This window comes from Rhipicephalus microplus, chromosome 5, assembly GCF_043290135.1.
Source record: "Rhipicephalus microplus isolate Deutch F79 chromosome 5, USDA_Rmic, whole genome shotgun sequence".
Lineage (NCBI taxonomy): Eukaryota > Metazoa > Arthropoda > Arachnida > Ixodida > Ixodidae > Rhipicephalus > Rhipicephalus microplus.
The window spans coordinates 71,925,747-71,997,835 of NC_134704.1; the positions used below are offsets into that span (position 1 = coordinate 71,925,747).

Sequence of the window (72,089 nt, forward strand, 5' to 3'; positions counted from 1 at the left end):
TCTCCTGGGAAGCTTGCTTCCACGCAATGCATGGTCACACTCGGAGAAAAAAGTTGCAGCCCTTATCACCCCTGATAAGGCTCAACTTTTGTCTGACGTCGCGCCTTGTCACGTGAGCGTCCTTCACGGCAAGGTCTGACATAAGATAAAAGTTCGCCATTTTCAGGGGTGATAAGGGCTTAAACTTTTTTCGCTAGTTTCAACCATGCATTGCGGAAAAACCAACTTCTCCGGGAACACTTTAGCTTGCAACAAACGTACAGTACGCGCACGTGACAACTTGTGACGTCAGACAAAAGTTGAACCTTATCAGGGGTGATAAGGGCCTCAACTTTTTTCGCTGGTTTTGACCACGCATTGTTGGGAGGCCAGCTTCTCAGAAGACACTTTAGCTTGGAACAAATGTACACTACGGGGGGGGGGGGGGGGGGGCGAGACAAAGTGTGACGTCATACAAAAGTTTAGCCTTATCAAGGGTGATAAGGGCTTCAACTTTTTTCGCTAGTTTCAACCAAGCATTGCGGTGAAGCCGATGCCTCAGGGGACACTTTAGCTCGGCACAAATCATACAGTACACCCACGTGACAAGTTGTGATCTCAGACAAAAGTGGAGCCTTATCAGGGCTGATAAGGGCCTCAACTTTTTTCGCAAGTTTCGACCATGCACTGCGGGAAAGCCAATGCCTCAGGGGACACTTTAGTTTGGTACAAGCGTACAGTACGCCCACGAGACAAGGCGTGACGTCAAACAAAAGTTGAGCCTTATCAGGGGGGATAAGAGCCGCAACTTTTTTCGCTGGATCTGACCATGCATTGCTGAGAAGCCAGCTTCTCAGTAGACACTTTAGCTCGGAACAAACGTACACTATGGGGGCGAGACAAAGTGTGACGTCAGACAAACGTTGAGCCTTATCAAGGGTGATAAGAGCCTCAACTTTTTTCGCTGGTTTGACCATGACTCGGGTAAGCCAGCTTCTCAGAACACACTTTGTCCAGCATGCATATTGCACCTTTGTGCCGAGCTAAAGTTTGACATCAGACAAAAGCTGGGCGTTATCAGGTTCACACCTGATAATGTTTAGCTTTTGTCTCAACTTTTTTACTAGTTTAGATCACCTAATACGGGCAAGCCAGCCCATCATGGGTACGTTTGCCTCAGGTTTCTCCTAAAGTAAACATCATTGCCCCGAAGACCCTAAGAAATGGGGTATGTCCGGGCGTTTCCTTGATCAAACGAACTGGGTGCATTATCGCATTCCTTCGCTACACTGAAAAAGTTGTAGGATTGTCTATCGTTTTTCAACGATAATGTGTAGAGCGTCAGCACCCAACGCATTGATTGATTTGCGGGGTTTAACGTCCCAAAACTACCATATGATTATGAGAGACGCCGTAGTGGAGGGCTCCGGAAATTTCGACCACCTGGGGTTCTTTAACGTAGCACCCAACGCAATCAACGACTAAAATTGCGCGTCCGTCCGTGTTTATGTCACCTAGAACGGAAATAAACAATAAAAAACGTTGAAACCTACTGTTTATTGTTTAAAAAGAAAATAAACTCTCATACAGTGCTGGGAGTCGAACCTAGCCCCTCCGCTCTGAAGGCTAGCGTCTTATGTGTTAAGCTATGCGCCGGCACCTGCAGAGCGCGAATGACATCAAGCCAGGTAACAGAAGAAGAAGAAGAAGAAGAAGAAGAAGAAGAAGAAGAAGAAGAAGAAGAAGAAGAAGAAGAAGAAGAAGAAGAAGAAGGAGAAGAAGAAGAAGGAGAAGAGAGAAGAAGAAGAAGAAGAAGAAGAAGAAGAAGAAGAAGAAGAAGAAGAAGAAGAAGAAGAAGAAGAAGAAGAAGAAGAAGAAGAAGAAGAAGAAGAAGAAGAAGAAGAAGAAGAAGAAGAAGAAGAACTTCCTGTGGCGCCTTTGTGCGCCTTATGTTACTGTTGTAGCGGCCGGAAATGTCGGCTGCCGGAGGCAGCGAGAAAGGAGACGTGAAGCAGGTTTGGAGTTGCAGGGCAAGACTGTTTATTTCCACTCCGTGCGAGTGACGAGAGCTCCCCTCGACGAGGGAGAGAATGAGGCACCCCCGCGTTCTTCTACAAGAAAGAGGAAAAGGGGGCCACCGAGCGAGCAGACGTAGCATGCAGCCGGTCTAATCCCCGTAGCCGGCCCCGACAACACGTTGTTCCCCGAACACGGAGGAGGAGGAGCTGGCGCCGCGAGTAGGCGCGCTGTCGACGGCCGGCTGCAGACGGGATAGAAAAGAATGCGGTGGTGCTTAGCAGCTTCCGCTACAAAGGCTCCCCCCCTAGATTGCGGAGCTTTTAAAGAAGGACAGCAGTTACGGGCTGAATAGTGAAAGGTCACAGTCCAATGGTTAGCACTGAAATCGTACGTGAGAGGCTGCTTGAATGGAAACTTCAATATGAGCAGGCTTGGCGCGGTCAACGGCGACGACTTCTCGTTTCCCCCGCACGTCGATTGCGATGGTTTTGTTAGTACGTCCCAAAACTTTGAATGGGCCATCGTACGGCGGAGTAAGGGGCGGCTTCGTTGCGTCGTGTCGCACGAACACATGGGTAGCAGAGTCCATGTCAGGAAAAGTGAAAACTTTCCTGTTGCGGGCGATGCGAGGTGCTGTTGGCTTGAGTTGCGCGAGCCATGCGCGCAGCTTCTCGATGTGATCGGAGGCTGTTGGGGCGGAAGGTGTCTGGTCGGAGAAGAATTCTCCCGGGAGGCGCACTGTTGAGCCGTAGACCATTTCCGCTGCGCTGAAGCCGAGGTCTTCCTTCACCGTTGAGCGTAGGCCAAGAAGAACGAGCGGGAGCTTCTGCACCCAGTGCTGGCGGTCGAGTTTCGCTGCCAGTGCGGCTTTGAGTTGCCGGTGGAAGCGCTCAACCATTCCGTTGCTGGCGGGGTGGTAGGCGGTTGTATGCTGCAGCTTCGTGCCGAGGAGCGTTGAAAGTGCGGAAAAGAGGTTGCTCTGGAATTGCCGTCCCCGGTCAGTTGTTATGCGGGCGGGGCAGCCAAAGCGGGACACCCATGTTTGAATGAAGGCCTGCGCGACGGTCTCAGCTGATATGTCCGCAATTGGTATAGCTTCGGGCCACCGGCTGTACCTGTCGATGCATGTGAGCAGGTACCTAAATCCTTGGCAGGGCGGTAGTGGTCCCACGAGGTCAAGGTGAACGTGGTCAAACCGCGACTCAGGAGTCCGAAATTCCTGTAGTGCAGCCCGATTGTGGCGAGTCACTTTCACTTGCTGACACGTTTCACATGTCCGAGCCCATCGTCGCACGTCCGCGTTGACTCCGGGCCAAATGAAGCGTTGCGTTATCAGCCGCTGGGTGGCACGGACACCTGGGTGGCTGATGGAGTGGAAAGTGTTGAATACCACTCGGCGAAAGTTCAGTGGGACAAAAGGTCGTGGTGCTGCCTGGGAGGTATCGCAGGTTATCGTGCTCTGGACGTAGGGAAGTGCAACCTCCGAGAGCACGAGTGAAGATCCCCCTCCCTTCAGTCTTGTCAACTCGGGGTCGTCCCGCTGAGCTGCGGCCATAGCTTCGAAGTCCAGGACTTCTGTGCTGGAAGCATTGACGCGAGACAAGGCGTCAGCTGCTTCGTTTTCGACCCCGGGAACGTGGCGGATGTCTGTAGAAAACTCGGAGATGAATGAGAGCTGACGGATCTCTCGTTCTGAGTAGGAGGAACTGTTGTTTTTGAATACGTAGGTGAGGGGCTTGTGGTCTGTCAAGATGTAGAACTCACGGCCTTCGAGGAAGTAGCGGAAATGCTTAATGGAACAATATATTGCGAGCATCTCCCTTCCAAAAGTGCTGTACCGTGCTTCTGCAGGCTTCAGACGTTTCGAAAAGAAGCCCAGTGGCTTCCACTGGGCGCCCTCCTGTTGCTGCAGCACTGCTCCGACCGATGTGGAGGAAGCGTCCACCATGAGGCGTGTAGGAGCTTCAGGCCGTGGATGAATGAGAAGGGTAGCCGCGGCTAGCTCGTCCTTAGCTTTCTGGAAAGCGTTCTGGTGTTCGTCAGACCAACAAAATTCTGGTGCCTTTTGGTCGTCTCGGCGCAGCAGGTCGGTCAATGGCTGGAGCACTCGAGCACAAGACGGAATGAAGCGCCGGTGGAAGTTTAAGAGCCCGAGGAACTCCCTCAGCTTGCGAAAAGATGTTGGAGCTGGAAACTTCTTGACGGATTCCACCCTCGATTCCAATGGCATAATGCCTTCAGCAGTGATGTGGTGGCCGAGGAAGTTGAGCGCCTCTACTCCAAACACGCACTTTTGAGGTTTCAACACCAGACCGTGCTCATCCAAACGCTGAAAGAGCTGGCGGAGGTGCTCTTCGTGCTCCGCAGGCGTTCTGCTGGCCACCAAAATGTCATCCAGGTAGACAAAGATGAAAGGAAGACCCCGGGTGACCTCATCCATGAACCTTTGAAAGGTCTGTGCGGCATTTTTCAAGCCGTAGGGCATGCGGACAAACTCAAACAGGCCGAACGGAGTTGTTATGGCTGTTTTTGGTATGTCCTGCGGTTCGACGGGGATTTGGTGGTATGCCGCTACAAGGTCGATCTTGCTGTATATTTTCGTACCTGCCAGCCGCGCGCTGAAATCGTGAATGTGTGGCAGAGGATACTGGTCCGGCGTTGTCGATGCGTTCAAGGCTCTGTAATCACCACACGGGCGCCAATCGTCGTCCTTAGGCACCATGTGTAGCGGCGATGAATGGTTGCTAGACGAAGGGCGAACAATTCCCAGCTGCAGCATATGCTCGAACTCCCTGCGTGCAGCTTGAAGCCTTTTGCTGGACAGCCGTCGTGGCCGGGCGGTGACTGGCGGCCCGGTGGTGACGATGTGGTGAGTCACGTTATGTTTCACCGGCTGTTCCGTGTTGCGGGGCTTGGTGAGCGAGGGGAATTCGGCCAGGACGTGGTGGTAGGCTGATACTGGCTGGAAGGCGCAGATGCCAGATGAGCAGATGTTTGACTCCAAACCACGTACTTTGAGGGATGTGTTGTTATCCTTGAGGCAACGGTCACGTACGCTCACATCCAGGTTGAAGTGGCTGAGAAAATCTGCTCCGAGTATGGCGAAATTAACATCCGCCACCACGAAGACCCAGCGAAACAGGCGCCTGAGTCCGACGTCTATTGTCAGCGAGCGGAAGCCGTACGTAGCGATGGCAGTGTTGTTCACTGCCTGCAGCGACGATGTGTTCTTGCTACGTCGGCGATCCTCGGGGGTTGCCGGGACAATAGAGATTTCGGCTCCCGTGTCGACTAGCAGGCGCGAGTTGCTTACGCGGTCGACTACGAAAAACAGGCGGCTGGGTGGAGGGCCGATGTCGTAAGCCGCCGTTAACGACTGGCCGGAGCGTTTCCCGGAAACGAGCAAGGTTGAGTGCAGCGGCTAGCACCCGTGCCGAAACGACGGTGGTACCAGCAAACTCCGTCCTGTGTATCTCGTGCATGGCTTCTCTGGGAAGAGCTTGGGTGTCTTGAAGGAGATCGGTTGCGTCGTTGCTCGTCCTGTTGGGGAGCGCCAGATAGCACAAGTTTCTGCATGGTCTCGCTAAGGTGTTGCAGTTTCTCCTCAAGGCGCGACAGTCGATCTGGTTGCTCATGTGTTCTTGCAGCAGCTATGGGCGCAAAGGTTGGAGTTGAGTATTCCGTGATGCGATCGGCAAGTTGCGCTAGTCGATCAAGGGACGTCTCATTTGAACCCGCGAGAACCACGCGCACCGACTGGGGGAGCCGTTGCAGGAAAAGTTCACGAAGAAGTGGGAGCTGGCCGTCCTGACGCGCGTGCACACCGAGTAGTTGCCGCATACGGTGCAGCAGTTGGGAAGGTCGTTGGTCGCCCAGCTCTTCGCGACACAAGAGCTGCTGCAGTCTGCTTTCTTCAGGCGCCTCGAGGCGGTCCAGCACCGTCTTTTTGAGGGTGTCATATTCTTCTTGCGCTGGGGGTGAAACCAAAATGTCGTCGATAGCGTCGGCGATTTCGGGGGGCAGGGCTGCGACGACGTGAAGGTATTTTGTCGACTGCGAGGTGATGTGCCGGAGTTGAAAACGGGCCTCCACTTGGCTGAACCAAACTCTTGGATTTTTCGGCCAAAAATTTGGTAGCTTCAGTTCTGTGGCGATGACCGCAGGCGTGGAGGCAGCAGCGTTGTCGTCGGAGCTCAATGCGGCGTGTTCGTTGAAGCGTCCGGGTCACCAATTTTGTAGCGGCCGGAAATGTCGGCTGCCGGAGGCAGCGAGAAAGGAGACGTGAAGCAGGTTTGGAGTTGCAGGGCAAGACTGTTTATTTCCACTCCGTGCGAGTGACGAGAGCTCCCCTCGACGAGGGAGAGAATGAGGCACCCCCGCGTTCTTCTACAAGAAAGAGGAAAAGGGGGCCACCGAGCGAGCAGACGTAGCATGCAGCCGGTCTAATCCCCGTAGCCGGCCCCGACAACACGTTGTTCCCCGAACACGGAGGAGGAGGAGCTGGCGCCGCGAGTAGGCGCGCTGTCGACGGCCGGCTGCAGACGGGATAGAAAAGAATGCGGTGGTGCTTAGCAGCTTCCGCTACACTGTAAGGGCGACGTGAGTGGGCCGGCCGGAATGCACTGTAGTTTCTGAAACTGTTTTTAATTGTAGCAGAGTGCTATAGCTTAACCGTGCTGCACCTTTACTCATGACTCCAAAGAGAAAGATGCAGAGAGAGAACATGTATGGCCCAATCAGAGCGTGGAAATGGCCGTACACCGAAGCTGTCCATGGGTGACGATCCCCTTGCGGTTTTCCTTGCAGCGACCCCTGGTGCCCTCAGTAGTACCATGAACCCTTCCTTACCGTGTTGCCTCGCCTCCGTGAACTTGCATTTCGGAGCCTCCACTGGCACTCGGCATCCGCTTCACGCAAAACTGCGTCTTTGACGCGGTGACGTCTATGCACTGTCTAGTGAGCTGGTGTGATGTCTTGACAACGCCGCTATATGTTTATCTGAAGGAATGAAAAAACTTTAATTATGAGCTCTCCGGTGAATGCACCGGAAAGCAGCACTCTCCTCTTCACGGGAATCCAAATACGTTTCACGCCGCCTGGCCCCTAGTAAGCAGCAGCTGGTCTTTCAGGGCGGGGCTGCAAAGCAAGATCCTCCATTGCTCTCAGGACCGTACAGTGTACAGGGGTGGGGTGAGAGAAGAGCGGTGACGGGTGATTTGGTTGATTTACGTATTCCTATTATGTGTTCTAGTGTTCCCGGATCTTTGCACATGGGCCATTCCTGCCCGTTTTTGCTTGGCTGCATTATTTCAAATATTCGGAAGTGCAGGATGTCTCTCTATCTCGCTATTGCTCCCTGGAAAACTATGGATCTGAAGTGCGCGTGCTCACACCCAATCGGTCACAGCGAGATCGCCAGCCCTGGTGGATCAGCCACTGCTCTTGCTTGGAATATTTGGCGTACGGCGACTACTACGGCACAGGCTGGCGTCACGTACGCGTTACGACGCTTTAGTGCGTGCATGGCGTGCGCGCTTTCCATGTGCTTTTGTCCCTTCCTTTATGAACGCGACGCGACGCCAAATACACACGCCACACACGCTGACGCTTTGTAACGCGTACGTGTGGTTAGGGATTAAGACGGCTATGCTATAAAAAAAAATTCACCTCTTCTTCCCGGGCAAGGAAGAGATTAACTGCGAATTTGCTAGACTGCATCTTGCTAACAGTGGCACTTGACAGCAGCATAAATGAATTTCAGCGCAAATGCTTACACATAGCAAGTCAGTGAGGTGCCAGAGTACACATATGCACTATGAAAATGACTATTTCACTTCTTTTTTTACACCCAACTTCATGCAATTCAGAGGGCCCACGACATCGCGACGGACCTTCGATCGATTTCTGGTTTCCTCGAGGACGGCGTCACCAGCTTGAATCGAGGGGAGGGGGTCTTCGCTAAATATAATTTCCTCAAAACTACAATAAAACTATTTAGGTCGTGTTACGTAAAGAAATAATTAAAGCATTTTGATTACAGGGGTGACGCTAGGATATCGTTTTATTAGAGGGTGGGAAAACCACATCAAGGGCGAGTTCATTCGGGAGGAGGGGGGACAGCTATTTGTGCAACTTATTCTGTGTGGTGAGGGCAAGGGGAGGCAGGCGAGGGGGGCAGCTACACCTCCGATGGTGGAACCCCAGATTGGCAACATCCAGCAAACATGAGAAGCGAAACTTACCTTTGCAAGGGCTTCTCTGGGGCATTCGACAATGGCTTCGAAGGATTCTGAGGCATTTCAGCTCATGAAACATTACTTAAAGCACCTTAACTGCTTCTCAGCTGCTGTAAACACCAATAACGTTGTATACTTACGAACTTTAAGATTTTTAACAATATTTGAACCAACATCAACTTTGCTCTCAAACTGAAGGTGCTCAGTTCGATAATTTCACCAGGTATAAAAGAGGTGCGTGACATCAAAGATGGATCGCAAAATCAGAGTGTTCAGGAACGCCCAGTCCAAAAACAGATGTTTTTTACTGCTTTACAAGTGACCATTGTTGGATACCTGACCTTACACAGCAGAGATGTCGATTAAAAATGGCGAGATTGCATGTGCATGTCAAGTTGTCAACTTTCCCGCCAAAAATGTATACTACTTTGAAAAATTGGTGGAGAAATGGACATTTCCACACAAGGGGGTACATAGAACAAAAAATATTCTGCTTAATCTGATGGCCCGTTTTGAGAGTATCAATATTATTGAACCCTGGGTATAGCTGGAACCAACATTTTGCCAATCAGTCTTGTCCAAATCCCACATTGTCCATGAAGGTAAGAGCATTTGTCGAAACAACCCCGACAACACGCAGTGTTGAATATTATTCTCTTGAAGCCTTTATCTTCTGCTTTGTTTGGATTTCCATCTTGTGAGCATGTTGCATTTGTCGTTCCAATATATAGCAAACTATTTTATGAATGAGTCGCCAAGCAACGCCGTGTGTGCATTCAGGCTTGAGTCAAGGCAGCAGAGAAGCACTCAACTGGCCAAGAACTAGCAAGCGCTAATAAAGAAAACTTTACACACAATGCACGTTTTATTTGTATGTGTTGCAGTAACCGCACAATGTAGAACAAATAATGTAAACGAACACAACAGCACAAGATGCTTGACAAAGAAACTGTTCAGAAATGTACACGTGTAGTCAAGTCAGATGAAGCTAGATGAGAACCCTCACTATACTGGGCAAAGACCATATGTGGTAGTACAATGAATTAGAACGAACATATTACATACTGTTATAAGCTCTGAATTGAACAAGCCATATTTGTAAGCAACCATATGCGTTAGTCAAAGGAAGCAAAAAGTACGCAAATGGTAGATGCCTAAAATTACTTGGTAAATGTGGAGCGATAGAAGAAAGACATATGCAGCTCTGCACATTTGCAGTTTTACAATAATTATACACAATTCGAAATACTTCTGAAAATCAGGATGTCTCACAAATAAGAACCTTAAATATAACTTCGCCTTCTAGTAGACTGACTGCTACAAGTACGGCATTTGTTATATTCCTCAAAGGAGATTGCACACAAGTCAGTACCAATGGGCAAGTACACCGGCTGCAAACAACCGGTCAGTTTTCCTATCGAGGACGTCGCAGAGTGCATGAGTAGGACTATTTCTTTAGCCACAGGCAACCATGCTTCAGTTATCTGGGCGGTGCTTATATGGTCTTCTCAAGTTGCACCCGGCTACATATTGATCACAAGGGTTAAGGAAATGTATTCACCGCGTTTATCTTTATCACACAAACAATGGTGGACATGTATAGCTTGGAAGTAACCAACCAGGTGGGGCAATTGCCTGCAAATTTTGCAAGGCTAGTTCCGCCGGGAACCTAATACACCCTAAATCCTAGCTGGCAAAAAAACGCCCCCTTCAAGACAATCAAAAGACACTAAATGGCACGTACTTTTGATCCCCTGATTGACAATTAATACTAGAAGTTCCCCGGGAAGGACTTCACACAAAAACATTCACAGCATATCCGCGTAGTGGGTGAGCGTCCGTCCGTCAACTATATATGAAATCACGAACTATACGAAATCCGCTAACGCCATCTGGTGATGTTATTTCCTAGGACATAGAAACAACGCCATCTAATGAACAATTCTTAAAACTCACTAGAAGAGGCACAGTCGGGCTAGACTGCACCTTCCCGCGCTTCTTTCGCACAGGTGCAGTATAGCCCGGCTGTGCCTTTTCTAGTTAGTTTTAGGAATAACATCACTAGATGGCGTTAGTGGATTTCGTATAATTCACGATGGCTGCTACTGCAACGTACTGCTGCGAGGGATAGGACCCACACCCTAAAGAGCTTGGCCCCTTAAAAGTAGGTAAACACCCCACGTTGCTTATCGTCCTCAGGCCCGTGTATTTGTTCTCCAAAAAAGCATACAGAGTAACACAGTAACAGACTAAATAAAAAGGGACAAGCATTACGTACCATACATGTCGAAGCAGGCTCCCATAATAAAGTTTTTTTTGTCATGATTATGATTGATTGATATTTGGGTATTAACATCCCAAAACCACCATATGATTATGAGAGACGCTGTAGCGGAGGTCTCCGGAGATTTCGGCCACCTGGGGTTCTTTAACGTGCACCCAAATCTGAGCACATGGGCCTACAACATTTCCGCCTCCATCGGAAATGCAGCCGCCACAGCCGGGATATGATCCCGCGACCTGCGAGTCAGCAGCCGAGTACCTTAGCCACTAGACCTCCGTGGCGGGGTTTTGTCATGATTATGGCCCACCCCCACATACCCTCCAGTCGCATTGTGCTCTGTTAGGCGTATCGGTGCTCTTACATGTTTACCGGCATGGCGAAGCAAAATCCAAAGCATGCAAAGCGCAATGCCGAGTTGAAAAGTCAATAGCAGCAGAAACAAACTGAAGAATGTAACAGCTAGTGAAGTGAAGCTCGCGGACCACAACCAGGTGACCAAGTGTGAGCAACAGACCATAAACGAATGCTGCAGACGCTCTCTAACCAGGATACAAAAAAAACAGATTCTAAAGAAATAAAGTCTATTAACGGCAAGTGACAATGCTTCAACTGAATCGCTTCATTGGAGAAACGGGAACCTGCCGAGTGTGCCCACACAATAACCTCAAGACCGAAGCAAAGGAGCACTGAGTTTAGTAGTGAATGGGAGAAATGAAAGAGCGTAAGATGCGCAACAACCACGTGCAAACACGTGCACGCATGAAGGGAGCCTCCAGGTTACACAGATTGATAGATGCATTTAGCTAAGTTGCCCAGCTTTTCATGCAGTTTAAAGCTAAAGAGCATGAATATGCCACTACATGGCACAATGTTAATTGGTGCCACTGTCATAACTAAGAAAAACATCCAAATAGGTTGACCAATTTAACTGCAATTGTATAGGGTGGTGAAGTACAAGCATGACAAAACGTTGCACCAAACAACGTTGCGCCTGTACAACTTAATATGAATCCCACATTATAACACTCGTCAAAAACACTACATTATCTGTATGGCGGCCGAACAGCGTAACATTTAGAGGCGCGACATGACTTGCAAGCCTTGAGATTTTCCTTGAAACAGCACTGTACGAAAACACTGTCATACACCGACGTGAAGATGTTTTACAGCATTTCATGGGCCCCGGGGTGGATCCGGAGATTGCTGGCATGTCTCGCGGGGGCAAGGTGAGATCCAGTCCGTCGTCCACTCTTCATTCGCCATCGGTGACAGCGCATTGACGAGCAGCTACTCAGGAAGGAGTCCCTTAACGAAGTGGAGGCAGACGGGCAGGCCACATCGATGGGCTTTGCTGCATGATGGATTTCCCAGAAGGCAAGCAAGGGGCAGGAACCCGAAGATGGCTCGTTGTGAACGAAGAGAGGCGTGGCCACAGGTTTCCACAGATAGTCCAGCGGATGATATTGAAGGTCGAGAAGCTGCAAGGGCACCAAGAATTCTTCTTTATGTGTTGTGCACATACACAAGCTGCGCATATAGTAACGCAAGACCGCGGGGAACAATATTTTAGACAATGACTGATTCCTGCTTGCCCAGTTGCCCAGGAATAGATGAAAGAAGGGCTTTTTTTTCTTAGTGCATCAGACGTGATATGCGGAACTTGTGGTTCTAATACCACGGACAGAAATGGAGATTTTCTATTCTGAAATTCCCATCAATTAACGACACAATTGTTACGCAACAGTAAAGACTAATGTATACTATGCTTTCCCTGTGCTGATTGCTCAATTTATTTGGTCGCCTCTAATAAGATATGAGCCTATGAAGACGATTCCTCTTTTGTTTGTTCTAAGCAGAAAGCCCGCCATGTAGTACAGTTCACAGCGTAGGTCAGAACACAAGCTTTTATTAGTTATCAGCCGTCTCGTGCAAAAGTCAAGTGCCATGCTCTAACGAAAATGTTCCACACTCGTCACCTTGCCCACAAGTGGCACTGGCTAACACTTCTAGGCATTACATTCACAGACACTCAAGTCGACAAAAAAAGTCATTCAACTTCGATTTGTACAGCATTAGACGTGTACTTTGGTGGTTGTGGGGTCAGATTTCACAGATGGAATGGGTGTTTTTTCGTCCACGTTAACTCCTTTTAATTTAAATTATTACCATGTGGTAGAGCTAATAACTTCGCCTATGCTTTCCTTGGCTTAGTTGCCTGTTCATTCATTTAGTAAAGCACACATAGAACAAGTGCACAGCGGACACTACATATGACAGAAAGCGAAATGTCTGTTTATCCTAGCAACAGTAACTATTTCTAGCCTTTGGAAGCTCTTGCAGCTTACACAATTTAACAGTATAAATTCAGTTCCGCGTCGAAGTCTATGTCACATAATCATATGTCTCCAGGCGCACCAATGTGCTCGATTTAGGCGAGATAATTGGTCATATTGCCAGTTTAATGTATTTCGCATGAAAAGTTCCACGCATGAAACAATACACGAAATATTAGTGGCGAGAACTTGCAGTCTGGAATCTAATCTACAGGCGCAAAGAGCAGGCATTAGCACTTGATTACACGTGCGCAGCAGTACAATCGCTGGTAGTAAAAACAGCACAAGGTACTAAAATAGAAAGTGTAGGTGTAGAAAAAGGGTCCGCAACGTGTGGACACTGGGTCTGTTAACGAGTTGATTTATCTGATCAGAGCAGATTAAAATTCTTCGAACTGGCCTCCTGGACATAGATCAGCCACTGTCAGCGCGATTGCCACGTTGCAAGGGCTCCCCTAAAGTGAGGTGCCGTGAATGCAATGAGGTGTCGCACACCGACATGCTAAATGGCGGGGACGTCGTTGAATCTGGCCTCTCCGTCAGGGATTCATCAGCTATCATGCAGTGCCGGCTAACTTCTTCCTGAAGCTCAAGTCTGAAGGGTCAGTCTCGATGCTTCTCCCACCATTTCGTGGGCTGTCACTCTGCTATCAGTTAGAGCGGTGGACTCCCAAGTCGCCTTTTCTGCTAGGGAATCGCAGTGGCATCAGTGTACCCTTGCACAACCATTTAAAAGAATTTATTTTGATACGTACCGATTCAATTGAGGAATTCTTCACCTGACCCACTCGCATTATCTCAAAGACATACCGGGTAGATATGCATGGAACAGCGGGCACAAGTATGCGAACACATGAACATTTTTCTGTTGACACATGCACATGCTTCCGAAATTTATTACCAGTGTGATAGTGAACAATCGGGCACCTCCACCCTTCTACCCCTGAAGGGGAGCCCTGCGCACGCCAATGGGTAGGTTGTTCAAACTTCACGATGTGAAAGCGGCACCGAGAATGGTTCGAAATAGTAGGCGAAAGGAAGACTACAAACCAAAATGAAAACACGAATATGGAGGCGCCCTGTGCGAGTCTTTTCGTCCGTCGTCTTTGAGTACACTATGCCCGCTGTTGCATGCATATCCTGTGCCCCCTGTTGCATGCATATCTACCAGGTATGTCTTTGAGATAATGCGAGTGGGTCTGGTAAAGTATTCATCAGTCAAATTGGCACGGATCAAAGTTCTTAAATGGTTTTGTCGGGGAAAGGTACACCGGTGCTAATGTAATTTCCTTGCAGAACGTTTCGCCGATTGATTGATTGATATGTGGGGTTTAACGTCCCAAAACCACTATATGATTATGAGAGGCGCCGTAGTGGAGTGCTCCGGAAATTTCGACCACCTGGGGTTCTTTAACGTGCACCCAAATCTGAGCACACGGGCCTACAACATTTCCGCCTCCATCGGAAATGCAGCCGCCGCAGCCGGGATTTGAACCCGCGCCCTGCGGGTCAGCAGCCGAGTACATTAGCCACTAGACCACCGCGGCGGGGCAGAACGTTTCGCCGAGACCGGTTTGAAATAGTAGGCGCAAGGACGACGGACGAAAAGGGAGAGACACGCTAGGCGCCTTGTCTCCACGCGTCTCTCCCATTTAGTGCGTCTTCTTCGTGCCTACTAATTCGAACCATTCTCGATGCCGCTTTAACACCATAAAACCTATACTCATAAACATGCGCACGGTTCATCTTTCAGGGACGGAGGAGGAGAGGTTCGAAGTTTTGTTGCGGCACCCCTCACCCATTAAGTCAATGAATGGAAATAAAGATTGCAGCGCAAGCACGAAGGTGCTAGAAGAAACGTGAAATGAAAGGCGAGGCAAGAAAAGCAAAGAGGACAACACGAGCGCTGCCTGCACAAGCGCTGGTTTCGTTTCACGTTTCTTCTAGCACTTTCGTGCTTGCGCTGCAACCCTTATTGCCACGGAATTTAACCAACTAGCCCAAATAGCCGTTATTCTCCAATGTATGGAGGTATACTCCACCCCCCCCCCCTCCTAAATAACCAGGGAGGCAGTCACACCTTTGCCACCCCTACCCACACACCTCATTGCACACGCCTATGAACCCACCCATACCACAATGCTGCGAGTGTCTGCCTTGCGAGTCGAAATAACGCCGATGTAACCCGAACTGAAGACTGCAAACTAAGATGTCTACGGTACTTATGACTAAACTGTCCAGTTTGAAACAGCGAGTACTGTACGTAGGCTTACGCGAGTCCTTGCAGATCTTGGAGCAGACGTCCATGAGCACGCAGTGGGCGCCAGGACGCAGATTAAACGCCACCTCCTGGGGAACGTCGTCTTTCATGGCCAGCCTACTGCTGGTCATGAGAAAAGATTTAGTGGGGCAGTCCCGTGCTTGTGCCAGGTGCGAAGATTGTCAAGCTGGAAGGGAAAGTGAGCCACCTTCATGTTGATTGATCTATGTACACAGCTGAAATCGCAATATAACAAACTCGGTTATAACCAAATACTGATTACAACAAAAGAAATGAAGAATGTCTAGCAGTACCTGTAGTGTTGTGAATATACGTTGATAACTAATTTTTGGTTATAATTAGCTTATTATAACAGAGTTGCATATTACACCAAAATAAGGTTTCAGTGTACAATGCTCCTGGGTGTAAAAGACACCGCAAGTTCTAGTTGTACAATGGCTGGCATGTTTAACTGCCAGATAAGAGCATTATTCTATAAATAAACTTTCCACTGCAAGAAAATTGTAACTGACACAAGTTCTTGCATCAAAATCTCACCAGCATGGCACTAACAGTACTGTAAACGAATGTGTTCATTGGTTAGCTCTGAACTGTCGCGTTTGAGTACTTGGGCACTACTATTGTAAACGTATAGAAAACTAGAAGAGTTTGGTAAGAATCATGGAAAGTCAGAACACGCACAGCAAGCAATGACCTAAAGACACTGCGTAGGCCCCATACGTCCCATGTATTTTTTGCCATTCTGAGGTACCGTTTTCTCAGTGACTCAAAAGGGATATTCACATACTACTACTATCAATTTTTTTTACTTTTACTAAAGCAGATACATTTATATTTCAGTATTAGAAATTTTGTAAATTTTTTTATCGCTAGGACCCAACTTTTTAGTTAATTGCAATCTCTAAATAATACATTTGCAACACAAACTAAAGTGCATAACTTCGGTTCTGCTTCCATAGTTGTATACTTATGTAGAATATAGAAAATGAACTGGTTATCTTTCAATACATAGTAAATAATGGTACTTAAGTAATAAATAGCATTATTCTAATATATTAGAGTTTAAAGTTATAAAATGTCTGAAAAGGTTATCATACCTTGTCAAAAATAATTCAGCTATTTTATTTAGCACCTACGACCTTAGGAATCAGTGCCAAAGTCAATTTTTCACATTGAAGCCTTTTGTAATATAAGTCGTGCTTCTTTTGTGCGATGTCATGCTGCTCTATCTGCAATGTACCTTCGCATGCAATGTATCTGCAATGCTAACTAGTTCAGAATTTCGGGTCATATGATACTACCAAGAATAATTGCACGAGTAATATTTAGTGTCACAATTCTTAAAACTCTGAAAATAAACAAAGACTGCGACTTCATTCTCCTTAGCTCGACACTTCAACCAGACCGTCTTCGCGCGCTATTCCGTCTAACTGCATCACCGATAATTCATGTCTATTGTAGCATATCATTTGTCACAATGCATGTTATTCGCCTTGAAGGACGCTGAGTATTCAATGATAAAGAGCTTGCTGGTTCAGTGTTCAGTATCTCGGCAAGTCATTGGCATTTACTCACATTAACAAGGGAACTGTGCTTGTTGCCGCTAAAATTTACGCTTGTTGAAGACCATCAACCGAATCTAAGCTTATCGACGAGCACGACAAGCACAGGGTGTAATGAAGCTAGGAGCTAAAAGATTTCGAGGCGATTGGCTTCGTAGACGAATTGCGAATACAAGGGCACACACTATGTTCGGAGTGTCTTGCAAGTTACCCGACAAGTTTCTATACACAACTGAGTAGACAAGCATTTTAAATTTCGTACATTGATCTCCTTTTAGAGAAATAGGCCGTAAGAACAAAGTGCATGAGAAAGAGTTGCGCGAGAGCGTTTTTTCACCCACTACTTGCTTTCAGAAGAATCAGTTTTGAGCCACAAAAACGCTATTTTATAAAAGCCCGAATGTGGAAAATATGCACAAAAGGACACCCTTCCCAAATTGTAAAGAAAAGGAAAATCGATTTTTTTTTTTTTCAAATTTCGCCCTACCTTTCGCCTTTACGGGAAGACAAACGCCGACTGAACCCTGCAGTTTATTTGTGTGTGATCTTTGACAAACGCATATCTTGTTTATCGCAGAAACAAACGCTCTGCAAATAACCGAAGATTTTTAGGGGCAAAGCTTTAAGCCGTGGGTTGTGTGTCCGCAATGTAAGTACTAGTACTACTAGTACTAGTAGAAGTAGTACTAGTAGCAGCAGCACTAGTAGTTGCCGCTCCAGTAGCCACCTCTTGTTTGGTCATTGAAATGCCCGCTGGATGCTGGTACTTGCATCATGAATATATGATGTAAACATTGATTGATCATCATCATCATCATCATCATCATCATCATCATCACAGCCTGACTAAGTCCACTACATGACAAAGGCCTCTCCCATGTTCCGCCAGTCGACTCGGTCCTGTGCTTGCTGCTGCCAATTTTTACTCGCAAACTTCTTAATCTCATCTGCCCACCTAACCTTCTGTCTCACCCTAACCCGCTTGCCTTTTCTAGAGATACAGTTAGTTACCCTTAATGACCAGCGGTTATCCTGTCTACGTGCTACATGCCCGGCCCATGTCCATTTCCTCTTCTTGATTTCAACTATGATATCCTTAACTCCGGTTTCTTTCCTAATTCACTCTGCTCTCTTCATGTATCTTAAGGTTACACCTACCATTTTCCTTTCCATTGCTCGCTGCGTCGTTCTCATTTTAGGTGGTTGAACCCTCTTTGCAAGTCTCCAGGTTTCTGCTCCGTATCTAAGTACTGGCAAGACGCAGCTGTTATATACCTTCCTCTTGAAGGATAGTGGTAATCGACCTGTCATGATATGAGAGTGCTTGCCAAATGTGCTCCACCCCATCCTTATTCTTCTAGTTACTTCAATCTCGTGGTTCGGCTCCGCGGTTATTACCTGCCCTAAGTAGGCAGTCTTTTAAAACTTGAAGTGCACTATTACCTATCTCGAAGCGCTGCTCTCTTCCGAGGTTGTTGTACATCACTTTTGTTTTCTACAGATTAATTTTAAGACCCACCTTTCTGCTCTCCTTGTCTAACTCCGTAATTATGAGTTGCAATTCCCGAGTCCCCTGAGTTACTCAGCGATGCAATGTCATCGGCGAAGCACAGGCTACTAAAACACTCTCCATTAACTCTTATGCCTAACTGTCTCATTCTAGGCATCTGAAAACCTCCTGTAAGCACGCGGTAAATAGCATTGGGGAAATTGTATCCCCCTGTCTTACACCCTTCTTTATTGGTATTCTGTTGCTTTATTTATGAAACACCATGGTAGCAGTTGATCCCCTGTATATTTCTTCCAGGAAGTTTACATGTGCTTCGTCGACGCCCTGATTTCGCAGTTTTGCATGACTGCTGATATTTTTACTGAATCAAATGCCTTCTAGTAGTCTATGAAGGTCATGTATAGTAGTTGGCTATATTCTGAGCATTTCTCTATTACCTGATTGATAGTATGAATGCAGTCGATTGTTGAGTAGCCTGTTCGAAATCCCGCTTGATCCTTTGGTTGATTGAATTCAAATGTCTTGATTCTGTTAGCAATTACGTTTGTTAATAGCTTGTATACTATGGAGAGCAAGCTGATCGACATTATTGATATGTGGGGTTTAATGTCCCAAAACCCCCATATGATAAGAGACGCCGTAGTGGAGGGCTCCGGAAATTTCGATTACCTGGGGTTCATTAACGTGCACCCAAATCTCAGCACACGGGCCTACAACATTTCCGCCTCCATCGGAAATGCAGCTGTCACAGCCGTGATTCGATCCCGCGACCTGCGGGTCAGCATGATGTAAACATGCGAGATGGCGGTACTTTGAGTGTTCACTAGATGGACCGACGGACGGAGGTGCGGAAGTATGTACGGACGAAAGCTTCGCCCCACTCATTCACTCCGTAATATGCTGAGATTTTGTTTTTGCGCGAACAGATGTGCAGATAATCAAGTGAGCCACTGAAAGATGTAACAGAATTCAATTTTTAGGGCACTACTTGATTGGTTTTCCGCGGCATACTGTTGGCATTTTTGTGCACTTTTTTTAGTCACACTGTTTGCGAATTTTAGTAACACCTTGCATGTGCGCTTTTAGTCGACCTTGGTATGCGTATGTGTGTGCACTTTTTACCAATAAACAGAGTTGAGTGTCTGCCTGTTTGCCTTCCCTTACATCTGTTCTTCCTCAATGTGAATCTACTTACGCAAGTCGCTGCAGATCGCTGCGCAAAAGCAGCCCCGCCAGGCAGGCTGGTGAAGGGCTGTGCTTCTTCTGCCCTTCCCCGCCAGGCAGAAGAAGCACTGTCTGCTGAGGGATTGTCTACTGGGGACATTGTCTTCCGTCGAGCGAGGGCGGGACAAGATACAGGAACCTTCGGGAACGCCCACAGCGTGCACCAAATGCAGAGCCACAAGGCGAAGCCAACCTGCTGTCAATCATGGCAAGACGTGACGCGTCTGTTTTATCAATATACACAACGCACGCAACGTGCGTAGACTGCACATAACTCTTTGCGGTACAGCGTCCTCATTTGGAGACCCCTTTTTTGAGCCCTGTTGGCAGGAGACAACCCCAAACACTTAGCTAATCGTAAATAAGAAATTCTCGTCCCCTAATGTTCCTTTGCGAGTTTTATCCAGTGTTGTGATCGGCCCTCATGTCTTGGCACCGCTTGGACGCGTGGAAGAATTGCGTCTTTTCAGCGCTTCCTGAGGTGTCCAGAATTGGCGACAAAACAGCAGTAGTATACGGCGAAATTTTCAGGGCCATTGGCTCATCTTGCCTAAAGCCCTTTGGACACGCTTTGGATTTCCTAGAAAGGGCTGTTTACTGTCTGAGCTGCCTAGAAAGAGCATAGTCCCCTCGACGTTGCTTGGGTCGTCGAAGTGCACCTGACAATGCGCCGAGCGTCGGAGAACCATCTTCGGAGACGTTTCTCGCGTACCTGGGTGCGTTTGCAGTCTTAATTCTCCGCTCACTGCGGCCTGTCCGGCAGCGATGCCTCCTCGATGAGTCATCTCTACGCGCGAAACTCCCCGTGATCGCACTGTGTTAGTTGTGCAGTGTATTGTGTGTGTTTCTCCCTCACCGTGCGACGAGCTGGGCCACTTTTCCGCTTTCCTGGGTTGCGAAGGAGGTGGTGTTTTACTCTGGCCTATCCTGCAGGACTCACTTGTTTTCCCTGCAGTGAATCTTGGGAAGACCAGGAGATGAAAGCGCCAGTGTAATAAGCTCAAGAGAGCTTCCTGTCTTTATTAAATACAATAGTCTTTTTTGGGGACCTTCGACGCAAAAATTTTGGTTTGTCTGCCTGTACATTTGTCTATTTGTCCACTCTTAACAGCATCGGGTATTTGAAACGGCCGACACCATCCGTAGCGCCCACCTATGTTGCTCAAGATTCAGCGTTCATACTTGTGCAATTGTCGGTTAAAAAGCAATTGTTGCGCGTGTTTGGGGCACCATAACAACACGTATATATTCTGAATGTGCGCCTTTTACTAGAAAAGGCATACATAAGTACTTTTAAGGACCGTAGCGCTTATCGCGCTGCGCTGACCATCCAACGCTTGCACGGAAAGGCGAGTGTTTCCAACGCTTTGCTAAGACGAGACGGTGATGGCACCTACCCGTCGCCTTGCGTTCTACACCTTATCACCTCTGAGACGGGCACGCGCACCCGTCTCAGAGCCACGCACTTCGTTTTCCAAGAAAACTGCCAGATGTCTCACGTGTGACGTGACTTGATGCGCTCGTTCGCCTCCGCTGCACGCTCGCGGCACTCTAACGCAGCGCCTTGATAATACTATTCACCAATTTTCTTGAACAGAACATCAAATAAATGGTTTTTTTTCACTCTCTCCACACACAAGACTATCGTCTTTCGACGACATTTGCAGAATAAATGCAGATACGGGGCCAATTTTTTTAATGCAGTAACACGCTACCTAATTAATGTATTGATTGATTTGTGGGGTTTAACGTCCCAAAACCACCATATGATTATGAGAGACGCTACCTAATTAATGTATATATCTGTAAACATTCCAGCTTTCCACTCCGGTTCCTCAATTCGTCTTCGCCCTGACCATTGGATGGCTTCGGTTCCCGACACATTCGCCCAGTCACAACACTAGAATGTTTTACTGCATACGAATGATTTGATCAAGGCAATACAGTCTTTAACAAGACATTTGATATGGTTGTGCTGCAGGAATTGAAAGATTTTTCTTTACTTTTTTGGGAACGCTCACTGCCAGCAAACTATTTTATGTGTAATTTGGCCGGGTTGTTTCATTCAGCCTACAAAAAAATTATGAACTTGCTGAATGTACAAAAGTTATGCCCAACTTTTTTTTATTTTATTTACAGATACTGCAGGCCCTTCTCGGGCCCATGCAGGAGTGAAAACAAATACATTGACAGAAATTTGACATACAATTTGACAATACATCAGTGTTGTTTGACGTAATATTAAAACGTACAACACACATATTGGGAGGCATAAATATGGTTACGCAATTGCGTGTAAGCATATGATACGGTGTGCATACGGTAAAAGAACACAATGATATTGTCTTCCAATTTCGAAACGACACTTTAACCAAAGCTTATATTACAAATACGCTGAGAAAACACCTTTAATGACACAGAGTTGACCGTCTCTTCAAGTAACATATTCCAATAAGAAATTGCTCGTGCAAACAAAGAACACTTATGCAAATTAATGTGGCTAATTGGTTGCCTAATAGTCTTACTGTGATGAATTCTCGCTGATCGTTTGAAAGGCTCTAGAATGTAGTGTTTTCATGACATATTGAAGTGACCGTAGTAAAGCTGATAGAGGAATTGTAATCTAGATATGACCCTATGCTGCTCGAGTGTTTGAAGGTTTGCCCTATTACGTAAAGTAGTTACACTCGAGTGACGCGAATAAACAGAATAAATGAAGTGCAAAGCTAAATTTTGAACTTCTTCAATTTTACCTATTAAGTATTGTTGGTAAGGGCTCCAAATGACATCTGCATTCTCCAACTTAGGTCGTACTAGTACCTTGTAAGAGTTTAATTTTACAACAGGAGGAGTACTGGGCCACTTTCTTTTCAAAAACGCCAATTTCTTAAGTGCACCCTGACAAATGTTATCAATGTGTGTTTCCCAACTAAAGTTGCTTGTAAGTGTGACGCCTAAATATTTAACCTTATCGGATCTCTTGATCATAGTATTACCTAAAAAAAATAAAGCCGAGAGGCCTCTTTTTGTTGCTGAATGTAACAGAAGTAGTCTTAGTAGCATTTATACTTAAACCCCACTTTGTACACTATGCCTCAATTGAGTGCAAGGCATTGTTTATTTAATTTGGTCATCTCAGGTTTTAATAGCTGTGTATACCATGCAGTCGTCCGCAAATAATTTAATATGGATAGGGGGTTCAACAGTAAGATATATATCATTTATATATACTAAAGAAGTAGAGGGCCCAGTACAGAGCCCTGCGGGACTCCAGAGTACACATCCAACTCTTGAGAGATACACTCATTAATGACGACACACTGTTCCATTTCTCAAGTAACATACTATCCATGCGACTACTTTTCGTTGAACGCCAATTGAGAGAAGTTTTGTAATCACATCGGGATGGGGAACGACATCGAACACCTTTGACAAATCTAGAAATATAGCGTCGGTTTGACCATTAGTATTTAGTGTACTAATTAAGTCATCAGTTATTTCAGATAGTTGGGTAACAGTTGGCAAACCAGATCTGAAACTATGCTGTTTGGAATAAAGCAAATTGTTATATTCGAGGTAAGTAATTGTGCCTAATTATGCTTAAATACGGTAATTTTTACTGTCTACTTGCTTTAAGTTCAGTCTCTAGAACCTCAAGTAAATGTCATGCATTCAGAGCCATTTAATGAGTCTTGCAAATGGGGAATCAAACAGTGAAGCTACTTGACCAAGAGGGAATTATAAGCCCTGGATGACACGGTAAATTACTATGCAAACTTGAAGAATGGCAGTGCTAGGGAACTACAGCGAGTGGCAATGCACTGAACGTGCCCTGTTCTTGCCAGCGTATCGTGGGCTCACCTGCAACGTTTTTGTCGGCAACGAAGCCCGCAACAACGGTGGCTGTTTAAGTGGCCCTTGACTGATCACTGGCGGCGCGCCTCTTTGTCAATGGCCCCAGTTTTGAAGTCCAGGTGTCGTCACCCATTTGCGAAGCTGCGTCAAAGGTGTCATATTTACTTAGAGAAAGATCAATCTTTAAGTTTCTATTTTACAACACTATGGCAAGATGAAATGCATGTTGGACTTTCAGCTCTATTTCATGTAGTGGAGTTCGTGGTGTACACCTAAATTTACTACTATACAGATGCCTGAACTTGGATCCCAGCTTAATGTAGCCACTCTGGTGTACATCCTATAGCGGTGATCGGCGCAACACCATAGCTGCCAATTGATTGGGTGTGAATGCAATGAAATCACTTTTCCCCAGATCTGTATGTAAACCTTGTCGAAAACTGTGCGAAGTTTTAAAGCCCATTTCGCATAGCTTTAGATAGGCCACGAAACGGTTACCAAAGTCGCGATTTTCAGCCAAATATATATAGAAGTATAGTCTATTGTGTCTGTGCTTATATTAGGATTAGATTGTGAAAGGCTGTTACAGTGCAAGATGAACCGTGGAGTTGCCAGCGATTAACCTCTACGACCGCCAGCAACCACAACTTTGCATGACATGTGTGACGTCATGTGCTGTACGGAGCGCAGCCGTCATGTTCTAGCAAAGTTGCGGCAGCTGCGAATTATGTACTTTTTACTTCTACGGTAAAATTCCTCGACAGCATGTGAAGCTGGCTGCAGAACAATATGTGCCTTGTGGGGGTGCTGACACCCCTTGTAAAGTTGTTTGCGCTGCGTGGCACACATGTCTCGCCTAAAAGCCGCATTTTGAGTCACAACCACCGGGCGGTAGGTGGCGTTGTGTTCGCGAGAGTTGGCCACCACTATCGTCATCATCATCATGTTGTAGCGCCGGCGGTGACCCCTGGCGGAAAGCCTTGGTGGCGGGCGAGAGTTGACCGAGTCTTGTGTGCGTGGCGGTTGCCGCGAACGGTTGTTTCTAGCGTGGGTCCTCGGCGCGTGGTACCGCGGCACCGGGGGGGGGGGGGGGGGGGGACACGTTGTAAATAAAGCGTTGGCGACGCCGCATTGAGTGTCTTATTGTGTGTTTGTCGTGTTATTGAGTTTGTCATGTTTTGGGGTGTCTGGAAATTGTGTGTAAGGGTGTCCTAGTGTGTTAATTACAATTGAAGTATTGATTCGGCGGAAGATGTCGTTCAAAAGTAGGTAAATAAATGTGTTTAGGTTGTTTGGTTTATACCGACCGCGTCTGCAGTGTCCGTTCACTCAAAGAGCATGGCGCTCGCTCGCCAATTCCATACCCCACAGCCTTAAGTGACAAGAATGTAGACGCTCGAAAAGACGTCACAGCTCACGAGGGCATCAGTGTTGCCCGACTATCAGTACCTTCGCGTATGAAGTAGGCGCTGAACAAAATGCACATTTTGCCAGCTTGTTTGAACGTACAAAAATTAACGCGAATGGCATAAATTACGAGAAATTTGGTGTCAACCTCTTTAAAGGAAATTTTGTCGGACAAATGGTGAAATTTGCGGTGAAAGCGAATTCGAATAGTATATATCCCATATTAAGTAGAAAAAAGCGTATTATTCATGAGCCACCTAACCTGTACAAAATTATTCACACCTTTTTTCATTGAAAGTAGGCATGTGCAAATGTCATTCTTCTAGGTTCAAAGTAATTAAGTGGAAGAGACTTTGAATATCTGCAGAATTTGACTTATTAGTACGCAAGGGATACACTTAAAAATATTTCACATTTCAAAATTCACTGCGCTTGTAGCATATAACCCTGCATAACAAGATAGAACACATAAAAAGGAATATATGTGAGGGTGATACGTTAATGTAACCTGGAAGTAATGCTTTGTGGCCTGCGAATTTATTGTTTATTTTTGTAAAGGCGTAATCACTGTATAGCACCACTAACTGCAGTGTGACCATCTTTACAGAACAATTACATCATTAGATTACATGCAGACTGATATGCGCTTGTTCTTATAGAATACCTAAAAACTTTTGACAATTTAAATTCTAATCTAAGAGAACTCAAATACGATATCATTTGTTCGAATATATGAAGCACTCGCATATTCGCACACGCCTAAAGTTTTCTGGTGCCAACTAAGGAGGAACGAGAGAGACGACTGGACAGGATGCTGGCGTTCTGTATTTTCATTACTCGTCTGTGCCACAAATTTTAGCACCAGTGTCTACCCAACAATGCACTATATGCTAAAGTACGTTCCCATTGTCAATCGCCGTGTTCCTTGAAGTAGAGACTCTTACGCGGGGCAGTGTTGAGAGGATGTCAACCACGAAGACCCGTTCAGCACAAGCAAAGGGGTGGGCAGATGTCAGCTCTCCTCGTGCAAGCGAAGGCATTATTAAGTTTCTCAGGTTGAGGAACTGATGACAAAACCCACTTGGCAGTCTTAAGTATTCACAATGTATTATCGCGAACACTACGACATAGAACACAAGAGCATGTGGTTGATAGCTTCGAACTGGAAATTCTCGTATAGCACTGGAAAATAGTGGAAATGGCGACGCTTTCTCGCAAATCGTCACTCCGACCGCACGTCAAATTTTAGGGTGTGTGAAACGAGACGAGGGCTAGACAGTGCGCCACCTACTCAAGAGCAGCAAAGTGCCACTTTTTAAAATTTGCTGTATCTCGACTTTTTGTCTTGTGTACGCATGTAGGCACGCAAGAGAATTTAAACGTGACATTGTGTGTCGAGCTAAAGATAACACACTGCCATGCTTTGCTTATGCTATAGCAAGTGGCCGACGATATGGAATGAGTATATTATATATATATATATATATATATATATATATATATATATATATATATATATATATATATATATATATATATATATCTGCGATAATGATGTGTGCGGGCCGACATTTAGTGGAACCGCAGCATCTTCGGTAAGCTTCCGACAGCAGCCGCCCCGAACACTCTTGCACCAGGTTCGAGAATTTCCCCGTGTTCGTGTGTTCCCACTCGTGCAGCTCACGATAATACTTCCGCTATAGTACAGATTTATAGCATAAACTCACAAGAGGTTCCTGAGCAGCCAATGAAGTCCAGGCATGTTGCGGTATGAAGTTGAACACGCATCTCCTAATTGTACACGAAAGTCCTCGACAGCACTTGAACACCAGCCCCGGGGCTTGTGTGAACCCACGCATGGCAGTCACCTGGAGTTCAGCATGCGAGTGCGGCCACCAGGGACTGAAAAGCAGATGAGAACTTGTGAAATAAGCAAAGCGGGAAACGGTCTATGCACAATACGTACCAATCCTAACGGCAAGACCTATGGATGATCCATGCACAATATTCTCCAATGTCGGCATAATTGAAGACCGGAACCGGAGGTCAAGCGTGACCGCAGGAATGGAACTCAGACCGTCGGGGGACAGGAACTGCGATATAGTAACAGGGAGTGTTAAGAGTAGAACCAACATTTAAAGAATACCAAAAACTCGCGTGTACAATCATCGCGGCATGGACAGTACTCACTGGCGCTGCTGTCAACTCCAGAGAGGTAAGTAAGCCGTTAAGATAACTCCGCTTAAATTTGCGATAACCACGTTCCGTACCAATAGTAACAGGCATGAAACAGGACAGGAGTGCAACGGCATATTAAGTGGGACATCCTCTTCCCGAAAACGCAAAGAGACTCAACAGCAAAGACTGCCAAGTGTCAGCTTAAGATCCCCTTCGACTCGTGTGGTGACGGTGGCCAGAGCAGGGCATAGTATAGGTGGAAATTTAGGAAGAGGGGCACCGCAAAAGCCCGACCCACCAAATAGCAAGCAGCGGCCGTAACATCGACGTATACGTTGGCATTTACAGTCGGGCGATTCGCCTCCCCGGAAAATCCTGTTCGCGACTTGCCTAGGGTAAAAGAATAGTGTTTGTGCGTTTTGCGCTGCTCGTCCTTTTGCTGCGGCCATGACCTGTCCCTAAAGACGCGCAGAACTGTATGTTTGTGAAGTCCGAAGCTATAGGCGCCATCTCCACAGCCAGTCCCCTTTCGGTTTCCCCGCGAGGAACACCCGCAGTGGCAGTTGAGCCAAAGTTTGTCTATAGGTTCCCTGCACAGCTAAGCTCAAAATTAGACGGTGTGAGAAACTGGCATGTGGTGAAAGTAAAATGCACACGAACCTCACCACACACTGTTTCTTTCCCCAATTCGATGCATCTTCTTGCCAATACATCCTTCTCCAGAACTGCCAGGAAAACAGCTCGATCCTTGAATATGGTCCCCGCTTAGCGTTCCTTGGCCCTGACACAGCGAATAGTTCGTAGAACTGCAACGTCACACACATCATTGCTTACTTGCATCGAATTCTGGAGTTTCCCATGGAGTAGTCACGATACAATTACAAAGCACACTGTTGGTATGCGGCAGAGAACTGCGGATCAGATACTCTCGACCACCTGGAGCCCCGTTAATGCGCTCCGAAATCTAGGTTTAGTATATAAGAGTTGGAAAAAAATTCCATTAAGAGACACTTCTGTTTACAGGGTTTCCAGTTCGTGTCAGTGATTTTCACACAAACACTTGCACAATCGCTGAAGTTAGCTTGATCAGCTATATTCGCTTATATTTAGCGAACGCGTTATTCATAGAAGTCGTTATGCTAAAGGTATGTCCCGTTGACAACTACGAGATTTATATTCGTGGCGCTGCTGTTTACCTGCATGAAAGTGTGGCCCCCTTGGCCAGGAATCTAACCCATGTCCTAAAATTTAGTATCGCAATGCAACACCTTAGTAGAGTGTACTAGAATAAGGGTTGTTCACACTAACCTTAGCTTGCAGCACTCGCAGATTGGTAACGAAAATTCGTGTTACTTAGCACTAAATTGTCCCGTTTCACAGTCGTCAGTGCGGGTAACAACGCAATCTTAACTCGAATGCGTACATCAAAGCCAACACTATTTTTAGAGAACATATTTGTGACGGCCTGACGTTATTTCAAGCAATTGTGCACACGAGTCAAATTGAAAACTTGTCATTCGAATCCATGAATATTGTACAGACGCGGCCACTAATAAAGAAAACATTGGCCCGCAGAGCATGCCTATACTTCATTTTCTTGCATAAAAACAAGGGTTTAGATTTGCATAGGGCTATTGGTGGTTGACAGGTCAGACTCTTTCCAACAAAGTAGTAAAGCGCACGTTCCACGTTTCCCCATCCACTTGCAGTTGGGGGCCTGCAATTGCAGCAAGTGTACGACTTGTACTTACGAGAGGTACCATACGCGGGAGGCAACACACCCGAACACGGAAGAACGCCGAATCAACTTTCGCTAGAAGTGAAAGTTGACAAGCTGAAACGACACAGGAACATATAGGTCGTTACTTCCGACAGTTCGCGTGGCAAGAGGACATAGATTTGCAACTTAAGCGAGCCGGCGGAGAGCGACACCAGGTGAGGAGTCGTGTACAATGGTGCAGGTGTCCTGTGACATTCTGCATGACCGTTGTGCAAGACGCGGTGTTCGTCATACGCGTCTCATTCACTAGAAGGAAGGAAATGATGAACATCGAATCATGCGACCTGAAAGAGTAAGTGCTTATTAAAAGACCGAGGCGCACATTGAAGACCCGATATAAATGACGCCTTAGCGCTAGAAAGATAACGATAAAAAGGACAGGACACGTATGTCCCGTCTTTCTAGTCTTAAAAGATGCTCATTACAGTTTTTTTTTTTAATAGTGAGTGGGTCTGTACATGCATTGCACCAAGTGTACGACTTGTACTTACGAAAGGTACCATGCGGGAGGCAACACACTCGAACCCGAAAGAACGCCGAATCAACTTTCGCAAGAAGTGAAAGTTGACAAGCTAAAACGACAACAAAATAGCTAGTTGCTTCAGACAGTTCGCGTGGCAAGAGGATTGTTTTGCAACACGCGAGCCGGTGTAGAGCTGCGTCGGGTGAGGAATCATGTGCAATGGTGGCTGCATGTGTCCTGCGACATTGTGCATGACCGTTGTTCAAGACGCGGTGTTCATACGCCTCATTCACTCGAGGGAATGAAATGATAAACAGCGAATCATGCAACCTGAGACAGATGAAGTGCTCATCAAACACACTGACGGCACCTGTGGATCATGCGTTAGTGCAAGAAAGACAAGGTTTAACAAGAGAAAACACATATCCCGCCTTTCCGGTATTTCAGCGTAATTTAGAGCAAATAAACCAAGTAGCCTAAAATCTCCTCGAAGCGAAATAGGGACAGTTTCAACAGTGTTGTAGATATCTTGATCAGGTCAGAGAATCTGACCAATGTAGAGACCACGTGCGCCTACGTGAGAAAGCAAGTAAGATTCATAACACTGAGTTCGTCCGCAAACTGAAGAGACTGCAATTACATACGCATCATTGCTTAGTTTCCGTAAAACCTTCCGTAAGCAACTGCGACGTTTATCATAGTTATTTCCTATCACCTCAAGGGTAAATAGAAGGCACGAAACTAAAAGCAAGGAATGCTCGATGAAGTTCTTGTGCCTTTTACGCGTTGGCTGCCGCAGGGAATGCCAAGTTTCCAATCGAAGGCGTAAGAAAAAAAGGAAAAGACAACTAGGTTTAATAAGATAATGATCTAAGGGTTTACATCCTCAGAACAAACGTATCGACCATTAAAGATGTCTTGGTGGAGGGGAAAATCCAACCTTTAACATGCTCCAAAAAATTTATTTTGATCCCTATAGATCTTGGAATACAAGACAATATTGATTTTTACCAAATTGACGCACACAAAAAGAAGCATTACAGGCGAGCGCAGAAGTAAAGAAGATTGATATAAGAATGGAAGTCATACAAAAATTGTTGATCAAGGCCGCCCATGATGTGCCAGTTGAAGTCGATGCAAACTCCGAAATGTAACAGGCCGACTCCGGGTAATACGGTGCAAGCAAGACAACCATATTTCGCACCAGGAAATAAATTATTCCGGAATGGTGTCCGGGAGCGCAACAACATTCCTGCCTAGTGTTCACTAAACCGTCATGGGAGAAGACCTCGGACACCTGCAAAGTCACGTTAGTGGGTTCACCTGCTATTTTGTTTGATGCCGCTGTTGAAGCTCGCAGCAAAGGTGATCCTTGTGGTGATCCCCGACAAGTTGCCGGTGATGAAACTCGTTGAACAAGGGCTCACACTTGCAAGTCCTGGCAGCGGCAGCACTTTTTATAACTGCAACAACATCGACGATAGCAGTTACTGAACTTTCAAAAAATGAAAAACACGATATCTTTACAAAACACGCTGTAGAGCGAGCTTAAGTTTTTTTTAGAGGGCAAAAAATTACTTAGATGCTGCGCGATCAAGAGACGCAGTAGCTAAATACTAACAGGCTAATCGTTAAAGGGCGGGTTGCAAACACAGAGACTGGAGAACACAAATGCAGTTTACATTGCCTAGCCCCCTTGTGTTGGTGGTTACAGGCTCACTATACAAGATGAATTATTACCAGTTTAAATTGTGATTGCTTTTTTAACTTATAACTATACATTACAACGAAAATGAACGCAGTGAAAATATGGGCAATGAAATTCGCGACAAGCTGGAGTTGGTCATCTCTACCGATTCAATGTCCTAGTTATAAAAAAAAGCTCTTTGAAAGTATATAGTAACTATGATAGCATAGATAGGTGAACAGACTCATGAGTAAACTCACTCAGACTCAGATCAAGCCATCAGTCTGAGTGAGTCTAAGTAATGGTCGTACTTACAAACCATCATTTTACTTATCGAATGTTTTTAAGTATGTGTACTATTCTACGTTAGTCATAAAGGCACTGAAATGGTGACAGGTTAAAAGGCAACTACAAGATCGATTAGTGAATACCAGCCTACTTTTTATCAAATGCACTAATACTAAAACCGATAAGAAAATCGCGAGATAGTTTTAAGGTTGGCTTGTGAATACAAGCCTAACAGAAAGAAATAGACCTGCACAGGTGATGCTATCAGGAGGACATACCCAGCGCAACGGACACCAAGAGGTGGAAGGCATGGCCAAGAGCAGCAATCTTATGTAGGGAGACGACGATAAATTTTGAAGCAACAAACTATTTGCCAGTACAGAGATGGGCGAACTTAAAATCGCTCAGTGAGCCCTCAGTCCCGCATTGGACATAACATAAGCTGATCAAACATTAAAGAATTAGGCCTGCTGCGCTACTTTCGGAAGTTCCAAAATCGACTGCAAGCTGTTGTAATTAAAAGCCATCTACACAGCGCATAGCAACATGGAAGTGGTTTGGCCGTCGTCTGGAGGTGAAAATTACCAATACTGGCTACTCTATTTTTACGAAGCATGTGGGGGTGCTGACACCCCTGTGAAGTTGTTTGCGCTGCGTGGCGCACGTGTCTCGCCCAAAAGCCGCATTTCAAGTTACAACCACCGGGCGGGCGGTAGATGGCGTTGTGTTCGCTTTAATCAACACTATCGAATGAATGAATGGATAAATGGATAAATGGATAAATGGATAAATGGATAAATGGATAAATGGATAAATGGATGGATGGATAAATGGATAAATGGATAAATGGATAAATGGATAAATGGATAAATGGATGGATGGATAAATGGATAAATGGATGGATGGATAAATGGATAAATGGATGGATGGATAAATGGATAAATGGATGGATGGACGGACGGACGGACGGACGGACGGACGGACGGACGGACGGACGGACGGACGGACGGACGGACGGACGGACGGACGGATGGATGGATGGATGGATGGATGGATGGATGGATGGATGGATGGATGGATGGATGGATGGATGGATGGATGGATGGATGGATGGATGGATGGATGGATGGATGGATGGATGGATGGATGGATGGATGGATGGATGGATGGATGGATGGATGGATGGATGGATGGATGGATGGATGGATGGATATGGCTGTACCCATTATATCGGGCGGTGGCTAGCGCCACCAAGCCGTAATATAAATGAACCAAAAACTAGATTTATTTTTTTCCTTAAATTTTAGAGGTTGAGGATTTAAACTTTGCAGCGAAGGGTTCAATTTTCACTCGTGCCTTGACTTTAGCCACCAATCAGATAACCTCATTCTAGTTAATTCTACCCGCTTAAAGTCTATTTTGCCCTCACTGTCCCTAAACCCCAGTGCTTTGAACAACTCTGCGCCATCAACCTGAACTACAGAGTGAAGCCCTTTAAAGAACATTATCAAGTGTTCGGCAGTTTCTTCTTCCTCTCCACACGCACTGCATACCGTGTCTACCCCTTCGTATTTGGCCCGATATGTCTTTGTTCGCAATATTCCCGTCCTGGCCTCAAACAGTAGAGAACTACCCCGAGTATTATCATATATCCTTTCCTTGGTCATTTCCTGCTTAAAAGTTCGATAGATCTCTAGTGCGGACTTCTTAATCATGCCAATTCTCCACATATCGGTCTCAGCTTCCTTCACCATCTTCTTAACCGATAATTCTTTTTGGGTTGGCCCCCTGCTGTTTTCCAAGTATTTACCAGTCAATTTTCTGGTTCGCTTCCGCCATTTTGTATCGACATTCTTCATGTACAAGTAGCTGAATACCTTCCTAGCCCAACGCTCCTCCCCCTTTTCTCTCAATCGCTTCTCAAATTTTATCTTGCTGCTAGTTTCCCTGCCCTCAAATGATGTCCATCCCATATCACCTTGTACTCCCTGATTTGGTGTATTCCCGTGAGCTCCTAAGGCAAGTCTACCTATTCCACGTTGCTTAATTTCTAATCTTGCTTGAACTTCTGATCTCATGCACAAGACCGCATTGCCGAACGTCAGACCAGAAACCATGACCCCTTTCCAAATTTCTCTCACAACATCATACCTATTGTAATTCCACAGTGCCCTGTTTTTCATTACCGCTGCATTCCTGTTACTTTTAGTCGACACGTATATTTCGTGTTCCCTTAGGTACTCGGCCCCATTGCTTATCCGTACGCCCAGATATTTGTATTTATCTGTTATCTCTAGCGTGACTTCCTGTATTCTAAGCTCACTACCTTCATTGTCATTAAAAATCATGACTGCTGATTTTTCCTTACTGAATCTGAAATCTAACCTATCTCCCTCATTACCGCAGATGTCCACTAATCTCTGCAAATCTTCTTTGTTGTCGGCCATTAGCACTATATCATCTGCGTACATCAATGCTGGTAGTGCCTGTTCAATGAGTTTCCTTGTTTGACGAAAGAGAGGTTGAAGCCCAGTCCACTTCCCTCTAATTTGGCCTCTAATCCTTGTAGGTACATCATTAATAACAAGGGTGACAGAGGGCACCCCTGCCTAAGCCCCCGTTTCACCTCTGTGGGCTTAGATACCTGTTTTTCCCACTTTATAACTACCTTGTTACTTTTACAGATCTTTGAAAAATTAGTGACTACATCTTCCACGCCTAGTGTGTCCAGTATTCCCCACAATTCCTCTTGAACCACACTACCGTACACTCCTTTGATATCCAAAAATGCTAGCCACAGGGGTCTGTGTTCATTTTTTGCTATTTCGATGCACTGCGTCAGTGAGAAAAGATTGTCTTCCAACCTCCTGTGTTTCTGAAACCCATTCTGCAGTTCCCCCAGCACCCCCTCATCCTCTATCCATGCCTGCAGTCGTTCCTTTATAATCTGCATCGCCAGCCTGTAGACCACTGATGTCACTGTTATAGGACGGTAGTTGTTTATATCAGCTTTGTGCCCCTTTCCTTTATAGATCATGCTCATCCTGCTAAGTTTCCATCTATCAGGAACTTTTCCATCGATTATTATTTTGCTCACTGCCTCTTTCAAAGTCTGCTTAGACTTCGGACCTAATGTGTTTATGAGCATAATTGGAATGCCATCTGGGCCTGTTGATGTACTACTAGGAACCCTTTTCTCAGCCCTTTCCCACTCTTCTTGTGAAAATGGAGCCATTGCGCCTCTTGATTCATCCGTGTCTATTGAGGTGCATAAGACACTTCTGTGTTGAAATTTTTCTGTCACCCTTGTTCTTATATATTCAATAGCTTCGTCCTCTTCTAGCCTAGCACCTTGAGCTGTAGTTATAAATCTATGCTCTAGCCTCGTCTCATTTCTTAGCGAGTTTAGATGGTTCCAAAATTTCGCAGCTGCCTTTCTATCTTTTTATGCACTTCTGCCAGCCACTGGGCTCCCTTTCTTCTAATCTTTTCATTGATCAGAAGGAATGCATCCCTTCTACAGCTTATAAAGATTTCCCACTTTCTTTCAACATCATCTGTCGGTTCACCCCGCTGCTTAGCATGTCTGTGTTCCCTAGAGGCTTCCTGTCGTTTTGTATGGCTCTCTTAACTTCCTCATCCCACCAACTTTTGGGTTTGTGTCTTCTTTTCCGGGGTGACTTGTCACGTGCCTTAGCAAGCTCCAGCTCAAACAGTCTAATTAGATTCGTGTATGTCCACACTGTTTTATTATCCTCAGTGATTACTTTCTCAATTTGTTTAGTGGCTATTTCAATTTGCCTTTCTAAATAAAAATTTTCCTGTAGTTGCTCATCTTGTCTCGTTCCCACTTTCACTGCTCTTCCGAAACTTAGCTTGATACGTTTGTGATCACTGCCCAGACTTCTAAAGCCACCTTCATCTATGTGCATTCCCCTGAGCTTATCATACATCCTATGTGACATCAGTGCGTAATCTAGCGTCGACTGCAGCCTTCCTACACCCCATGTTATTTGCCCTTCACACTTCTCGGTACTGCTGCAAATGATCAAATCCAGCCTTTCACACATATCCATGATCATTTTGCCTGTCGGGTCAGTATACCCATCTATACCTTCTATGTGTGCATTCATATCTCCTAGTATAATTATCTCGCACTCTCATCCCAACTCCTGAATGTCCTTTGATATACACTCTACCATTGCCTGGTTTTCCTCTCTGGCCTTTGCTCCCGTCCACAAGTACACGAAACCAAGGAGTGTCATTTGCCCTGCCATTTTCCCTTTTAGCCATAAATGTTCCTTGCACTCCTGCATGACCCTTTGCCAGTCTGTACTTTTATGAATGAATGCCCCAATACCACCCCCATTTCTGCTGCCTTCTGTTCTATTACAATATTCACACGCGTAGTCCGCATTGTTAGGAGGTTGTTCCATGTCCCTGAGATGTGTTTCTACAAAACCATATACAATCGGCCTCTTTTCCCTTAGCTGTTCTTCTATCTCTTCCCACTTCAGCCTGCTGCTACCGCCCTGCATGTTATTATACCCTATGTCTGAACTGGCTCGGCGCTCGTGGCTACGTTTATTTCTGCCCTGGACTCTACCTATCTTAGATACTGGTGCCAATTTAGAATTTTATCTGTCCATACCACCTGTCAAAGAGTCTCCCTGGTTGTTTTCCTTGTTACTAGCTATCCTGCACCCCGAAGGGCCCGCTTGTCCCCCCAAAAAGCTACTGCGCGTCCTGCAAGTCGCCAACCCACCTCATGACCTAGCCGCCCATCGAAGTGAATTCTGTCTCGTTGAAAACCAACCCACCTATGCACCTCTCTGTTTATTTCCACCACCTCAAAGCCTTTCTTTCGACTCATCCGCCATATCTCTTGGTTTGCGTTGAAAACCGCTCTTTTCAGGTTGCTATCACGCACCGGTACCTCCGGTATCATGCACATCGCCGCTACCTGTACCTCAGGAGAAGTGGCGCGCATGTCATCGACGCCTTTCGCCACTGTAGTTGCTAGTCCTGCTGTATCTTCATTTAATACATCGTTTAAACCGAATGAAATTATCACGAGGTTTCGTCTATCAGCTGTAGTTTTGAGTTTTGCGCTTGCTTGCCTCATGACTGCTTCCAGCTTGCGTCCTGGGAACGCCCCTACTGCAACCCTCTTGTCACCTCTTACCCTCTCTTTGATGGCTTCTGTGCATCGATTTAAATTCGAGTCCCCGGCGATTATCACATGCTGTGACTTTTCAGCTGGAGCGTCCTGCACCTGGGGGTTACTTGCACCTGTGACGCCGGCTGCTTTGTCCCCTCCCAGCACCACCACTACTTCGCTGAAGCTGGACCTTGCGACAAATGAACCGGCTGAACCTGTTTTTTCCAAACTTGCTTGCTCTTTCTTCTCCGCAGTTCTGGTTGCCGGTTCCCTACCGTTCTCTCCGTAGGCCGCTCCTCTGTTTACCTTGGCTAGTGCTTCCTCGGCGGACTTCGGCTTTTCTCCCATAGCCCTCGTTTTCTCTTGCTCTGTCGCCAACGCAGTCTCTAGCTCGGTGATTCTCATCAGCATGTCACTCTGGGTAACCATCATTTTCTCCATTTTTTCCTTGACCTCACATTGCCTACACTTCGCGTCATCATCATCAAGGTGTAGCGCCGCGGTGACCCCTGGCGGAAGGCAAGCCTTGGTGGCTGGCGAGAGTTGAGCGACTCTCTTCTGCACGTGTGGTTGCCGTGAACGGTTGTCTCTAGCGTGGGTCTCCAGTGCGTGGCACCGCGGGCTGCGCGTCGGGGGCCCTCGTGGTAAGGCAAGCGTTGGCGACGTTGCTTTAGGTGTGTTATTGTGTGTCATGTTATTGTGTGTTTATCATGTTATTGTGTTTGTAATGGAGTTTATGGTAATATTGTGGACGGATGTACTAGCGTGTTGATAACGATTAATGTATCGATTCGGCGGATCATATCGTCGTTCTAAATTAGTTAAATGTGTGTCGTTTGGTTTGTAACGACCGCGTCTGCTGCGTCCGTTCACTCCAAGAGCGTGGCGCTCGCCATTTCGAGACCCCACAAGCTCTACGCACGTTTCGATTTCACAAGTTCCTTCAACAAGGGTGGCAACGAACCTTTGACGGCCATAGTCTCGTGCAGCACTTGCTATTCTCTCAGTTTCACCATGGTACCCCCGTCCCATTTTGTATCCACTGTTCATTCTGTTGATAACGACAGACTAAGAACGCTGATACTTAGCGCAGGAACTTCGAGCTGTTCTCTAACTTTGACGTTTGACAGCACGCGGAAAGGAGACGAGCAATGAGGAGACGCACAGAACGCTTAAGTTACAACTGTCTTTTTACTCTTCTGCCACAGCAATAGTCTTCTGCCACTTAACACCTTAGGTGGTATGCGAGGGATTATTGGTCAGCTGCCAGCCCGTAATAGGATCACGCGCTACGTGACGCCAACAAGCAAATAATGAGTGTGCCACATTCACCTCAACGACAACAGGCAGCACTGAGTGGAGCTCTCACGTTTAAATGCACATACATACCCCATAAATGGGTGGGGGATAACCGCCGTGGTGGCTCAGTTGTTAGAGCACCGAACGAGGTAGTCGAAGGTCGCAAGTTTGGTCCCTGTCCACGACAAGTTATCTTTTCGTACACTTTTCTTTCTTCACAGCTAGATCACAATTCTAATCGCATCCCCTATACCTTCATTCGCAGAATGGTCTGACAGTTCTCATTATAGATATTGTGTCTAACAAAGGCGTCTTCTAACAAAGAATTAACGAAGAGATTTTTTATCGCAAAACACGTGATATCAATGATGGGTTGTTCCCTTGACTAGAATTTTGTGTAGCTCGTCTGCACTTCTTGTAATAGGTGCGCATATATTGCTGTGACAGGAAAATAAGAACCACTTGCACGTTCAGAGCTCTGCATGTCTACTCTATGTTCGTCCTCGTTCCATGCGCCGTGAGACGTTGCAATCGTGCTGCACTAACTAGCCCGACGCTCAGATTTAGTATACTATAACACTATATGCAAGCCTTCCTGGGTAGTAATTGCACTATATTTGTGTACTAGCCCCTAGCCAGGAAAGGGCACTAACACCAAACCAAACCCGGACGTGATTAAGGCAATCAAGTGCATTTACAGAGAACAGAAACAAGCAACGCTAGACACAAGACTGGAAAACTACAGAGAGTCAGGGCACTGTCCTTAGATCTACCAATGTCACCTGAATACCATCTTTTCCGTATTATTGATTTAGCAACAGCACAATTAGATGCGCTTATGCATTTACCGAGTACCTAATGTTTTCAGAGCTATAGGGTTTCTTAACGCGCCGTGTATATCGGAACAGACGAATCAATTCATAACAAAATATGTGCACCTGCCATTGCTGGCAATTATAGCTGTAGCGCCCACGCCTTCATTCGTATCAGCTCTACGCCGTGGACGCCAAGTCATTATGGTGAGTGATAAGTATACGGTCACATTCCGGCATGGCTATGGTAACTTTTTCAGAGAAAGATGACAGATTACATCAGCAAAAAGCGGGATTTTTGTTGTTCAATCTACTAGTAGATATATGAGAAAGTGCTTACTCGAGGAATTGCCGTGGGGATGCCCACCAGGCGATCTTCTGACGAAGTGGCACGTGGTATGTTGTGAAGACAGCACTCCTGGGGAGAAGTCAGTGAATTTATTAATCCCTCTTGTTTCAACGCACACACTCAGACGCAAGTGGTGTTTTGCCGGTTCATGGGTCTAGTGGCCAATGAAAGCAAGACAGCGTAACGCCGAACGGAGATCTTGTTGGTATTTATTAATGTGAAGAGACTAGGCACACAACCCCTGACACGAGAGGAGTCAAACACCAATGCTGATTGAAAAACTTTCCTAAATCTCCATCACAACTTTTTATTTGTTGAGTAAGACTGTAACCAACCACGTCAGTGAAAACGCGGCGTTATTCTATGGCTCGACAAGCGAGCCACAGTTTAACTACAACGTCAAAAATATGGTTTATTTGCTATAAATGCACACAACCAAAAACAAATCACACATGAACCTTGAATTTATGATTTTGTTTATGTAGAAAGGAATGATGACCAACTGCCCAGTGGTTACATAATTATTCATTAGGGTTAATCACTATAGGTCGATAAAAATAGCCAATGTCTTTCTTGGAAAGTAATATCGAATGCCTTATTTCCCTCAGAGTTATCTCGAGCTGAGGAGACTCTTCTATGCCGCCTGCGGCTTGGAGTGGCCTTCATGAACGCATACTCTTAGCTCATTGGAATAGCCAGCTTTTCTACATGCCCTTAATGCAGCTACGAAGGAACTATCGCGCACCTTCTATGCGGGTGCACCCATTTCAACGCGCCAAGACAAGAACTGGCTGCAGCTTTGGATAGACTGGATGATCATCCTTTGTCGGAACAAAGCATTCTGTGTCATTGGCCGAGCCTATTCTCCGCCCAGAAGGCTTTGAATGCTTTGCTGCGCTTTTTGTGGACGACTGGCCCCAGAGACTGATTTTAGTGTCTTATACTCTGATATTGCCTTTCCTATGTCGCTATTTTTTTTGTACTTTCTCTCTCTCTCTTAGCAACATTTCTTTTATTATCTTTTATTCCCCTCACCCCTTTCCCCAGCACAGGGTAGCCAGCCGGTTTAAGAACTTGCTAACCTCCCTGTTCTTCTGCTTAAACTTTCCTCCTCCTCCTCCGAATGCCTTATAATTTGGTCGACAAGTTTCTCATTTCGAGGCAGTTGGTCAATTCGTGCGGAAATAGCGTTGAATAAAACTCATCAAAAATTAAAAAAAAACGGCAAAAAAGGGGAACCTTATAGGCTAATTTTTATTAGGCACAGCATTAGAACTAAAACATAACAGACATTGAAATCATAACGAATGTTAATTATGTTAACTGTGACGTAAATGTGGAGAAAGTGGACAAAAAAAACGTGCTGCTGGCAGCTGGGATAGAACCCATGATCTTAAAATGCGTCTGATCTTCTACCAAATGAGCTATACAGCCAAAATCATCCTCTCGTCCACTTTGTGGAATACATATATGCATATAAACCTGTGGAAAGCTTTCTGCCTGCTGGCATCTCGAGGCGCGTACGCGTGATGTTTACGAACTGGCAGCCGACCAATAATCCCTCGTGTACTACCATAAGATATCCAGTCTACCAAAACGAGACCCTTGCACGACTGAAAGCAGAAATTTCTGAGTTTGATTTTCTATGTTAAGCCCAAAATTAATTATAACAGAATAACTAGACTCATGAACAGCAACACGCATCGGCAGAGCCAAAAATTTAGAGGAAGAGTTGACATTTCAGACCCAGGTTCTGACATTGTTAGCGTATATGTGCACAACACCGTAGAAAAGCACACCCAAACACAAGAAAACCCCACTTAATGTAAACATTGCACAGGGGTATATACGTAGTGTTCATGTGTCGTCACTTCCGCCATTGTCGCCCTGTGCCGTCATGTCCGGGTACCTCCCTGGGTACCTACAGCTGTTCGCGTGCTGCCGCGCGGTTTGTTGAGGGCTCGCCATCTATTGCTGTGCGCGATGTTGAAAGAAGCCGTGTGATTTTCCGTTGTCGTACTTCAGCGAGCTAATCGGATCAGGAAGGCCTCGCTTGTTCACTCGATAAAAAACCAGAAAAATCAAGATTTGTGGCACGTACACCAGTCACCGCGTCCACCAGTGCCTCGCCACGACCTACGAGGGCCCATTATCTCACTTTCACTACAAATTGCGTGGTTCAAGAACAGGTAAAAGCCCAGTCTCTCTAGCAGCAATTTTATGAGTGGATCAGCGAAGCGCAGCAGCTCCCATCGAAAATGAGTCATCGTGCAGAGCTAGGCAAGTTTACAAGAGATTGATGATTGATATGTGGGGTTTAACGTCCCAAAACCACTATATGATTATGAGAGACGCCGTAGTGGAGGGCTCCGGAAATTTAGACCACCTGGGGTTCTTTAACGTGCACCCAAATCTGAGCACACGGGCCTACAACATTTCCGCCTCCATCGGAAATGCAGCCGCCGCAGCCGGGATTCGAACCCGCGCCCTGCGGGTCAGCAGCCGAGTACCTTAGCCACTAGACCACCGCGGCGGGGCAAGTTTACAAGAGATATAATATAATTATTGTTAACATATTGCTGCGGCCAACGCCACCACACTATCAGTGTGGCTCCCCAAGTGTTTTAAACAGTGCTGATGTGAGCCACGGGCCTAAATAGGCTGTAGCCTATGGCCTGTGGCTCACCTGCGGCCATCATACCTAAAGCCACCTGCCTAACCACCAGCTGAGCCTGCTCTGTGCCTCAGGGAGTTAGACCCGTGGTGGCACTGTTGATTGATTGATTGATATGTGGGGTTTAACGTCCCAAAACCACTATATGATTATGAGAGACGCCGTAGTGGAGGGCTCCGGAAATTTAGACCACCTGGGGTTCTTTAACGTGCACCCAAATCTGAGCACACGGGCCTACAACATTTCCGCCTCCACGTGGTGGCACTGTTCAAGGAACCCTCTCGCTAATGTTCACCGCAACCTTAAACTTTGGTAGATATGGAAATCTATAGCGAGTGATGTTTGGTGAACAACGCCCCAACACCTCACCGGCCTGTCATGATGTATATAGGGGGCTCACCAATTTGATGCCGATGACGAACCTCGCAGTGGTCCTCCAACTTCAGGCAATGTGGTTTGTGGTGCATAACTCCATAAGCCCAAGTAAAAAGTCCGCGGGTAAAGTCTACGCGCACACACACACACACACACACAAATTGAAACGCGACTCGTAAGTATTACGCCTATCGCACGCCCCGTGTCTGAAGCGAGCCATTCCACATGGCGGCGACGAATTGCCATCAACAGAATGCGCAGCGCGACCGGCCGCGAATGAACGAATGAACATTTTTTTTTTTCTAACGGTGATTCTCCGATATTCGCGCATGCGCTGTTGCAGCCACATTTTTTGGTGCCATTACGTCATGGGATCGTTCTTTGCCGTCTTATCGGCAAGATCTGCGTGCGGCTTACTGGCGCGTAATCTTCGGACTCAGATATTGACAGAAGCATCACTTTCATGGTGCGTGAAGTTAGACGAGAGCTTGATAGTACACCGCCTACTTGGGTGAATGAAAGTGCGATTCTTTAAATTTTACTTTGCTGTATGCTGGTTTTGTCTTACGGCGCGTACGCAAGCGAATGGAAACGCGGTATTTTACGCGGGGATAAAAATAGCACAAAGCAATTTTCGTGCGTAGTTATCGCATAAAAGCTTAAATTTTCATCCTATAAACAAATCGTGGTTCTAGCACATAAACCTCACATATTGTAACCCGCACAAATATTGAACTAGAAGACCACATCTTCCGTGCAGCGTGAACCAAGCAGTAAGGTACGATCGAAATTGCGAGAACAATTGAATTCACGCTGTTTGAAAACCAATGAATCAGAACAAGAACAACGACACCACTTTTCAGATTTATTGTGCAAATTTTACAAACGCCATTAACGTGTGTTTGCTCTGCTTTTTATACATGTGATTTCTTTTGAGCATCAGCTGGGAATTTAAACTGCAAAGGTGCGTAAGCTGTCGCACGGAATCGTTCAATGTCGAGATAAGTATACAGCAACAAATGCCATGGGCGCGCGAGATAACGTAGCCACGAGCGAAACGTGGCGAAAGTGGGATGCGAAGCGAGCGCTTTCGACCCACCAGTCAGGCAGACTTGAAACAGAAATATACTAATGCAATCATACGCGCTCCATCTATCGTTAACTGCAGCAAGCATATCAGTTTCATCGCTTGGCGGCGCTGACCCGAGTCCAAGCGAGCCGAGGCCACGCGTCGGAGCATTGGAGTTGAAGGTGCTGCAGGTTGTTCGCCCCATGTTGATTGCAACAGATGAACTCTTAATCGTCGAATGAGTGTATATCGGACCAAAGTACTTTCCCAAACGATAGGAACTGCAAAATACTCGCTACCTCATTTCTTGCTGCAGTGAGATGCATAGTGGTGTCAGCTGATCGACCGTGCATCAACGAGGCCTTGCGTAATTCTGCGTGCACTACAGAAAACTGCACGAACTCGAATTGACGTATGAACTCAATGGCACTCCGAGCTCATTTGTGCCGAGCCTGCCTGGCGGATTAGCCGTAGTAGTGAGTCACTAGCGATCAGCACGTCGTCGTGGCTGCACGGGACCGAATGTTTAACGTAGCAATGGTTTGCAAACACATGACGCCGTCAACATTACTTGCGCTGCAAGCACCATGTAGTTGCTTCTTCAATGGAACACAAGCATTTAACATCCCATTAAGTAGCGCTTGTGTCACAGCCATGATCAGACTAACAGTGCGCAATTCACTGCATCCGAATGTTGTAGGTTCCATCGGTGTGATCGCAACAAGGATATCGATACGAATACATGCGTATGCTTTTCACAAGGTAGAAATTGTGAAAAATCGCCGAACAACAACGTCATTCGGGCTGCACCGGAGAAGTACAGGAGAAGTTAGCGTAGACTGTAGTCACAGCATATTTCATTGCTCTAGCCATTTAGCTTGGCTGGTCGAGCTCAAGTGTGTTGGCGGCATGCGGCTCTCCGTAATATCCACTTTAATTGGGCTACATGGAATGTACAAGAAAAACTATGCTTTTTTTCTGAACTCGCTGAAGGATGTTATACAATAAATACAATCAAACTTACAAGTGTGCTCAGATTTGGATGCAAGTTAAAGAACCCCAGGTGGTCGAAATTTCCGGAGCCCTCCACTACAGCATCTCTGATAATCACATGATGGTTTCGGGACGTTAGGCCCCACATATCAAAGTGTAGGAGGGCTCCGGAAATTTCGATCACCTGGGGTTCTTTAACGTGCACCAAAATCTGAGCACACGGGCCTACAACATTTCCGCCTCAATCAGAAATGCAGCAGCCGCAGCCGGGATTTGATCCCGCGGTCAGTGGGTCAGCAGCGGAGTACCTTAACCACTAGACCACCGTGTCGGGGCCTCCACGTATCAATCAATCAGAACTTACAAGTGTGGAAAAAAACAATAACGCACGAGGGGAAGTGAAGTGCAACACGCTGCTCGTGAGTTAGCAGCTGCTATAGTGCATCGTCACTGTCAATCTCGGTGTGTTCTACGCCCAGTGAAAAAAACCCTCGACGTCAGTACGGTTTCTTCAAACACCCCTGCTGACAGTGATTTCACGAATTCTCTCCACCGAACGACTTCGATAACACCAAGAACGCGCCACTCACCACGCACAACACTAACACGGCGTCACGTTTATCTGGGCGCGAAGAACAATTCACTCTGACACCCGGCAAGAAGCGAATCGCTGTGCTTTAGAAACGCTTAGAATAACTGTATATGCCGATCATATACAGTTACTCTAGAATCACTTGAAGGGAGCTGCCATTTATCAACAAACGTAAAACTCAAGCGGCGCAGCGTTTTCCAAGATTTGGAAGAGCAAATCACGAGCCTGCGCTACTTCCTGCCTACAATGAATGATATGGCGTCCATGCACTACGAAAGCACTGACGAATGCTATACGCACGTAAAACAAGGTCAGTTTCCAATGTAAAGATCAGATGACAACTTTTCACTATTGTGTGTGTGTTGTGATGTCCTTAAACTGTTTGGTAGAATACTTTGGTTAAACTAGGTAAATCTTGAAGAAATAACACACTAATGCCATTATTACAGCGCATGTGAGGCATAAGCCTTTGACCGGGTGTCACACTCAAAACTTCTCCTTAAACTAGAGCATATTCTTAAAAAGGACTCCATACTTGAATGAATCACTGCTTGCATGTCTTCTAGGCAGCAGTCAGTGTCCACTGAAAATGCCCGTTCAGACTATGCCCCTATACACTCAGGCATTCCCCAAGGTTCTGTTCTTGGGCCGCCATTCTTTTTTATCTTCCTAAACAACATTGCTGAAGACATCATACCGGCAAAAATTCGTTAATTTGAGGACGATTGCATCTTATAAAACAAATTCCGAAGTCTTGATGATCAGGTTTCTCTCAACAAATCACTAGATCAAATTAAAAACTGGTGTACCTCGTGGAAGATGCAAGTTAACCCCCACAAAACGGTAGCAATGATTATCACACGTAAGAGCAACCCACTCAGTTTCACTTATGGTATCGGTGATAATAATATATTAGCAGTTTTCTATTACAAATACTTCGGCAATGTTATTACAGCTGATCTTCTGTGGAATGATCATGTCACCTACCTACACAAGAAGGCTATGCGGAAACTAGAATACTTACGGGGGAGACGTTTCAAGGTGTCACGAGATGTAAGGCTTCCGGCTTACAAAACCTATATAATAAGGTCAACACTCGAATACGCTGAAGTTCTACGGGATCCGCACACAAATACAACCAAAATAAAAAACATGCAGAGAAAGGCCGCTAGATTTATTTTTAACTCATACAGTTGGAAAACGTCACCAAGCGCTCTTTCAACTTCCGCAAATCTGGAATCCTTACAAACTAGACACTATCATGAATGGCCACTAATATTTGATATGATATACTATCGGAATGAGCAAAAGCCGCTAGTTGAAACCTCTCACGGCAGCGTGCCACTCAATCCTCCACTCAAAAAAGGTTAGTGAAATTTCGTGCAAAACAAAAACTTACATTAATTCCTGACACCGTACTATCCGAGATTGGAACCACCTACCTACCCGGAGAAACAATTCAATGCGATTCTGTTTTCAATTTCATTTCCGCGCTTCAAAACGAAAAAGAATAGTGTCCACAGGACCAGCTGCAGTGAATATTTTCTGAAAATCTATGATAAAATATCTTCAAGGGCTTACTGTCTAAGTGCGCCCTTAAGCTTCGTTGTCTAAATTATTAGCACTAACATGATAACGTTCCATTTCACAAGCGGTCGTAACTGCAGTCGAGAGTTAGTTATTGGTGATGAGGCCATGGGTTGCGGAAAAAAGCATTCCCGAAAGAAATGTCTCTAAAAGATACGTCCCCTAAATAAATGTCCCCGAAAAACATGTTCCCATTTGCGTTGTCATAAAAAAAACGTCGCCAAAACATGGACACCGTCGAATGTTGCACCTTCCATACACAAATTCTTTGTTTCCGAAAATAAAAAAAAGATGTGCGCGAAGATTACAGTTTACTGAAGATTATTGACGAAGTACAATAATGACATACCATCTGTCCCAACTTATCTGCGTAAGTGTAATGTCAGATGTAATATCACATACAGTGCGCATTTCAGATAAATGGAATCTAGCTATGCACCTGCCTGAAAGACGACATAACGTGGATGGCATTTTCAGCGCCCATGTATTTCATCCAGAGGCAGCAGCTTCGTCACACCATCACTCTGCAGGTAAGTGTACGCTTTCGGGATCTCAATCGATACTTGCTTTGTGGTTGACTGAACGGTATTATTTTCCGAAGGAAGATAATGAAATCGAATAAAGGAGGCAAAAAGCTGTGCGTGGGTGGTTATGTGTAAAGAAAAAAAAGTACTGCCTTGGGTGTCGGCTGGAAGGAAGGAAAATAGGAGGAAAAGAACGGCAGGGAGGTTAACCAGCTTATAGGCAGCTGGTTTGCTACCCTGCGCATGGGAGGGGGATGGTGATGAAAGTTAGAGAGAAGAGAGGGAAGAGAGATTAACACAGCGCATTTGGCAGCACACGCGCGCACACTCAGTCATAGTCCAGTCTTGTCTTTCGTGGTGTGTGACATTCCTGTTACAGCTGCTTGTTCAAGTCCGTGTCGCGGGTTGTGCTAAACGTAATGGATGCAAAGGCGTTTTAGTTAGTGTCGAATAAATATTTCATATAAAGTGTCGAATAAATATTTTAATTTATTAGTTTCTCAGTTAAATTTGACTTGGAGACCTTTTTTTTCCTTAGAGAGCCATGTCAGAGGGGTCGTTACTGCCGGGAACGTTTATTCAGGGGACGTTTTTTTTTTTTTTCCTTGCATCCATGAGGCCATTGTTGTAGCGACGGCGTTCGAGAGCCACTTATCGGTTACCTTGTTCCTATAGATAAGAGCTCGCACACGACACACTCCACGCCCTTGGATGTTCTTTCTACGCGATGTGGAAGGCACAACAGAGTAAAAGTGCCCACTGCGGAAATGTGTCAAGTGCCACTCGCCTGTCGCGCTGGCGGCTCCGGCATTCGTTGACCGTAGTCATTAAACCTCACATTGTGGTTGTCACCTTTGGCCCTCGGAGGTAAGCGAGCGACTGTCCAAACGTCTGCGGTCGTCTTTTCTTCTGCCTAGATTCGCTCGTCCTCAGTTTTATTTCGCAATTATCTGCGCTTTGGGGCCTCTTATCAAAGCCCCCACCCCATCACCAGGCGCTTGCATGATAAACAACTGCTCAGGTGGCAGTGACGAACACCTTCTTCGTCCCAAGTGTGATACGACTGAGGAATTTGGAGATATCGCGCGATCGTAAAATGAGCGTACCTTCCGCGCTCATTCATAGCTTGTAACTTCTTACGAAGAGCTCCCAGCAGCCTCATCAGCTCTGCTCACCCCTCTTGCTACAGGTTGGTTCTGGGAGCGCTGCTGATTTTCTTGACGGTGTTGCCCTTAACTAATACGCCTGTTGTGCCACGTGATGAAGACAGGTTGAGATTTCGAGGATGGGCACTGAGGCAGTCCTGAAATCTCAGTGATCGTTTCGGTTTTCTCAGTTATGGTAGGCCAGTTGATCTTGCCATGACAATCAGGGTCGTCAGTTGTTTTGCCTACGCATCACATGGTGGTTTGGAACGTTAAGCCCCACATATCAAAAACCTCGTCAATCACATTATTGCCCGGTGTACTGGACTATCTACAGAAGCTATTTTCGTAATTCGGTGGTCTAGTGGCTAAGGTACTCGGCTGCTGACCCGCAGGTCGCGGGATCGAATCCCGGCTGCGGCGGCTGCATTTCCGGTGGATTCGGAAATGTTGTAGGCCCGTGTGCTCAGATTTGGGTGCACGTTAAAGAACCCCCAGGTGGTCGAAATTTCGGGAGCCCTCCACTACGGCGTCTCTCGTAATCATAAGGTGGTTTTGGGACGTTAAATTACACATATCAATGAATCGGCGACCCTTCCAACAATAATAACAGACCCACGACGACCTTGCCGATTCGCCCTTCCGTTATTACCATACGAGCGCCCTTTATAACTGCGTAAACAGTCGTGTATCAGATCCCCTTTCCCGTTTATTACCTGCTAACACGTGCGACACAGGCACGCGGTGCGTTATTTTCATTCTTTATCGTTCTTCGCTTTGAGTGGCGGGAAAGTCCTTGAGGTGGCCAAGGTATTCGCATGTGGACGCGTGTTTGGGGGGCTTGTGTTTGCGTGTCACCGAGTGCACGGTGCGCAGTATTTACGCTATTCCCTTGAAATGCTGTTACGTCTGCGGCAACGGTGACCTTTCTCTCTCCTTCAGTTCCTGTGTTTACAGGGAGCAGCGAACTTCGGGAATTGATTATGAGAGACGCCGTAGGGAAGGGCTCCGGAAATTTCGACCACCTGTGGTTCTTTAACGTGCACCGAAATCTGAGAACACGGGCCTACAACATTCCCGCCTCCATCGGAAATGCAGCCGCCACAGCCGGGATTCGATCGCGTGACCTGCGGGTCAACAGCCGAGTACCTTAGCCACTAGACCCCCACGGCGGGGCAACTTCGAGAATTAATGGAGTGTGAATTCCCCAAGGTCACGCGCAATTGTTTTCTTTTATTCTATTCGTTACTTCCTCACTTGAACATTACACTTCGGAGGGAAGCAACACATCGTATTCAATGTTCTAGTCACGCAACGTAGTCCAGGCGTGCGTTACCATCCCAAAGCTATATACAACCAAATGTCAATAAATAATTAATGAACTACACTCTCATAAATAAATTTGCCATTCGAGCACCAATTTATATTAAACCCAAAAATGCGGCGTCAGTCTCTTTTTTTTTTTTTGCCCCTGTTCTGCAGTGCGCCCCATTTTCGCATTTGAAATGAGTTCGTATTAGAACTTCCTTACTGCACTTCTCTGCATTATTCTGAGTGTTATCTGCCTTGTTGGATTATTGGCTAGGGTGCTCGGCTGCTGACGCGAAGGTCGCGGGTGCGATCCCGGCTGCGGCGGGCGCATTTAGAAGGAGGTGAAATGCCAGAAGCCCGCGAACTGTACGTGCGATGTCAGCACACGTTAAAGAACACCAGGTGGACTAGATTGCTGCAGCCTTCCACTACGGCGCGCTCTTAACCATGTGGTGGTTTTGGGACGTAACACCACACATAAAATTATCTCAGAGGCTGGTAATACAGTGTTATGAGCTGAACGTACGTCTTCGAAAGTCTGAGGATGTTTTTTTTTTTTACTTTCTAGGCAAGCGAGAACGGTTGCTGCCATTGTTTTGCAATGACAGATTGCTTGAGTATACGTAACATTGTCAGATTGCGCCCCAGGTGGTCACGTAGAGAGGCAGGCTTTTTCTTTCCCCTCGATTTCCATTCCAATGTTGCATTTCACTTTTTTTATCATCCGCATTCATTTAAGCACCTTCGGCTCAGTCTTGGTGCGCGAGACCGCCTGTCGAAAGGTCGCAGTCAATGACTTTGCACAACAGCAGTAGGAGAGAGGTTCGTTTCGCGGATTTGCCGCCGACAAGGATCGCGTTGTGAAACAGGGAGAGTGAAACGCATAAACTAGATTCTGGCGCCGCTTCTGTGACGCCAAGGTAAAGCCCTCCGTGCACACAGAAACGTGCCCCGCCGCTGTCGACCGCATTAAGAGAGGCCCGCCAGCCGTCATCTCTCTAACGGCATACTTCGCGGTATGGGCAACCCTTTCAGCGTGTGGTGCATTCGAGCTAGCACGCTTCCTTACAGAAGTCGCTGTAGTAATTCTGTTTAACGTACATTGACTTTGCGTAGTACTCTATTCAGACTTTCCATTGCAATATACTCTAAATGGGACACGCGATTTCTCTCGGGAATTAGGCGCATATAGGCTCTGCATTACGCGGGTCTCGTCTCGCAGACATGGCGAGGAGCGTGGAGTCCCTGAAGCGGGACCCGAGGTTCGGGGTCGACTCCCGCTGGAGCTGGGTGACGGCGGGGTTCCTGAGTTTGGTTCTGTGCGGAGCCCTAATGGGTCAGCAGGCGGCGGGAGTCATCTTCTACGGCATCATCGAAGCCTTCGGCGTCACCAGGCAGCAGGCTTCGTGGCCACCGGTCGTCAGTGGCAGCCTCCTTGCCTTAGCAGGTAGGTGCAATTCGTGGTAAATCTTGGCGTTATCTGTGAACCTATCCGCAGATCGCTGGCTGTGGCCTATGATGACCACCACGGTCTCGTCACACTTGGCAAGCGTTTTCGAAAATTGCCCAGGATGCAAGGCCATATATCCCATTGCGCGCCATCTAGTCGGCAATGTGGCTTCCGGGCACGTTCGGTGTCTTAAATTGCTTCTAATTTTCTTTTCACTTCCGGTTATAGCCTAGTTAAGGAAGGCATCTAGGATCTAACACCTGCTGAAAATGGCCACTAAAACCCCCGACCCTTATTGCACCCATGAGCGTTGGGAAGGCTCATAGCCAGGATAGACAGGAAGAAGGGGTGTGGAGTCCTAGGGGCCCAGTTATACTAGCCCCCCCCCCCCCCCGCCAAAAAAAAATTTGATGGAGTGTGACTTGCCAAAATTAAATGATAAAGGTACACAGGGGGATCAGGGAATGGGACCATCATGAAGAGAAATAGGGTGGAGGTAAAAATTAAAGGGACAGAGAGAGAGACAGTATATTCACTGCAGCATGTAGAACTCCACTGCAAGTCAGAGGCGTTCACAAAAAGGAGGTTTTTAAAAAAAATCTAGGCTTACTTAAGAAAACTAGTAACCCGAGGGCGCACTTTCAGCACTATCTGACCCTAAATCGTTGCCACATTAAACTCGTTGGGCGAGGGAGAAAAACGCTTTTTCTCAATCGCCGAAGGCCAACAGCTCATCATGCCATTCTGCTTTTACTTTCTAGCGGCTTGCGCTTCGTATCTACTTCCCACCTTTAACCACCTCGAGTTCATGCTATATACTAGTTCATTATATTCATGGCACTGCGGCTCAACGCTCGCTAAACCTTTCTAAAACAAAGGAGGTTACACCCAGCGAGTATAACGTAGCAACCCTTTCTTGTCAGATAGTGCTCAATGTACATGCCAATGGCTGCTAACGGGGATCGCAGTGTGCGCGTTAACTAAAAGCCGAATGCTCCTGTCTCCCATTTCCCCTTAGCAGCTACTGGCATGTACATTGAGCACTATTTTTTTATTGTTCAACAACGCACAGAAGAAATCTCTCGCCGGCACCACCTTGGAGGTCGAAATGCTATACTTGTTACACACTACAACGACTACGAGGGACGAACGGGTGCCGCTATAAGGAGCTTCGCCCCTGAAAACCCTGCCTACTGACCTGGCTAGGGAGTCTTGGCCAGCTCTAACCTCAACAATCAGCTAAGAGTGGCCGGGAGGGCCTAGGACGCAACTAGAACCCAAGATCAAGGCATCCTGAACAAAAGACACATTTCCTTAGCTACCATATAAATAAACGTGTTTATTAGGGGCGAAGTACCGCAAGGTCTCTGCTTGCCGGCATGTCGTGTCGCGACCATCCATCATAAACGGCTACACGCAACAAAAGTCGGGTAAATGCCACTACTTGCCGTCTATCCATGCTATGCAAATTATGGGCTAAAGGTTCGTCGTGAGTATACATAAAACACATCGCCTAGTTTAGAAGTGATGTCAGAATTCCCGACAAAGCTTACTAAAGCACTCATGTTTTTTATCTAATACCAGAGACGCAAACGTGCATGTCTACAGTGAAATCTTTTATTCAAAACACAATTTTTGAACTTTTTTCTATTATAGAATTGTAGATTTAAGCACCGCCACCTAAATTCGTAACAGGAGTGCGACGGGATGGCTCTACGTTCTCCCATAGTAGTGTACTCAAAATCGTGAGCCACTTTTTTTAAACACCTTATAATCTTCTCGCCTCCATAACGCGAAAGTTCATCACCGGGACGGCTTTAAGCTCTCCCATAGTAGAGTACCCTGTACTCTAAATCGTTAACCACTTTTCTAAACACATAACCGGAAGTCATCGAGGGTCTGTAGGCCCACGGTACGGCTTTAGGCTTTCCCATAGTAGAGTACCGAGTGCTCTAAATCGTTACCCCTTTTTTTCTAAACGTAACCTTCGCCCACGTCCTTCGGTTCAATACCGGGTAGAGGCAAGCAAGACCGGCGCTTGTCCAGGGACGGCTTATTGCTCTCCCATAGTTGAGTACCAAGTACTCTAAATCGTTCACCACTTTTTCTAAACACACACCACGGGACGGCTCCATGCTTCCCTATGGTAGAGTACCAAATGCTTTAAAGCGTTAAACGCTTTTTCTAAACGCACCCGGTGATCTGTTATTCTAGCATCTTAGGCAAGTCTTGTAAAGACTACAGAAGGACGGCTCCCTGCTCTCCCAAAGTTGAGTACGAAGTACTCGAGATCGTTAAAGGCTTTTGCTAAGCTGACATTACTAAGTGATGTTGCGTTAGGGGATCGAAGGAGAGGAAAGCACAGTATACAGCACAGTGTTTTGCGAAGCACCGGCGTACACTTCATGCTTCGCCACTCGCCAGGTTTCACGTCAGTGAAGCTGGAACACTTCTTTTCTGTTTAATAGCAGCGTGCTTTTTTTTTTTCGAACTATCTCTCTCTCTAATATCATCGCAGCCCCCATCATGGGATACTTGTGCAGGCGTTTCTCGTGTCGGGCCGTGCTGCTCGTCTGCCCACTGGTCGCCAGCGCTTCCGCCTGCATCTGCTTCTTCGCTAACGACGTCCTCTTCCTCGTCGTTGCCTTCGGCGTCGTCCATGGTGAGCCACACATCGTATACGAGCTAGTAGGTACTCCCGACATTAAAGATACATACATACATACATACATACATACATACATACATACATACATACATACATACATACATACATACATACATACATACATACATACATACATACATACATACATACATACATACATACATACATACATACATGCATGCATGCATGCATGCATGCATGCATACATACATACATACATACATGCATGCATGCATACATACATACATACATACATACATACATACATACATACATACATACATACATACATACATACATACATACATACATACATACATACATACATACATACATACATACATACATACATACATACATACATACATACATACATACATACATACATACATACATACATATTGCCTGCCCCGCCGTTGTGGTCTAGTGGCTAAGGTACTCGGCTGCTGACCCGCAGGTCGCGGGATCGAATCCCGGCTGCGGCGGCTGCATTTCCAATGTAGGCGGAAATGTAGGCCTGTGTGCTCAGATTTCAATGCACGTGGTGGTCGAAACTTCCGAAGCCCTCCACTACAGCGTCTCTCGTAATCATATGATGGTTTTGAGACGTTAAACCTCACATATCAATCAATCAATCAACATACATACATGTTGGATGAATGGATGAATCAACAGAACCATCACTAAGTACTGGTGACAACATGACCTAACATTTGTCGAGACGCTGTCTTCGCAATGATGTTTGCAATTAATGACCTTGCAGTAGTAATTTCTTTTATCTCTCTTCGTTCCTATAGGCACGGCGGTGTCTGGCGTATATGTCGCAGTGAACGTGCTGGTATCGCAACACTTTGAGAAGCGCAGAACCACCGCTTGCTGCATGATATTCCTGATGAGCGGCCTCAACCTGATCTACGTTCCACCACTGACCGAGCTGCTGCGTTCCACGTACGGTCTGAGAGGCATGCTCCTTCTTCTGGGCGGAATCATACTGAATGCCTGTCCAGCAGTCATCGTCCTCCGAGGCCCCGCCTGGATGGATCGACCAGACGCACCTTCCGCCGGCAACGGCGTTGAACTCGCCAAGCACAAAACAGCAGTCGGGAATTCGCATTCGAGCGCATTCCGCGACGAAAGCGGGACAGCGGCGGAAAAAGGTCATACGGAGCGATGCCTGTCGAACACCAGCCTTACTGAAGTTCGGAGTGTTCGAAATGGCACAAAACACGTGATCCTGTGCAACATACACCCAGAATCCGCGAAGACTACACAGTTCAGCGAAGTGGACAACGAAGGCTACTTTTCTGCACTAAGGCCATTCGCTACGGTTGCCTTCGCCATCAACGCTGCGTCCTTCAGTGTAGTGGTGTTCGGACTAACGACGTTTTTTCTACTTCACGTCGACATGGCCGTCGACAGAGGAGTCACGCCCGCGCGTGCGGTGCTTCTCATGAACGCCTTCGCCGCCGGCGACCTCCTCGTGAGACCCGCCAGTGGCGCTGTCATCGACGCGGGACTGCTGAGCCTCGATGTGGTGATGCTTCTGGGTTACGTGATTCAGGGCTGCGCCTTCGAACTGTTCGTGTGGCTTCGAAGCTTCCCGCTCATGCTGGTCTGTTCGGCTCTGATAGGAGTCAGCAACGGAAGTCGCATCGCGCTGCAGGCGCCATCACTCACCAGAGACTTTGGAGTGGAACCACTGCCTATCTTGATGGGCGGACTGGTGTTCTGCCAGGGATTTGTACACCTAACGAGGCCCTTCTTGTTCGGTGCGTGACTACTTAGCACTCACGATTCTTCGCCACTGGCAACGTAATGGTTAGAAAGAGTGCTTTGAATACATGTTACGTAACCTCCGTAGGTGAAAATTAGTCCGAAGAATGTGCGCGATATGACGTGGCTCACAATCAGATGCTCGTTCCGGGACTTAATATGTACAGAATAAGTATTTTCTCATAATTTGTGCATGTTTTACACATCATAGCAAATGACCAAACGTAAACGGCCCAAAAGACCGTTGTAAAATACGATAAGGATAGTAAAGGCAAGGACATGTTTCAACGTAATTTACGTGGGGATAATGAGATTAGTTGTGACAGGGGTTAGAAAAGACAAAAAAGTAGGCATCTCTTCTTTCTGTATGCATTTTCCTTCTCCCTCAATTCTGATATAGAATAACAAACGTGAAGCTTCCTATACAGTGAAGCTTCCTTTTCCCTCGCTTGTCTCCTCTCTCCCTTTTTCTCTCTTTACGAGTAGTCTATACTATCAGAGGGTGCACTGATTAGGCCAACGCGGGACATCCTACTGAGAAAATTGCCCATACAAGCACGCTGAACTCAATGAAGCCCCCTAAACGTGGGTAATGTATGACTGCTGCGTAAGTCCAGTGCACTAATTATTTAAAGAGTTCTACGTATTATGAGATAGCTACTTATACCTGTAATATGTGTATGATGCAAGCGGTACTATTGTACATGTACAGCCGCTAAATAACGGTTGCCACTTCTTAGAACTACTGCGTTTTCGTGGTTGATTCGCACGCTGTTAAAAGTAGAGGACACGTAAGGTGTGTGCTGGAAGCCTGAAATTCACGTGAGCGTGCTGGACGTGATATTTTCTGCAAGTAGTTCATTCAAATATTCGCGAACGCTGCACAGCCTCGGTCTGAAATATTCCCCATTTAGAGCAAGAAATTTTTGGCAACAAGTTTGAGTCTTCAGAAGTCGGCATCACAATTCGTTGATGGGGAAGTTTGGGCTTACAAAACATATTCGCAGTTATTTCTCGAGACACTATACTGTATCACGAGCGGGAAATAACGGTGCGGTAGACGCAGGTAAGGCATCGCGCTTTCCGAAGTCTATGCGTATGCTTTATAAAATGTGTTTGTAGACCACTCGAGTCGAGCACAACTGTGTCGCATGGTCAATAAGCCTGTTTACATTGAGAAATTGCTAATAGCGTAGATAAAGACAAGATAACGACCACTACAAATACAGGTGCTCGTTTAGCGCTCGTATATGTGTCAAACAATAGTGCTGTCCTAGAAACAATAAAGATCAACCAATAGCGCACCAATATTTTCAAGGCTAGTTGCTATCTTAGAGGGTCCACAAAAAAACCTAATTATTGCTCTTTATCTAAGCCATTATCGTTTGAAATATGTGATCGACGTCGTCACTTAGCGTCGCCTCTAGCGCTAGAACCTCTCATGGACACAATCCACTTATAGATATATATACTGTTTCCCTTTCATTTCCGACATTGTGTGTTATTTGAGTTATGAAGCATTTTTTTTCTTTTCTATCTTTTCAGGTTACTACCGAGATGGCCAGGGGTCGTACAACGGCATTTTCCACGTTGTGGCTGTCTTAAATGCTGCACTAGTATTCGTTTGGTTAGTGAGGGTTATCTTGAGGAGGCGCACAACGAAAAGGAGAACACATATGGCCACTAGGCTCTAAAACAAAATAGTAACTGCTGATCAGCTGCAGTTTCGGTAGCTTGGAAGCACGTACGTGTGGCTCAAGGTTTTACGTACCAGGACGTTGCACCAATTTCCAAGTACAACTCGGTCCACAAGTTAGTCCCAAGGTGACAGTAGAGCAACATGCTTAAATACTACAACCGTTTATTATCCTAATTGCGGCATCATCTACATATTTTTGTAGATTTTCGGCACCTTTATTTGTGACGTAAATAAAGTACACAGCCGGTCTGAGACACCTCATTCCTGGTCGGGCATTCTTTGTTCCACACACTGTCTTATTTTCTCTCTCTTTCTCTCTCTCTCTCTCTCTCTCTGTCCCTCTCTCTGTATACATTTGATCTCTCCCATCTTTACCATGCCATTGCATCAATTTCCAAGTACAAATTGGTCCTCAAGTGGTCGCCAGATCGAAGCAGAGTAACATGCTAAAATATTACACTTTGTGAACTAAAGCATGCACGTACCTGTGATAAGGTGCTTCAGACGCGCTAAGTACTTTATTTACATCACAAATAATAACGTGCAAATTATATATAAATATATGTAGATGATGCCGCGAGATAACACATACTTGAAGTATTCCAGCGCGTTACCCTGCTTTAGTCAGGCGACTAACTTATGAACAGATTTGCATATGGAACTTGGTTCAATGACTTGATACGTTTCTCTAGATCTGGGAATCCGTTGTAAAGATGGGAGTCAGAACAGAGATTCTAACGACGTAATCCTAACAACTTACTTTGAAGTCAAGCCGGACCAAGCGTGCATGGAGAGTCATGTTCAATAAGTGAACGTGTTATTGTTGGGATCAGAATCTTGCGCAAGTATCTGCAAAAGTTCGGTGTTGGGTAGTCTCCCTGCTAAGGATAGGGACCGTTCTCCATCCCTTCCTGCACCCACCACCCCTCACCGAACAAGATACCTTCATGTGTGGCGACATAGGTGTATCGGCAGGGGGGGGGGAAGAAGGGCGCTAGCTCCCCACTCAGAAAAGTTGGGGGGGAATCCCCCACTGTCGAAAGTGTTCACTGTGGCTGCACACTGAGGAAACGAACAATTAAGACGAACTTTCCGTTCACCACAGTACTCATATACATTGTTACAAACAAATGAAGATTCCTTCTGTTCCTTCCCCTGTCCTATGTTTTAAAACGCGCTACGTCGATTAAATGAAGATATTACGAGAGATTGCTACAATATAGTGAAATTTTCCCAACATTTTTGTTGTGACGATTTCCTTCAGGGCTCCTTGCGGTGCGGTCCACCTATGCAACGCTTTCGCGCCTTGTGCTCTGCCATTGCAGAGCAGGCTAGCGCTAAACCAGGGCCCTCTAACATTACATCACTTGTTCATACTTTTATTCTTCTGTGACTGACCGATGCAGTTATGGATGGGAACGAAGAAACCTTTTTATGAACGAGTCGAAGCATTGGCTGCTTCAGAAAAATTATTCTCTTTCATCAAAAAGGAATAGCATCACGGCTGTTCTGTCGGAGCAGCTGTGAGACGATGATTGTGACGAATATTTTAATTGTATTTATTATTTTTAATTTTTAATTGCAGCTTGTCCTGCAACATTACCCGGCACACCAAGAGGAAGGTGAAAGACCGTATTTTTTAGCACTATAGGTGCTTAATTAAGAGTCAGGTTCATCTCATCAAAGTGCGAGCGTGTCAATATTATATATATATATATATATATATATATATATATATATATTTATATATATATATATATATATATATATTTATATATATATATATATATATATATATATATATATATATATATATATATATATATATATATATATATATATATATATATATATATATATATATATATTGTGAGCAATATTTATGCGTCCCATCTTTTCATCTGTACATACTCATCATCACCAGTCAAGTTTAGGTTGTGGGGCACATACTCAAGTCAATAAAGGAGAGTCTTGAGTGTACTCGACGCCATCTTACAAGTGGTGGAGGTGCTTGGTATCGATCCCAGTACCTCTCGCATATATATATATATATATATATATATATATATATATATATATATATATATATATATATATATATATATATATATATATATATATATATTTATATATATATATATATATATATATCTTCTCACGTTACTCTCGACAAACTTGATAAAAAATGGGCTCGTTTAGTCGACTACTCAAGCAGCGGCTCAGAGAGATCGTCTTTGTCTTCTTTCACTCTTCGATCTCACCCAAGCAAACCTTCGATCGGCTGGAGCAGGCCCGCGGGTCTCACAGGCGGAGTCTTGCGGCGCTGGCACTCACGGCAGCCTTTCACATATCGATGTACACTAGTTGATAGTCGCGGCCAGTAATACTGTTGGCGTACTCGGGCGAGAGTTCGCGAATAGCCCAAATGTCCTGACGTGGGCTCGTCGTGGCACGCCAGAAGGATTTCATCACGCATGTCGGTAGGAACAACGAGTAGGAAAGCCTTGTCGCTACCACGGGCGTTTTTCTTGTAAAGAATGCCTCTTCTTAGACAAAAAGAGGACAGTTCGCGAGCAATGTGTTGAGGGACCTTAGAGTTGCGGCCTTCCAGGGAATCAATGACTGGGCGTAATTCATCGTCTGCCCGCTGCTTTGACATAAATTCGGAGTCACTAACTGCTCCGAGAAAGGCATCTTCATCTTCGGAGCCCCTGACAGCGTTCCCCACAGGTGCTCGAGAAAGCGCGTCGGCGTCTTCGTGTTTGCGCCCTGACCTGTACACAATCGTAATGTCAAACTCCTGCAAACGCAAACTCCACCGTGCGAGACGGCCGGATGGATCTCTGAGATTTGCCAGCCAGCAGAGCGAGTGGTGGTCAGTCACCACTTTGAAGGGACGACCGTAGAGGTAAGGCCGAAATTTGGTCGTCGCCCACACGACTGCGAGGCATTCTTTTTCTGACGTAGAATAGTTGGTCTCAGCTCGAGAAAGAGTACGACTGGCGTAAGCTATCACATGCTCAACGCCGCCGTGTCGTTGTACAAGGACAGCGCCAAGTCCGACGTTGCTGGCATCTGTATGAATTTCTGTAGCAGCGTCCTCATCAAAATGGGCAAGAACAGGGGCTGTTTGCATTCTCTGTCGTAACTCTGTGAACGCTGTATCTTGTTCTACGCCCCAAGTAAAGGGTACGTCATCTCGGGTGAGTCGCGTAAGAGGTTCAGCTATCTTAGAGAAGTTGGCGATAAATCGGCGATAATACGCGCACAAGCCGAGGAAACGGCGTACTGCTCTTTTATCTGATGGGACAGGAAAGGCGGCGACAGCAGCAGTTTTGTCTGGATCAGGTCGCACTCCATCTGCACTAATGACATGTCCCAGAAATTTCAGCTCTTCATAGCCGAAATGGCATTTTTGGGGTTTCAGCGTAAGTTCAGCTGTGCGAATGGCTTCCAGAACCTTTCTCAGACGCTTCAGATGTTCTTCAAAGCTCTCGGAAAAGATGACCACATCATCGAGGTAGACAAGGCAGCTTTGCCACTTCAAGCCAGCGAGAACTGTGTCCATCATCCTCTGAAAAGTGGCTGGTGAAGAACAGAGGCCGAAGGGAAGAACTCGGAATTCGTAAAGTCCGTCTGGAGTCACAAACGCGGTTTTTTCTCGGTCTCGTTCATCCACTTCAATTTGCCAATAGCCACTCTTTAGATCGATGGACGAAAAATACTTCGCACGTCGTAACCTGTCGAGGGAGTCGTCTACTCGTGGAAGCGGGTAGACGTCCTTTTTTGTGACGCTATTAAGCTTCCTGTAGTCGATACAGAATCGCAGCGTTCCGTCTTTTTTCTTTACTAGATCGACTGGCGAGGACCAAGCGCTGCTGGATGGTTGAATAATCCCGTCATCGAGCATCTCTTTTACTTGTGTCTGAATAGCCTCGCGTTCTTTGGCAGAAACGCGATAAGGCTGCTGCCGGATGGGGCGGACGTCATCGTCGGTAATAATTCGATGCTTCGTGAGGTGAGTTTGACGGACTTTAGAAGAAGAGGCGAAGCAAGATCTAAACTCCCTTAAAAGGTCGTGAAGTGCAGCCTTTCTCTCGTCTGACAGCGTCGAATTAATGTCGATGTGGTCTAGAAATTCCTTATCCTCATGCGTTTCCTCGGACGCGAAGCACTCCGTGACGTCGGCAACAGGTTCTCCATAAGCTAGGGTGGTTCCACGGAAAAGATGCCGGTGCTCGTAATTGAAGTTCGTAGCTAGTATCGTTGACTGTCCGTCACGGACGCGCACTACACTTCGGGCGGCGCATACACCTTGGAGCAGCAGAAGTGATAAGTTGCTTTCAGCCACCACGTCGCCGTCTTGGAAGTCTTCACAAGTGACTTCGATGGGAACAGTTGCTCGAGGTGGCAGCGTCACACTGTCGTCAGCAACACGCAGCGCAAGTCTACCGCAGTTATCGGCGTCTCGATCTGTTGCGCCTTGAGTCGAGAAGGTCACGATGCGCTCACGGAGATTTATGATGGCACCGTATTCCCGAAGGAAATCCATGCCGATAATCAGATGACGCGAACAGTCGGGGAGAACGAGGCAGCTGAGCACAAACGTTGACGCACGAATTTTCACTCTTGCGGTACAGCGACCCAGCGGTGTTACAACGTGTCCTCCAGCTGTTCGAATTCGCGTTCCATTCCACGGCGTGATCACTTTTCTGAGATCTTTCGCTAGCCTCCCGCTGATGATCGAATAGTCTGCACCAGTGTCTACCAATGCACTGACCTGAAGACCGTCAACCAGCACAGGTATGTCGAGCGACACGCGGTCACTAAGTTCAGATGCGGTTGTCGGCGTTTCTTCGGCACTGCGATTATTCTCTGACGAAATGCCTTCGGCGTTGCGTGCAAGCATCGATGGGAGGTCTTCCGCACTTTGAGTCCCAGCGACCTTGCCCCCAAAGGCCGCTGCCTTCAGTTTTCCCGACGAGGGCTCGGGGAGCGTTCCCGTGCCGTCACCCCAAAACGTGGCCCAGTGGCTGCGGGTCTCCTCGGAGATGGTGACCGCGATTGCCGTCGTGTAAAGGGTGCACGCTGTTGCGCGAGATATTCTTCGATATCCCTTGGCCTTTGACCAATTCGGGGACGAGGGGAATTGACGGAAAATCCGCGCAATCCAAGTTGCCGGTATGGGCATTCGCGGTAAATGTGACCAGCCTCACCGCAATGATAGCAGAGGGGTCGTCTGTCTGGCGTACGCCAGAGATCAGACTTGCGCGTCGGTGTACGGCGACTATCGATGTCCAAATCAGCGTGCGCTGACTGAATCGCGACTGACGGCATCATTGTCTGGATCGGGACGTATGGCAATGTCTGGATCGGGACGTGCGGCACTGTCTGGATCGGGACGTGCGGCACTGGCTGGATCGGGACTCCTTGACCCGAAAGAGGAGTGGCAGATCGCAAGGCTTCCGCGTACGTACGACGGCGACTGTCAGTAGACATAGGAGCCGTTTCCAGATCAACCGACGTGGGCGGAAAACGATGGGCGTGCAGCACCTGCTGGACCTCGTCGCGGATGACACTGGTGATGGACCCAACATCGATTTGCCTTGTCCCGTACATCTTTTCCATTTCTTCCCGGACGACAGATCGAATGATCTCGCGAATCCACTCGGGGCTCTTGCTCCCAGGGGTGGTGAAAATCTCGGGAGTTGAGGCAGCATTAACTTGACGGTCAAACTGGGCAGACCGTTGGTGCAGTACTCGCTCCATTGTTGCCGCTTCAGTAAGGAACTCAGCAACACTTTTGGGGGGACTACGCACCAAACCAGCAAAAAGTTGTTCCTTCACACCACGCATGAGGTGGCGCAACTTTTTTTCTTCTGCCATAGCAGGATCCGCTCGCTTGAAAAGCCGTGTCATGTCCTCGACGTACATCGAGACGGTCTCGTTGGGCATCTGGATGCGTGATTGAAGTGCACGCTCCGCCCGTTCGCGGCGGTCGGGACTCCTGTAGGTCTCCAGGAGGCGACGCTGGAACTCGCGCCAAGATGTCAGAACATCATCCCTGTTCAAAAACCACGTCTTGGCACCGTCTTTTAGGCACGTGTACACGTTCCGGAGCTTCGCGGCATCATCCCAGTAATTGATCGCTGCGACACGTTCGAACTCACTCAGCCAGTCGTCAACATCTTCATGCTGCGCTCCGTGAAAGGGGCTAGGCATGAGCGGGTTCTGGACGGTGCAGTAGATCGGCGTGGAAGGTGTCGGAGCTTGCATGGGATCTTGTGTCGAAGTCATAGTCACTGCGTCAGTGGTTGGTGTCTCAGGCGGTAGGCCTCGCTGGCGGTGGCTTACTCTATGAACAGGAGTGTCCACGGGTGCAGGGCTTGTGTTCCGGCTGCTGGACGGGGTCTTGGGCATCGGGTGGATTGCGAGACGTTGTACCCAGCAACTCCACCAGTCTTGTCACGTTACTCTCGACAAACTTGATAAAAAATGGGCTCGTTTAGTCGACTACTCAAGCAGCGGCTCAGAGAGATCGTCTTTGTCTTCTTTCACTCTTCGATCTCACCCAAGCAAACCATGTGGCAATATATATATATATATATATATATATATATATATATATATATATATATATATATATATATATATATATATATATATTAAAATAGAGGTGTTGTACGTCGAGAAAGGTTCAGACGCAGCTTGGCAAAATGAGCTTTAACAGGCAGGTCTGGCTAATGGCGAACGGCGTGCGCGGGCTTCTCCTGCAGCCACCGATCATCCTCGTCTTCTTCATTACCAGCAGAGCGTCCGTTATTCAGATTCATTACAATTACTCCCCGTGAAATAAGGAGCCATCTTGGCGACCTATGGACAAGTACACACGGGAGGGTCGTAGCAGGGCTTAAGTCTCGAGACGTGGACAATTTCCTGGCCACGACGACGTTGGTCAGAAGATGGTTCCAGTGGCTCGATGAGGTAATTCACCAGTGACGTTTTTTGTAGCACACGATATGGGCCGTGATACTTGGGGACCAACTTGGTAGAAAGGCCAGGTGTAGCCGAAGGGACATCCAGCCAGACGAGTGAACCTGGATCGTAGGAAGTAGTGTTATTTGATGCGTCATGGTGGTGTTTTTGGCGTCCTTGGTCTTGAGTTGTGAATGATCTTGCCAGTTGGCGGCATTCTTCAGCGTATGTAGCGGCTTGAGACAAAGTCGTGGACTCTGAGGAGTCAGGTTTGTACGGATGGTGTCCATAGTGCAAGAAGGTTCGCGTCCGTGAAGGAGGAAAAAAGGAGAGAACCCAGTAGTGCTTTGAATGGCGGTATTATAAGCGAACGTGATAAACGGGAGCACTCGGTCCCAATTGGAGTGGTCTGACGAGATATATATAGAGAGCATGTCACCAAGGGTGCGGTTGAAGCGCTCTGTCATTCCATTGGTCTGGGGACGATAGGCGCTTGTAGTGCGGTGAACGACGTGGCACTCACGCAGCAATGCTGTGATGACGTCTGACAAGAATACGCGACCACGATCACTCAGTAACTCCCGAGGTGCTCCATGCCGTAATACGATGTTGTGAAGAACGAAAGTCGCAACGTCCTTTGCTGTAGACGAGGGAAGAGATGAAGTTTCGGCATACCGCGTGAGATGGTCGACGGCAACTATGATCCAGTGGTTACCGTCAGCGGTGTTGGGAAGGGGACCGTAGATATCGATGCCGACGCGGTCGAATGGTCGGGATGGGCACGGTAAGGGTAGCAAGGTACCGCTGGCGTGACAAGGGGGAGTTTTTCGTCTCTGGCACGTCGAGCAGGCCCGAACGTAATGTCGTATAAAACGGTACATGCCACGCCAGTAATATCGGAGACGTATGCGATAATAAGTCTTCAAGAAACCTGCATGGCCACATTGGGGGTCGTCATGAAACGTGGAACAAATTTCGGATCGCAGATGACGTGGAATCACGAGTAGCCACTGACATCCACCGAGTGCGTAGTTGCGTTGGTACAGCACGTCGTCGAGAGTGGCGAAGTGCTCGACTTGCCGACGCAATGTGCCAGAAGGGGGGGGGAAGCCGTGTGCCCAGCCAGGATGTCTAGAATCGAAGCAACCCAAGGGTCCTTGCGTTGCTCAGATGGCATCTCGGCGATGGTGACGGATGCGGCATCACAGGTTAGACTTTCGCAGCAGTCCGGGTCAGGGGGTAGCAGCGAACGGGATAGGGCGTCTGCGTCCGAATGTTTCCGGCCGGAGCGATAGACCACGCGAATATTATATTCTTGGAGGCGTAATGCCCATCGGGCGAGGCGATCGCTTGGATCCTTCAGTGACGACAACCAGCAGAGGGCGTGGTGGTCAGTCACGACGGGCGCCCGTACACGTAAGGTCGAAATTTCTTTATCGCCCAAATAATGGCGAGACATTCCTTTTCAGTGAATGAATAGTTGGTTTCGGCTTTGCTAAGAGTTCGGCTTGCGTAGACAACCACGTACTCTTGGAAGCCGTCTTTCTTCTGCGCAAGAATAGCGCCTAGCCCGACACCACTAGCGTCGGTGTGGATCTCTGTGGGTGCCGATGGGTCGTAGTGTCGAAGAATAGGCGGCGACGTGAGGAGGCGGCGCAGTTCATTGAAAGAATCGTCACAGGTGGCAGACGAGGCGGAAAGGTCTCTAGGGCCGGCGAGGAGCTTGGTCAAAGGAGCGATGATCGTCGCGAAATTGCGGGCGAAGCGCCGGAAGTAAGAGCAAAGGCCTATGAAGCTTCGGAGCTCTTTCATGGTGGTCGGTTTGGGAAACGCTGAAACGGCTGTAAGTTTGGCAGGGTCAGGAAGAATGCCGTCTTTTGAAACCACGTGGCCAAGGATCGTAAGCTTTCGAGCAGCGAAATGGCACTTCTTCAGATTCAGTTGCAGCCCCGCGGCAGAAATACACGCGAGGGCTTTCTCGAGGCGGGTTAAATGGGTTGCGAAATCGGTTGAAAAGACGACAATGTCATCTAAATAACAAAGGCAAACGTTCCATTTGAGGCCTCGAAGGATAGAGTCCATCATCCGCTCGAAAGTAGCTGGTGCGTTGCAGAGGCCGAAGGGCATGACTGTGAATTCGTAAAGCCCGTCGGGCGTGATGAAAGCAGTTTTTTCACGATCGGCCTCTGCCATGGGTACCTGCCAGTATCCAGAGCGCAGATCTAAAGAAGAGAAAAATTCGGCTCCCTGTAGGCAGTCCAAGGCATCGTCAATGCGTGGCAGCGGATAGACATCCTTGCGCGTGATTCGGTTGAGACGCCGGTAGTCCACGCAAAACCTGATGGATCCGTCCTTCTTCTTCACCAACACAACTGGAGAGGCCCAGGGACTGTTTGACGGTTCGATTATGCCACGTGTCAGCATGTCGTCAACCTGTTCATTGATGGCACGGCGTTCGGTAGTCGACACACGATATGGACGCTGCCGTATTGGCGTCTCTCGACCGGTATCTATACGGTGAACAACAGATGACGCTCGACCTAAGGAAGGCTGATTGTCGTCAAACGAGGCTCGAAAACGCTGTAGGAGCTTGATCAGCTGTTCCTGCTGCCCAGGGGTGAGGTTACAATCAATGAACTTGCGGAATACATCTATAGGTTCATTAGCGTCCGTTGCGGGTGTAATGGCACAAGTCGGTAAAAATGGCTTGTCTGGATAGATCAGGTCTTCGAAAATACAATTTAAGGTCTCGAGGCTTCCCAGACACTCGCCGCGTAGCAGGATGTACGGACATGCAGAAACGTTGCACGCATAAAGTACCGCCGAACCATTGGAAAAGTTGATGACGGCAAACGGGAGGACGATGGTTCGGTGTTGCACACTAGCTATAGTTGGCTGGAACAGGAGCGTCGAGTTAGTGGCAGCAGGGGAAAACACAGGCACTAGGACGGCGGACAACGGCGCGATGCGGACGTCAGCTGCGGCAAACACTTTGGAGGGACTGTGGTGGTCGATATCAAGGCACGGATTCGTCAACGTGAGTTCAGCACAAGCGCAGTCGACGAGGGCCTGATGGGTAGAAAGGAAATCCCATTCTAGTATGACGTCGTAAGGTGAACGTGGGAGAACAACAAAGTTGACGGCGTACCAAACCTCTTGAATAAAAACGCGTGCTGTGCACTGAGCTGTCGGCGCGATGAAATGGGAGGTGGCTGTACGCAGAGCAAGATTCGTAAGCGGCGTTGTAACTTTTCTCAAATCGCGACAGTTTTTCACTAATTACAGAAACGACGGCGCCTGTGTTGACAAGTGCACGTACAGCAACACCTTCTACTAGCACATCAATTTCATTGGTCGGACAAAGAGGAGGTCTTAGAAAGTTCGACGACGACGCAGTTCTTGCCTCCGGAACTGCGGCTGTCAGTTTTCCTCTCGAGCGGGGCTCGTGCGCCGAAGAATCGGGGAGACAGATCGGCGACGGGGCGGTAATGACCGGCGAGAATCGACAGGGCGTTCTGGGGACAATGAGTCGGTGATAGGAGAAGATGGTCGCCGGGGATTCTGGGCAGCCTGGTAATTTGCAGAATTCCCGTGGTCTGGAGGCTGGAAGTTACGACGGCGACAGTAGCGTGCTATATGCCCACGAAACCGCATGCGAAACATATGGGCCGATTATCCAAGGTGCGCCATGGGTTAACGACAGAATGTGCAGGGGGCGAAACGGGATGGGGTGCCGTGTATGTAGGCAGCGTCGTAGGGTAGGAGGACCCGGTGCCCCTGTATGCGCCAGAGACAGGTGGGGCTGGGGGTCTAGCACCGACGGCAGCGTAGGTCAGCGGCGTAGGGACAGATGGCGATGGAGGCAGTGCCTGCGTGACCTGTGTCTCAATGACCTGGCGTAGACGTGGGTCTAACGATGTCACTGGCGCGGATGCTTCGGCCACAAGAGAAAGCTGACGCGCAACTTCTTCACGAATGAACTCTTTGACGTGGGGCAGTAAGACGGTGTGATCAGCAGCGACATAATGCACGAGGGCGGAAAGTTCAGCCGTATCTTCAGCGGCCCTGCGCGTCGAGACACGCTGCTTACGCAACTCGTCGTACTCCTGACAGAGCTGGACAACATCGGTGATGGTCTGTGGATTCCTAGCGACGAGCATCTGGAAGGTATCGTCGTCAACTCCTTTGATGATGTGCTTGATTTTGTCGCGTTCGGTGAGAGATTCATCGACGTGCTTGCAAAGAGACAAGACATCTTCAATGTAACTTGTAAAGGTCTCGTCCCTGCGCTGGATTCGACTACGGAGACGCTGTTCCGCGCGAAGCCGGCGCACGGCGGGACGACCGAAGACCGCGGCGATGGTGGTCTTGAAGGCGGACCAGTTGGTGGTTTCGCCTTCGTGGTTCTTGAACCAAAGGCTGGCCACATCATCGAGGTAAAAGCGCACGTTTGTGAGCTGGTCGCAGGCGTTCCACTTGTTGGAAGCGCTTACGATTTCGTACTCGACGAGCCAGTCCTCGACGTCTTGTTCGTCGTGGCCGCGAAAAATTGGTGGGTCGCGTTGCCGAGGCACGCCAGTACAGTAGACTGTCGTTGGTAAGGCAGCTTGAGAAGGGCCAGGAGCAGTCATGGTGAACGGTGAGGGTAGCGTCTGATTGCGAAGTTCCAGGTTGATGGGAACCCCGGCTCCTCCACCACTTAAAATAGAGGTGTTGTACGTCGAGAAAGGTTCAGACGCAGCTTGGCAAAATGAGCTTTAACAGGCAGGTCTGGCTAATGGCGAACGGCGTGCGCGAGCTCCTCCTGCAGCCACCGATCATCCTCGTCTTCTTCATTACCATCAGAGCGTCCGTTATTCAGATTCATTACAATATATATATATATATATATATATATATATATATATATATATATATATATATTGCCACAGGCATGGAACGAGGTTTAGCCGTGCCAATGCGAGTATGTGCCGTGGTGTGAAAGAAGAAGAGGACGGTTGGTGTGTGCTCGTGCTCTAACGTTCGGTTCGGCTCGACGTCCAGTGCTGCTCCTGTGAACAGACGTTGTGGTCGTTCTGTGATCACGTGACATTTTCTGGTGGAGGTGCTGGGTAGTGTTGTATGCACTGCAATCAGCAGCAAGGTCCCGACAATAGCCGCGACTTGGAAGAACCAGCTGACCTACGGCGTAGCAGGCGACAACTAGGCCTACCTCCTGAATTCGGACCATTTCCTCAACTCGGCAGTACTATGGCTAGTGCGGGAACGAAAACCCAAGAAACATCAATGCTGCCTCCTCCATGGTTCTTCAACGCCCCGCGAACACCGAAGCCGTCTCACGGTGACCCTTACGGCGACGACTGGCTTGACGACTACAACTGTTGCGGCAGCGTCAACGAGTGGAACGAGCAGCGAAAGCTTCGGTATGTCTACTTTTATCTCGAGGACTCTGCACGCACTTGGTTCGAAAACCATGAAGCCACTATGACAACCTGGCCAGAGTTTTGCAACCAGTTGCGAAATACTTTCCGAAGCTCTGACCGAAAGGAGCAAGCGGAACGGCTCCTCAATTCCCGAAACCAGCGTCCGAACGAGAGTGTTGCCATGTTCGTTGAGGACATGACGCGGCTGTTCAGGCGAGCCGACTCTTCAATGACGGAAGAAAAGAAGGTGCGCCTCCTAATGCGGGGAGTGAAGGAGCAGCTGTTCGCGGGACTAGTGCGGAACCCTCCCGGCACTGTAGAGGATTTCCTTCGCGAAGCCACGACAATGGAGAGAATGCTAAGGCAGCGTTTGTACCAGTATAAACGTCCTGGCAGTCTTTCGTCAGTGTCGTCGGCTCTACAAACACCTGACGTCACGACTGTAAAAGACCTGACGGAGCTAGTGCGTAGTATTGTGGGCGAGGAGCTGCAAAAGCTGCACGTGGTGTCTTCTCCGCCCCATGTTGCTGCTTTAACGGATGTCGTTCGCGAAGAGGTCCGGCAGCTGGTGCACCCCATGACGACTCTGCGTGCAGCCGAAGTCCAACCCATGACGGCCCCGCGTCCAGCCGAAGCTCCGCTATTAACGTACGCGGAAGCACTGCGTACTCCTGCACCGGCTGTTGGCTATCCGTCCCGTTCGTCCACCCTGCAGACGGCACCGTCGTTCTACTCGGGACCACCGCAGTACGGCAACCCACCCCTTACACGGAAATCCAGTGTATGGCGTGCTCCCGACAACCGGCCTCTATGTTATCACTGTGGTGAACCAGGTCACATCTACCGTGAGTGCGCCTACAGGCACATGGGTCTTCCCGGCTTTCGTCCGGATGCTCGTCGACCCAGAGATGGTGAGCGGCCCCGTGCTATCGCCGAATACTTGGCAAGCCAACGATCCTCAACCCTTCCACGTCGCCAATCCCGCTCACCTTCTCCACGGCGTCCCACGTCACCTGGCCAACAATCAACCTTTGCGGACGTCCTTGCAGGAAGATCACCTAGATCCACAAGCCCGCGCCGGGGAAACTAAGAACAGCGACCTCTGGGGGTGAGGCCGCTGTTGATCGACCGTTACAAGACCCTCCCCCGATTTACCTGCCGACATCCGACGACATTCTTTCACCGACGTGTGCCATCGACGACAAACAGGTCTCTGCTCGTATCTCTGTTCTTGTCGACAACCACCCGCTGACCGCTCTGGTAGATACGGGTGCCGATTATTCTGTTATAAGCGCTGACCTCGCTGCACAGCTAAGAAAGGTAACGACACCTTGGGGACATGGAACCAAACTCCGGACTGCGGGAGTTCGCCTATTGACACCGCTAGGAATGTGCACTGCCCGCCTCCGAATTCGTGAGTCGACGTACATTGTTTCCTTCGTTGTATTGCGCGAATTCTCCCAAAACCTGATTCACGGAATGGATTTTCTCCGCGAGCATGGAGCCATTATTAACCTTCGCGACCTGCTCATAACGTTATGTAACGACCATACAGCCCTACGAAAGGATGCAGTTGCGCCGACCACAACACTTCGAATTGCTGACGACACCATCGCACTGCCGCCGCGAGCCAGTATGTTGGTAACTGTGGAGAGCGACTGTGACAACAAGAGTAGTGGCATCGCGGAAACTAACCTCTCGGTGCTCTTGGCTCGGCAGATTTGTGTCGCGCGTGCTATCGTCAAACTGAAACATCGGAGGACTCAGCTTCTGATCACAAATTTCGGCGGCCAGTACCAACACTTAGCAAAGCGAACAGCAATCGCGAACTTTGAAGCCATCGATGACGCAGAATGTTCCACTATCGCTCCGATTGCCACTGCTGCCGAAGGTAACACTGATATAGCCAGTACGGTTGACGTGAATTGCCAGCTATCCTGTGCGCAGCAACAGCAGATACGCATAATTTTACGTACGTATAGTGATTGCTTTGCGTCCACCTCCAAAATCAAGCAGACCCCAACCGTGAAGCACCGCATTATAACGGACCCTACCGAACGGCCTGTACGACAGCACGCCTACCGCGTGTCGCAAAAAGAACAAGAGGCAATACGTTTTCAAGTGAAACAGATGCTCAACGACGACGTCATCCAACCCTCGAACAGTCCATGGGCGTCACCCGTCGTACTTGTTAAAAAGAAAGACGGCACTCTTCGATTTTGCGTCGATTACCGGAAGCTCAACAAAGTGACGAAGAGAGACGTCTACCCTCTCCCACGCATAGATGACTCACTGGATCGACTTCGACATGCCCGATATTTTTCCTCAATGGATTTACGCAGCGGCTACTGGCAGATCGAGGTCGATGAACGTGACAGGGAAAAAACAGCATTCATAACTCCCGATGGCCTCTACGAATTCAAAATGTTACCATTTGGATTGTGCTCTGCACCGGCAACGTTCCAAAGGATGATGGACACCGTCCTGTCCGGTCTGAAGTGGGAATCCTGCCTCGTGTATTTAGACGACGTCTTTGTTTTTTCCAAAACATTTGAACAACATTTACAACGACTTCAGTCCGTCTTCGTCGCTATTCGATCCGCAGGCCTATCTTTAAAACCGGAAAAGTGTCATTTCGGCTACGAAGAACTAAAGTTCCTCGGCCACCTTATCAGTCACGATGGCATTAGACCAGACCCAGAAAAGAACTTGGCTGTTGCTGCATTTCCTCCACCTTCGAACAAACGAGATTTGCGCCGGTTTTTGGGTCTCTGCGCCTACTACAGGCGCTTTGTCCACAGCTTTGCCAACATCGCTGAACCCCTTACCCGTTTAACGAAGGAGGATACTCCTTTTCTGTGAGGTCCAGAGCAGAGAGCCGCTTTTTCCCAGCTTCAGCAGTGCCTTCAGATTGAACCCTTACTAGGGCACTTTGATGAAGATGCCACCACCGAACTTCACACTGACGCAAGCAACATCGGTCTTGGTGCAGTACTCGTCCAGTGGCAAGACGGCGCTGAATGTCCCATCGCTTATGCTAGCCGCATTTTGTCATCTGCAGAAACTAACTACTCGACCACGAAGAAGGAATGTCTTGCTGTTATTTGGGTGATAACAAAGTTCC

The 72,089-nt window shown here is 47.3% G+C and overlaps 1 protein-coding gene and 2 long non-coding RNA genes across 4 annotated transcripts; 1 reads left to right on the top strand and 2 right to left on the bottom strand.

Moving 5' to 3' along the window:
• Positions 1-23,289: 23,289 nt before the first annotated feature.
• On the bottom strand, positions 23,290-26,782 carry LOC142817291 (uncharacterized). The gene is made up of 3 exons (XR_012895152.1): positions 26,657-26,782; positions 26,418-26,592; positions 23,290-23,424 (listed from the first exon to the last, which is right to left on the bottom strand). It is a non-coding gene; the product is annotated as an uncharacterized LOC142817291 (long non-coding RNA).
• Positions 26,783-30,219: 3,437 nt separating this feature from the next.
• Positions 30,220-41,899, bottom strand: LOC142817292 (uncharacterized). Its single transcript, XR_012895153.1, has 3 exons — positions 41,782-41,899; positions 30,435-30,574; positions 30,220-30,273 (listed from the first exon to the last, which is right to left on the bottom strand). It is a non-coding gene; the product is annotated as an uncharacterized LOC142817292 (long non-coding RNA).
• A 7,977-nt stretch (positions 41,900-49,876) lies between these two features.
• On the top strand, positions 49,877-57,806 carry LOC142817835 (monocarboxylate transporter 12-like). 2 transcript variants are annotated; one of them, XM_075895663.1, is made up of 5 exons: positions 49,877-49,993; positions 50,200-50,424; positions 52,946-53,089; positions 53,893-54,864; positions 56,414-57,806. In XM_075895663.1, the coding sequence occupies exons 2-5, from the start codon at positions 50,202-50,204 to the stop codon at positions 56,560-56,562; spliced, it is 1,488 nt and encodes a 495-aa protein (XP_075751778.1). In that variant the 5' UTR covers positions 49,877-49,993; positions 50,200-50,201; the 3' UTR covers positions 56,563-57,806. The 2 variants fall into 2 exon arrangements, with proteins under 2 accessions (XP_075751778.1, XP_075751777.1); XM_075895662.1 differs by having other exon boundaries at positions 49,913-50,424.
• Positions 57,807-72,089: the final 14,283 nt, after the last annotated feature.

Bases quoted from the DNA above. Each gene is read 5' to 3' on its own strand.
- LOC142817835 (XM_075895663.1), top strand. From the start codon at position 50,202: ATGGCGAGGAGCGTGGAGTCCCTGAAGCGGGACCCGAGGTTCGGGGTC. The intron at 50,425-52,945 runs GTAGGTGCAATT...ATATCATCGCAG, and splicing joins CAGCCTCCTTGCCTTAGCAG to CCCCCATCATGGGATACTTG. The intron at 54,865-56,413 runs GTGCGTGACTAC...CTATCTTTTCAG, and splicing joins AACGAGGCCCTTCTTGTTCG to GTTACTACCGAGATGGCCAG.